Source organism: Diabrotica virgifera, chromosome 1 (assembly GCF_917563875.1).
Source record: "Diabrotica virgifera virgifera chromosome 1, PGI_DIABVI_V3a".
Lineage (NCBI taxonomy): Eukaryota > Metazoa > Arthropoda > Insecta > Coleoptera > Chrysomelidae > Diabrotica > Diabrotica virgifera.
Window position 1 is genome coordinate 252,250,599 of NC_065443.1, and position 67,855 is coordinate 252,318,453.

General features: G+C 32.6%; 3 protein-coding genes and 1 non-coding gene across 5 annotated transcripts; 2 read left to right on the plus strand and 2 right to left on the minus strand.

Moving 5' to 3' along the window:
* Positions 1-508: 508 nt before the first annotated feature.
* Positions 509-22,063, minus strand: LOC114335030 (N-acetyltransferase 9-like protein). 2 transcript variants are annotated; one of them, XM_028285188.2, is made up of 4 exons: positions 21,901-22,063; positions 20,330-20,439; positions 20,212-20,268; positions 509-894 (listed from the first exon to the last, which is right to left on the minus strand). In XM_028285188.2, exons 1-4 carry the CDS (start codon positions 21,975-21,977, stop codon positions 524-526), a joined length of 615 nt encoding a protein of 204 aa, XP_028140989.1. In that variant the 5' UTR covers positions 21,978-22,063; the 3' UTR covers positions 509-523. The 2 variants fall into 2 exon arrangements, with proteins under 2 accessions (XP_028140989.1, XP_050504747.1); XM_050648790.1 differs by lacking the exon at positions 20,212-20,268.
* A 66-nt stretch (positions 22,064-22,129) lies between these two features.
* On the plus strand, positions 22,130-45,316 carry LOC114335029 (WW domain-binding protein 11). Its single transcript, XM_028285187.2, has 7 exons — positions 22,130-22,293; positions 22,346-22,471; positions 22,545-22,642; positions 28,801-29,061; positions 36,040-36,352; positions 38,210-38,447; positions 44,994-45,316. The coding sequence occupies exons 1-7, from the start codon at positions 22,230-22,232 to the stop codon at positions 45,244-45,246; spliced, it is 1,353 nt and encodes a 450-aa protein (XP_028140988.1). The 5' UTR covers positions 22,130-22,229; the 3' UTR covers positions 45,247-45,316.
* A 4,559-nt stretch (positions 45,317-49,875) lies between these two features.
* LOC126883321 (52 kDa repressor of the inhibitor of the protein kinase-like) lies at positions 49,876-53,196 on the minus strand. The gene is made up of 2 exons (XM_050648701.1): positions 53,085-53,196; positions 49,876-52,525 (listed from the first exon to the last, which is right to left on the minus strand). The coding sequence occupies exon 2, from the start codon at positions 52,038-52,040 to the stop codon at positions 50,133-50,135; it is 1,908 nt and encodes a 635-aa protein (XP_050504658.1). The 5' UTR covers positions 52,041-52,525; positions 53,085-53,196; the 3' UTR covers positions 49,876-50,132.
* Positions 53,197-60,078: 6,882 nt separating this feature from the next.
* Positions 60,079-60,270, plus strand: LOC114335037 (U2 spliceosomal RNA). The gene has a single exon (XR_003653204.1). It is a non-coding gene; the product is annotated as a U2 spliceosomal RNA (small nuclear RNA).
* The last annotated feature ends 7,585 nt before the right edge of the window (positions 60,271-67,855 follow it).

Below are 67,855 nucleotides of genomic sequence, written 5' to 3' on the forward strand. Positions count from 1 at the left end.
AAATACAGCACTTTGGCCACATTTTTGGATATAACTTCAGCATATGATAATGTTCAAATAAATATACTAGAAGAGAAGCTCATCAATATTGGTCTACCAACCTCCTTTGCCAACTTCATAAAATCAGCTTACTCTAATCGATCAGTTTCCTTAAAGATAAATCAAGAAATTTCGGAATCAAGAATATGTAGATCTGGATTACCACAAGGTAGTATTCTGAGCCCAATCCTCTACAGCCTGTACACAATGGATATAGAAAATGTTATATCACAAAAGTCTAAAATTATTCAATACGCTGATGATGTTGTTATTTACACCAGTAGCAAATCAGAGGACAAATGTATAGAAAATATCAACACTGAATTGCAAAGTTTTCTCATTTGAACACCCTTACCCACCAAAATCTATAAAAATCGTTCTAGCGGTTTCCGAGAAATTACTGTGTTGCCATACTTTTTCGCTACCCTGTATGTATAAAGTTTATAATTAAAATGATTTTAAGAAGAGAAATTGTCTATCACTTTTATTCATCAAAATCATTTTTAGCATTTTTATCAACCACAATAAAATGTCCTAAATTATTTTTCATCCATGTTATCCACAGCTCGTCCACTAGTTTGCTATAAGTAACCTCTTTAAAAACTTCACTCCTACTGACCTCTACAAAGCCCATTTCCTGGAACATCTTTATACTAACATCATTGTCATACAAAATTTTTACAATATATTGCTTCACTCCTAAATATTGTATGCCATACATAAACATGAGTAGCATGGCTTCCCATCCACACTTTCTACCTCTGGCCCATTCTTCCGCTATCATTATCTCAGCCTCCGCACATATTCTGTCATCTGCATTGGCAAAAAATAAATTTGTGTCCCCAATCATTGAATCTACAATATAAAATATGAAGTACAGTAGAGCGTCGATTATCCGAACAAATTGGGGGACATGGGTGTTCGGAAAACCGATTTGTTCGGATAATCGAACTATATTGAGATTGTCATACATATTTATCCACAAGTGAATAAAAACCCTATTTATATAACTGTATATTTGTTTATACCTTGATAATGACAAACAGCAATTAAAAAAAAGTGCAGTCTTTGCAACAACATATTTTTGGATACACAATTGAAGAAAATTGAAGATATTTTAAGCGTTAATTACTAACGCTTGCTCAGTACTCGAGTGCGGGGCGCGGGAGTCGGGAGTTCGGATAACCGGTCGTTCGGTTGATCGACGTTCGAATAATCGACGCTCTACTGTATCTATGTACCTACTCGTGTCACAAAAGCTGGTAATAATTTCTAATGGTTTCGCCCAAAACAAATGTCATATCCAAAAATTTTTCGGTTAAAAAATTAAAATTTAAAATATAAAAAATTGTTACAAAAATTTCAACTACAAAAGTACAGTAGAGCGTCGATTATCCGAACTAATTGGGGGACATGGGTGTTCGGAAAACCGATTTGTTCGGATAATCGAACTATATTGAGATTGTCATGCATATTTATCCACAAGTGAATAAAAACCATATTTATATAACTGTATATTTGTTTATACCTTGATAATGACAAACAGCAATTAAAAAAAAGTGCAGTCTTTGCAACAACATATTTTTGGATACACAATTGAAGAAATTTTAAGCGTTAATTACTAACGCTTGCTCAGTACTCGAGTGCGGGGCGCGGGAGTCGGGAGTTCGGATAACCGGTCGTTCGGTTGATCGACGTTCGAATAATCGACGCTCTACTGTAGATAGAAAATTCATGTAAAAGACAATGCACACATCTTATTGAAAATTTACATGGATAGATTCGTCTCGAAATTATAATAATTTCATATCATTGTGCAAACTCTGAATTTTGATTAATAACAGACTAAATTGATATAAATAAATCTAAAATCAACTGGCTGTGTATGTGAGTTAGAGAGACAAAAGAGATTTCGTGAATGGGCACTTAATAATTCTTTCTTCAGCTATTAAGCCAGAAGCTTACTCTTATCTTATAGATATTAAAGTAGGTATAATTTGGTCAGTTGTACCAAAGTATATAAACTTACGTACATAGAAATCGGCCCACTTCAAAATTTAGTCATTTTTGATGTCTCATATTTCCTAAACCTGTTGGCAGATTTAAGTTATTTTTTGAACATGTTATAGCGTGATTCTTTAGCAACACCACTGTAATATTATTGTTGCTAAACAGGCAAATTTTCATTATATACCGGGTGTACCAATCAAACTGTGTTTTTTTCTCAAAGTTCGCGTCACCCTGTGGAATATTCTAGAATTTATTGAATACTGAAATTAAAACCCAACTATAGCCTCAGGTTTTCTTAACATTCTGTTTTATTCATTCGTTTATGTTGGATAATAAAAAAGTTAGGTACTTTAACAACTAGACATGTATTTCATCAATAGACGGTGTGTCTAAAGAAGTGTGACAAACTTTAAGGGGTAATTCTGCATGAAAAAATAATAACAGTTGCCTTTACAAACGTATGTCCGCAAATGTTTCGTTTCCGAGATACGGGATGTTGAATTTTTTCTTACAAACTGACGATTTATTTATTACTTTAAAATCAGTCGAGATATGCAAATGAAATTTGGTAGGTTTTAAGAGATAGTTATTACGGATTTTTTGACATAAAATTAATAATTTTATATTCACCATTAGCGTACATACGGGTACGGGTAATGTGATCGGTCATATTACACGTATGCGCGCTAATGGTGAATATTAAATTCTTAATTGTATCTCAAAAATGTGCAATAACTATGTCTTAAAACCCACCAAATTTCATTGGTATTCTTGTTCTCATGATCATTTTTCAGTGCGTCACAGTTTTTCGATTTCTCTCTAATGCATTAAGTTTGATGAGACGGAAAAAGCGGTAGCTCCGTGATTAAACACAAAAATAATGCAGCATTACAATGGTTATATACATAAGATGTCTATTCCTAACCTACGTTTGATTCGTTGATATTTAGAATGCGCGTTTTTTCTAGCCAATCAAATACACGTATTACGAACATTTGACGAAAACTTCGTCCATTTTGGCCATTTTTTAGAAGTGTCAAAGAGTCAAGTGACGGTTATTATTCAGGTCAGTATTTTGTGTACCTGTCATTTTGAAATTTCGAATTCGACTTCCCTTGTGTTTCATAACTTTTTTGTGCATTATATTGTGTTTTGGTTTAGAATTTAGTTCGTTAAAAGTTAGTTTTGTATTTTGGTTTAGAATTTAATTCGTTAGAAGTTAGTTTATACTCCAGGTCATTATGCAAGAAAAATATCCATAGTAAGGAGACGTAACTCATGGCTGAAGAACCTTAGGAACTGGTTTGGATGTAATAACAATGAATTATTTAAAGCCGCGGTTTCAGAAATAAAGATCGCTCTGATGATTACCAACTTTTTAAGCGGAGACAGCACCTAGAGAAGAAGATAAAAAACACAGTTTATGGATAGTTTTGTTTCATTTTTTAATGTTTCCATATTTATAAATTTAATTAACAATATTGTTTACTTTTTAATTTTATTCCCCTTTATAAAAAATACCTACGGTCAAGGATCCTATTATGAGACCCTTTCCTAATAAGAGACCCCTGTCTCTAGAGTCTTATAAGCGCTGCAGCCTGGTGAGTGGGTTAAAAACTAAGCTCTGGTAGTGTTTCCAGTAGTCTGTGAAGAAATCGAGTGTCTGTGATTTAGTGTTACTTGTCACTGAAGTTTTTAAGTTTTTTGCGTGTTAAGAGTTTTTTAATAGATGTAGTTCAAACTGAATTTTTACTTTTAAGGTAAGAGATAAAAAATCACCTTAGTAATTAGTTGATAGCTACTTAAATTGGTTATAGAAACACGTAACTATTGTGGCGTAAAGACCAATCCTAACCTCAAAATACGGACTAGAATATTCACACATGGTTGCTCCTAATATGAGACCTTCAAGTGTGCCTAACGCCCGGTTTCATAATCAGTTAAAGTGGACTTTAAGTTTTAAGTCGGTACCCTTGTCAATGCAATTCATATGGGTAAATGTCAACGTTAAAGTGAACTTTAGTTAATGTTCACTTTAAGTTGATTATGAAACCGGGCGTAATATGAGGTATCTCATATTAGGGTACTGTAATATTTTGTGTATAGCATCAAGTCTTTTTACTATTTTATTGGGAAATAAGCCTCAATTTAAGTAAAAAATGAAATTTATTGACGTTTAGACTTCCAATAAATTTCATTTTTAACTTAAATTGTGGCTTATTTCCCAACAAAATAGTAAACTGCATAAGATGCCACAAAGAAACAGCTTCGAAACACGATAATCATGTCTATAGCGTATCTTTTTTAATATTTCAGATGACAGCGCCTGCTAAAAAACGCAAAACCTGGGACTCAGGTATGATGATGCGAGCTGTCACAGCTGTGAGAAATGGTGAAATGGGCTACAAACGAGCTGCAAAATACTATAAGTTCCTAAGGGCACGTTGGAACGTTATGTGAAGAATACAGAAAAGACTGTTGGATCATTAGTCGCTGTGTGTTTAGGTAGACGGCCCGTTTTGTCTGCCGAAATTGAAGAATTATTGGTAAAATATTGCATAGAAATGGACTCTAAGTTTTACGGCTTAAGAAAAAAAGACATTACAAGAAATGCGATTCAACTCGCTATGAGACATTCTCTGAAGCATCCTTTTTCAAAAATAAAAGAGTCAGCTGGTAAAAAGTGGCTAAAAGGATTTTTAAAGCGCCATCCCCAGCTTTGCTTCAGAAAACCCCAAGGAACGTCTGTTGCCCGGGTTAAGAGATTCAGCCCGGAAAACGTAAAAGTATTTTTTGAGATTTACGAGCCTGAACTGTTAAAGATCAATAGTAATCCAATCAGGCTGTTCAATGTGGACGAAACTGGAATCACAATTGTACAGCATAAGTCTTACAAAGTTGTGTCGCTGAAAGGCAAAAAAAAATGTTGCCAATTTAACATCTGCCGAAAGGGGGCATCTTATACCTCTAGTGACCTGAATGAATGCTGCGGGATCTTATATGCCGCCTTTAATTGTATGACCAAGAAAAAATGCAAAAGTTGAGTTAATTAACGGAACACCCGCTGGGTCCATTCCTGCTTACCACCCATCAGGATGTCTTTTTTGTGGATGTTTGTATTCTTCTGATAAAGGGGGGGGGAGCAATGGAGACAATGCAGAAGATGGGCTCATGAGAACTGTGGGGCAGATGACAACTTCCTGTGCAAGCAGTGCGAAGAATTTCTGTCAAAAATAAAAAGAAAAGTAATATTGCAATAAAAATCGCTAGAATGTAATAGCAATTAAAGTTTTATTGTGTAATAAATTTTTTGCTAACGTGTTTTAATGTTTACAGTTTATTTGCTCATGTATTAATACAGTTTATTTCCAGAATAATGCGTTAAAATACTTTGTAATATCGCCTTTATAGCCTGTATACCGTGGTGTCTCATATTAGGGTACCACGTGGTCTCATATTAAGACACCTTTTTTTAAATGGGTAATTTTGACATTTTTTAAAAATTATTCTATTGGTAAAAACATGTTAGTTTAAAATTAATTTTGAAGCTGTTTACAGTATAATAGCATAGTTTTCAGACATGCATCTAATTTAAGACTTCTTGAATCCATAAACTTTACGATTACCAAGAGTTTAAAAAAAAAGGGTCTCATATTCGGATCCCTTACCCTACATGTTAACATATTGTGTAAAAATCAAATCTACTAAATTACTAATTAGTTTAATTCCACAAGCTTTATTCATCTAAAGTACGCGTTAAAAGTTAGTTTTGTATTTTGGTTTAGAATTTAATTCGTTAGAAGTTAGTTTATACTCCAGGTCATTATGCAAGAAAAATATCCATAGTAAGGAGACGTAACTCATGGCTGAAGAACCTTGGAACTGGTTTGGATGTAATAACAATGAATTATTTAGAGCCGCGGTTTCAGAAATAAAGATCGCTCTGATGATTACCAACTTTTTAAGCGGAGACAGCACCTAGAGAAGAAGATAAAAACACAGTTTATGGATAGTTTTGTGTCATTTTTTAATGTTTCCATATTTGTAAATTTAATTAACAATATTGTTTACTTTTTAATTTTATTCCCCTTTATAAAAAATACCTACATGTTAACATATTGTGTAAAAATCAAATCTACTAAATTACTAATTAGTTTAATTCCACAAGATTTATTCATCTAAAGTACGATTCTGGCATCTGTCAGACTCGTCAATAATTACATGAAATAACCCAAGTAGCAATTTTTCGACGCATTGGTTGTCAGTACAAACAAATGCACTGTATATAACGTTGCCCGAGAGCATTTTCAGTTGTTTCGGCCAACGACCCCTAACCCGACTGACATTACGATGTTACAACATTAAGTAATATCTTTAGTTATATGGGCAACTAAGTTATTACTATTGTGACAACTACATATCACAGTCAAGTTTTTCAACAATCGCAACTACTTAAAAACGTTATAATGCTAAACTAATTTACGCCCATGGGTTTTCTGGCCGACTAGGTAGTTGTCTCTCACGACCACAGGGCCTTTACGTATAGTTCTATAGATATGTGACACGTTTACGGCAACTTCAGGAGCAAAAAAAGAATTTACTTTATAACCTTACTTTTTTCTTATTATTTTATATTTTATTTTGCTGGAAATTTTCGATTTATTTAACAACCTGTTTATTTGTTTTTTATTAGCTGGTTTCTCCATTGTCCATTGTTTTATCAGTAGATTTGATAAGCTCTAATCTTTGTATCAGCTTTGCTAGACATGGTTGCCAGGCCAGTTCTTACTCTTTCAGTACTATATCCGTTGCAAGATAATTTGGCTGAAACTCCGACAAAATATGTACTTTTTGTACATATTTTGTCTGAATTCCATCCGAATTATCTTGCAGCGGATAGTAGTTTTGCTTTCAAAAAATCAATAGAAATCAGTAGATTCTTTTTAGGCCCTGTAAATACAGTAAAATCTGTGTTAACGGTTACTTGTCAAAATCGCCCGATTTCATAATCAACTTAAAGTAAAGTTCACTTTAAAGTTGACATTTACCCATATATGAATTGTGATAAAGGTAGAGGTACCAACTTACTTAAAATTTAAAAAACTGATTATGAAACCGAGCGTTACAATCATTTTGAAAATTCTCCAAACCAATTATATGAAGATTTCCTTATTTAGATCTGGTATTTACCAGTTTCATTTCTAGACAAGGCGAAAACGGCGGGCTCGAAGGGAAAAATATTCCCATGAAATTTTTTTGCATAATCACATTCATGAGACATCCCAGAATAAGGTTCAAGAAGTCGACCAAGTGAAAAGTGGGCCAATTTTTTTTAACAATTTTTTTTTAATCAAATTGCAAGAATCAATATTTTTGGTCCGAGCAATTTTTTCTTTAATCTTTTGGACCATTCTGGACAAAAAAGGTCTCTAATAATTTTTCTCTAAAGTTGATCGTTTTCGACTTATAAGCAATTTAAAATTGAAAAAAACGAAAAATGGCGATTTTCAAGGCTTAATAACTCGGTTAAAAGTTATTATTATGAAAGTCAATATATGACTAAATCAAAGTTTGAAGCCGCCCCTACAAGATCCTGAAGAAATTTTTGTCATTATTTTATTACTAAGCTGTTATTTTTATGTAATAATAATAAGCGCCATTCACGTGTGCGGGGCTGTAAATGCTGAGTGCGAGAGAGAAGCTATTTCAGCAGTCCCCGCACTCACATTTACAGCAGCGTCAATACGATACAACCACTCATTGTTATTAATTAAAAATAACAGCTTAGTAGTAAATTAATGAAACAGATTTCTTCGGGATCATGTAACGGCGACTTTAAACTTTGATTTAGTCACTTTCTGACTTTCAAAATAATAATTTTTGACCGACTTATTAAGCCTTAAAAATGGCCATTTTCGCGTTTTTCAAATTTTAACTTGCTTCTAACTCGAAAAAGATCAACTTTAGAGAAAAATTATAAGAGACCTTTTTTGTCCAGAATGGTCCAAAATATTTATTTTTGCAATTTGATTAAAAAAAAATTGTTAAAAAAAAATTGGCCCACTTTTCTCGTGGGCGACTTCTTGAACCTTATTCTGGGATGTCTCACGAATGTGATTCTGCAAAAATATCTCATGGGAATATTTTCCCAACGAACCCGCCGTTTCCGCCTTGTCTATTCTCTGTCCATCTATTATCATCATCTACGTCCTGAATCTTATTTTCGGTAATGACATTGGGAAATTGTAACAAAATGTCTAAAAATTAATTTAGAAATGGGGTGAATACTATTAAAAAGAAAATTTTATTTTAGTGATAACAAATATTGAAATATACCAAACATCTAATAAAAATCATTGCCTACTAGAATTTTTTAAATAATATCAAAAATATACCAAAACAGTAGATATCTACTAAATGTGGCAACGCTGTTAACGAGAATGATGCACTTCATTGCACTGATCACATGACCTCTGTCACCCAATAAGAGAGTGCGTTCTAAAGTGGTTGGGATAGTCGGTCCAGGCCGTGTTTGGTCGGCGATTGGACTTCTCGGTTGTCTCATCCGTCTATGGTTCGTAATAAGGTATATTTTAAGTAATATTGGTAATGTTGTTTAATGCACCATTTTGGTTTTTTTGGGATGTAAAGAAAATAAAAACACAAAATATAAAAAATGCAGGCATTTTCTAATACCTTTAAAAGCACCATCAATACATTAAATTTATACAAAACATCTTTAACATAAATTCTGGCTTTTATATTAAAATTAGATTTTTTAAATTTACATATTTTTTGTTAAAAAGGTGATAAAAAATGAGCGCGTGTGTTTTTTAAAGGTGGAATATCCATATTTGACGGTAATCTGAGATGCGTTTATAAATTTCACATCAGGTAATTTTGTTTAAGTCCTTATTTATGTAATTATATAAATTTAAATACCTGATATGATGTCAAAATAGTTTACTTTTTATATAGGTAAAAAAACATAACCAGTCCGACTCTTTGAGCAACCATTGCACGCAGGCACTTTTTATAGTCGCTTCAGTTGTCTTATGCAACGCTTAAGGTTGCCTAGGCAACGTCAAGACAACTCAAAAATCGTCCACCAAATTAGTGCAGAATTGGGTCGTCTTCTAGGCAATAACAACGTTGTAACAAAACGTTGCCACGCGGTAGACAACGTTGTCGCGTCGACAAATTGCTACTTGGGAAGTCTCGACACACCCAATACAGTATATGACGTCATAATTAATGACGCACTGAAAAATGATCATGAGAACAAGAATATATCTCAACTGGTTTTAAATCAACAAAATAAATCGTGTTTGTAAAAAAAATTTAACATCCCGTATCTAGGAAACGAAACATTTGCGGACATACGTTTATCAAGCCAACTGTCATAATTTTTTTATGAAAAATTACCTCTTAACACTAGAAGCACCAGCATTTCTGCATACCTAGAAGCACTGCAGCGGTCAAAATGACGGGTATTAGAATTTTCTATTGCCAGCCGTTTTTGAATTCTTTTTACTTGATAAAAACCTATATTGAGTTAATAATTAATAATAAAAGACATATTTAAGTACTTTAAATAAATTATTTAATTGTTTAAACAAAATTTATGCAGTAGCAAAATTTTTCAATTTTGCTTGTACAAGACCCACACAAATTGTATTTACATTATGTATATGACAAATTTCACATGTTTTTCACTTTCACCTGATACGTCTTCTCTATTGTTTTTTGTGGTGTTGAATCGTGGACCTTGAACAAAGATACAGTAAAACCTGCCATATCCGGATCAATGTGGCGACAGACCGATCCGGATATGAAAAAATCCGGATATCAAGCAAGACCACTTATTTTATAGTCTCTGAAACGTTTTCTCCTTCATACATTCCAGTAATCAACGCCGTCAATAACTTTCGTCGATAGACACCTTTTATAGATTCTATAATACATTATTTCACCATCTTTTAGTTCTTTTGGGTCGGGATGAGAGGGTGCATTGTCCAACTGCCTTTCTCGGTAGATTTCGGTAGATCAGGACGGCAGAACCGTCCGAATATGGGGAGGTCCGGATATGGCAGGTTGTACTGTATGTGCAGAAATTTTGAAGCATTCCAAATGTGGCTAATTTGGCTATATCGGAGAATACTTAAAATCACGTGGACTGACCGAGTCACAAATGAGGAGGTCCTCAGAAGAATGTAGAAGAACCAGAAGTACTGACCACCATCAAATCTCGAAAGTTACAATACTTCGGACCCATTATGCGAAATAAATCCAGATATACCCTTCTAGAAGCCATCCTGCAAGGAAAAATATTTGGAAAACGGGGCCCAGGAAGAAGAACATGCTGCGTATAAGGTAGAAATTGCCTGGTCGCCAACATTTGTCATGGATAGGCACATCAACAAGAAGAATATGCTCAAAAATATTATATACCTAAGTGAATACATTATATAGAAGCTAGTGAAGCTACTAATATAATATAGTTGCTAATCTGGTGTACTATAGCGCTATTGTAAAGTAACTCCCATCCTATGGTGTCGATGGAGGAATTCTCTAAACTGCTTCCGCGAATTCCTCTTACCCGGTTGGTAATAATTCCTGAAGAGGTATTGGAGTCTGCATTCGAAGTTAAAGCAGAATGACTGAGCATCTGGATGCAAGCAGAATGAGAATGACTGAGGATAAAAGATGGCGTCAGCTGTGAAACATGCGAGAGACGACGCTCCCGATAAAACGGCATTTAAATGCTGCAAAACGAAAAGTTCTACTGTGGTAATCTGTGTTAAGTGCGGTAGCCTTTTCCACAATTCCTGTGTGAACAGAGATTGGGCCGGAAAAGTAGTTTTCGTCGACAAAAGTCGTATTTACTGTTGTGATGCGGAAGCTCAGAAGACCGAGGTTAAAGAAGACAAAGATAGCCAAAATGTAACACCAGAGAACATAAAAGATTTGAGAAGGTTAGTGGATGAATTAACTGACAAAAACAAGATTCTACAGGAAAATGCCAATCTGTGGAAGGAAAAGTATGAGAATGCCACAAAAAACTGGAGACTTCACGCTCAAAGAAAGGTAAACATCCTTCGTCCTCTTCCCCGCACCTTTCGCCTGCCTTCATCATATCCTCTCACGCTGACGATGACGTCTCAGGCGCCGGCGCATTGAAACCGGATCAAACGGAGCAGATGGAAACGAAAATCGAACGCAACGAACAACAGTTGGTAGCAATGGATTCGCCAAAAGTCAAAGTCAATAATGTCAACGACATGACAACACAGATCACCTACCTCCTCTAGATGTTTCACGATAACGCTTTGGTTAAATATGAAAAACAGCGCTCCATGCCGCTTGTATCGGAACTAATTTCAAGCGGGAATTTCAAAATGTAATTTTGGTGGGAAGAAAATGTTAAGTTAAAATATTTGTATAGTTGAAAAAAAAAATAATTTGGTTTTAAAATATGCAAATTATTTTTAATTTCAAATATACAAAATACCATTTGGGAAAAAATAAGACATGACAACGTATTTTTATTTATTTATTTAATACCAGCAAAACCACTTTGTATATACTTTTTTACAAATCGTATCTTTACAAATGAAATTATTAATAGTTATCTTCCAAATACTTCTACAAAAGGGTATCTCAAATGATTGAAACATGTGTGCATCTCTACTTGTTGAGGACTTTCAACTAAAACAAAAAATTAATATAATTGATTTGATAATAACCATATTCATTTCACGTAAAATAATTTGTATTAATTATATATTTTCTGTAGGGGTTACTTACTTGGTGTTACATTCGTTTGCTTCCCTACACCACTAACTGTGTTACTTGTTCTCTAATAACAAATACTTGTTGAACTCACCATGCAAATGTAAGCTAGGAATTTGATCTTCCTATGGATCTTCAAATCACATTCGTTTTGTTTCAAAAACTGTATTTGAATCCATTTTATCTAAATCAGGATTTTTTATTATTGCTAACAATCAGATAAACACTTTTACTGACAACAAGATAAAAGATAAAGGCATACTGAGATACTGACTACTGACAATGATGACAATTGACAAATTATAATGACACTCAGACTCAGTGATATAGAAGAAATCTTCACTCCAGGTGCATGGCGACATCTCAAAAAACGTATCATTACTAAAAATGACATTTAGTTTAGTATGACCTTGAGATACCTGCGTGAAACATCTAAAGAGAGTTAAGTGATCTGTGCATGACAAATAAAACAAAAACAAAACAGATTTCGGATTCGGAAATCAATAATTCTGAGTCCAAAATATCTCAACTTCAAAAACATCAGTTAACAAATACCAATGAGAGTGAAACTACTGAAGGTTGGACCATTGTCCAAAACAGAAAGAGAGCAGCCCCTAGAAATCGTAGACCGGCACCAACCAGAGGCACAGCTGCAAGTGTCACAACACTCAAGGTAGCTGAATCACCATCCCCCAAAACTTGGTTCTTTGTAACCGGCTTCCACCCCTCAGTGGACTCGGCAGCCGTTAAGGCTCATTTAATGGAGAATGGAATGAAAGCAGGGTTTATTTGCCAGAAAATGTACACTAAAAAGGATGATCAAAGAAGTTCCTTCAAGCTAGGAGTTCCCACAGATCAGGCAAATGAAATTGTTGATACGTCCCTTTGGCCAATTGGGATCTCAGTCAACCATTTTATGAATATCCAGAGCCACCAGGGACAAAAGATGAAGAAGATATAAACTCAAGTGAATCTCCAATACCTCTTAGTGTTTTTCATCTCAATATGCAGTCACTGAGAAATAAGATTGGTCTCTTGGAGGCATGCATCAAGGACAAGAATGTTGACATTCTATGCCTTACAGAACACTGGCTGGCAGACGAGGAAATCCAAACAGTCCATATTGAGGGCTACAGATTGGCCAACTACACGGCAAGGTCACAAAATAGAGGAGGGGGTTCTGCGATCTTCGTCAAAAATACTATATGTTTTAATGTTGTTAATAATGACACTTTTATAATTAATTTTTGTATAGAATATTGTTGTATATGTCTAAAAGATTTTAACTTGTTAGTTTTAGCAGTATACCATAGCCCCTCTGGCCCGTTTGACATCTTTTTGGACTCTCTTGAAGGAGTTCTAGGCACATTAAGCCCAAATAAACAAGTCCTTGTTGCTGGGGACTTCAATGTGGGCTTTCTTGTTGACAATGCAAGTGCCCGTAAACTTCAAGGCGTTCTTGAAGGTTTTCACCTAGTCAAGAATATAAATGAATCGACAAGGGGTAATAAGTGTCTTGATAACATTTTCATGGATCCTGGATTGCCCCTGTACTCTGCTGAGGTTTTTGAGACTGGTTTTTCAGATCACAAAGGCCAGATTGTCAAATTTGAGATTCAAAAAAAGGTTACAGGTTTTACTGAGACAACTATGCTTATTAGGCCTATAACTGAAAAAGGTAAGAACATATTTTTCAGCAAAGTATCGGAAGTAAACTGGGATTTTATCTATGAAGATAACACTGATGTTGAATTAAAATTCTGTCACTTTATGAATATTCTTGAAAGTTGTTTTTTAGAATCTTTTCACAAAAAAATATAGAGTAAGATCAGACCAATCTGAAAAAATCACATGGTTTACAAATGACCTACAGGCAATGCGGGAACATCTAAAATTTTTAGAAGAATTTTATAGGCAACATAAAAACGATAATAACCATCATATACTTAAACAATTCAGAAATCAATATAAAAATGAAATTAAGAAAGCCAAAGTGAGGTCAAATGACCAAATAATATTAAATTCAAAAAATCCACAGAAAACCATGTGGAACATGATAAACAAATATCGAGGAAAATCAGGGTCTTCATTAGAAGATCACGCCAAACCAGTTCAATGATTATTTTTCCCAAATTGCCACTAATATAGTTAAAGACATTCCAAAATTAAATATTGACTTTATTAATAAAATTAATTATGTCAATCATACAAACACCTTTTCATTTCTTGAAATTACCTTTAATCAAACGAGGGATATAATAAACAACTTAAAGAATAAAAATAGCCATGATATATATGGATTTAATGTTAACCTTATTAAAATGATTGAAAATATTATTATAAGCCCACTCACTAAACTAATAAATCTATGCTTTAAAGAAAATAAATTTCCATCAGTCCTTAAAAAAGCAATTGTTACACCAATTTATAAAAAAGGGGACGTTAAGAATCCAGAAAACTATAGACCTGTTTCGCTGCTTCCAATAGTCTCTAAAATTGTTGAAAAAGCTATGGCAGTACAAATAACCACATTTTTTGAAAATAATAACTATTTCTCAGACTCTCAGTTCGGTTTTAGAAAGGACAAATCCACAGTACTTGGCATACTGGACTTGGTCTCACATATTGTAGACTCCTTTCATAGGTTGCAGTTTAATACTGTTCTGTTTTGTGACTTGAGCAAGGCATTTGACTGTGTAGATCATGGAATGCTCTTGCAAAAACTCAAAAAATACAACTTCTGTCCTTACAGTGTAAAACTAGTTCAATCTTACTTAGAAAACAGAACACAGGTTGTGAGGGTCTCTGGGGTGTTATCGGGAAAGAGTGTTGTTAATATTGGGGTTCCCCAGGGCTCTGTTCTGGGACCCATTCTCTTTTTAATTTATATTAATGACCTTACGAGCATTAACACAAATGCAAAGTACACACTCTTCGCCGATGACACCACAGTGTCTTTTACAACTGATAAACTTGGGGAGTCGCTTGAGGGTTCTATATCTGCACAGTCAGTGACCCATGAATGGTTTTGCGTAAACCGATTACTGCTCAATGCAGCAAAAACCAACAGAGTTGTTTTTTCTCTCAGAGACACAGAATGTAAATGCTGGTATGAGCAGTGTCAGATTTCTGGGTGTATTATTAGATCCCAAACTTCAATGGGGTGAACATATCAACAGCAAAAAATCTGTTTGTACTCAGGAATCTGGCATCTAATGTTTCACATAGAGTCTTAATAACAGCGTACCATGCAATTTTTCAGTCTCATCTAGCCTATGCCATTTTAGTCTGGGGTCATTCAGCAGAAATGTTGACAGTCTTTGGTTGGCAGCGTAAGGCAGTTAGAGTTCTTGCTGGTCTTTGGTATAGGGATGATTGTAGGCAAGCATATAGGTCCCTAAGAATTCTCACTGTTCCATCTCTATATATACTTGAGAACCTAATGTTTATCAAGAGGGGAGGGGCGCACTTTGAAACCCATGAGAACATACACCAACATGACACCCAATATAAACACCATCTCGTGCCAGCCTACTGGAGATTGAGGAGGTGTCAAACTGGGCCAGGATACTGGGCTATTAAATTTTTCAACAAACTTCCAGATAGTTTAAAGTGTCTTCCATTAAATCAATTTAAGAGTACAATTAAAGATATTTTGTTAGAAAATGTTTTTTATAGTAATGAGGAATTTCTTGCATTTAAATTTTAGGATTTTATGACTTTAAGCAACGTCCATTGTAAATGTAATCAAATTTAATGTGATTTTAATGTTAGTATTTAATGTTATTAATACTCTTAGTCGTATTGTGCATCTTTTTAATTTGTATTGCGTCCAAATCTTTGTGTAATTTTATTTGACATGTGTTAAACACTTGTGTTATTGACATAAATAAACGAATCTGAATCTCGCCAATCCCGATGAATGTCCTTGATCACCTTTATCAGGCACATACTCGTCATCTTCATTATTGAATACATGTTCATTACATAACTCTACTTCAGATTCATTATCTGACAAATTATTTAACCACTCCAATACTTATTGCACAGTCAAATATCGACGAGACATGATAACAGCAGAAAAGAGAAAGATCACAATGAAAAATTAAAATACATATTATTGAGCACGCACTTGCAAAGAGTATACTCAAATTACCTAATAACAAATGTTTTCGATGCATTTTATACATATAATAAAATAACTAAAAATTTACCAGAAAAGTAGAACAAAAAGTAGAAATACCTTGTCATTACTAGGTACCCCATTTTCCTAGGTAGGCATCAACTATATTCAAAATGTAATTATACTGTAAAAATCCCTGTAAAAGATGAATTATAATCCTCAAATAAATATTAAAGTCCCAAATTATAAATTTTGTAAAATAAATATGAATGAGTAATACAGAGGGTCAAAAAGAGAAAGCAGTCAAAATGACTGCTCTGGTGCTTCTAGATAGATATTAACATATCTTAAAAAGTAATTCCGCTAAGCAGCTGTAAAAGAGAAATTATAATCTTCAAATAGATCTAGGAAAAGTCATAAATTATGAAGTTTCTAAAATAACTATAAATGAGTAAAACACAATGTCAAAAATTACTCTGGGCTAATTAGCAAAATACAAGGAAAAGTTATTTACCAGCAATTTTATTGCTGGAATCGAATCTTATTATTGTATCTATTAATAATATAGATATGCAAAGTCCGCAGATAGTGTGCTACTTTTTTTATAAACAAAATGGCGCCCGAAAATCGTGTTTTTTTCAATTTTTGCTCTATAACTCCAAAGATTTTAACTTTAGACCAAAAACACTCAAATAAAAATTCACCGCAATTAAATTCTGCATAGAGACGTGTTTCTTCCGATTTACTTCGACGAAAACTTTCCCCGGAAAAAGCGGGTTTTTCCAACAAAATCTTTAATTTTCAACTAAACTTTTAGATAAGTAATTGTTAATCAATAATTAAATAATTTGGTAATGTAAAAGCCCTTTTTGTATAGATTATAATTCCAGAAGCCGATGGAAATTGAATGAACAGTTTAGCAACAATTAAAATGTTAATTAAAAATTTACGGTCGCTATAATAACGACAATAATTATGATGCATAAGAATAACTAAGATTTTTTCATAAAAAGACACTATACCTATCTAATATACTGTACAGAATTGAAATTGGACTATTTAAGCGGCCTCAGGAATATTTTAAAATTATAAACAATTTTTTGGTTTATAAACAAATAGAATATCTCGGGAAATATTAAACTAAATTAAATTGTGAAAACGGTATTCGAAAGACAGCGGCAGGACGCTTCTTTTAAAAGAAAAAACGTTTAATTATGACGAGTGGTTCCTGAGATACAACCGGTCAAAATTTACCGGAATTTAGGGCAAAGATATAAACAATAGGATCATAATTTTCAAACCATCACCTTTTTATTTTTGTCCTCTTTCTCCACACCAATTTTCATATCTTTAAAATCCTCATAACATATATTATTATAATAAAAACTATCGATAATACGTGTGAAAATTGCCAAAAATAGCAAAATTCCAATCAAAAATTAGGTTGGAGAAAATGTAACCCTCAAAGTTCAAAATCGGTATACGTTAACAAAATGCATTTTCTCGGCTTCCCATGGAGCAATTTCCTTCATTCTTTTTTTGTTCCCTAATAACTCGAGTAGAGCCATCGAACTAACGCATTATTAAATGTCAAACTTGCTTTTGTTTTGATATAATAGATTAATTTATTTATGTATAAGAACAGAAAATTACATATTTTTTCCAGTTGTAGGCTTTTTTTTAGATAAACTTACTACAAGTGTACCTTTTAAAGTTAAAAACATAAATATTCTCATTTGAAAGCTGTACAATTATTTAAACAATTTTTATTTAAACAAATTAAAATATTGTGTTATAATAAATAAATTAATTTATTATAACAAAACAAAAGCAAGTTTGACATTTAATAATGCGTTAGTTCGATGGCTCTACTCGAGTTACTTGGGAACAAAAAAAGAATGAAGGAAATTGCTCCATGGGAAGCCGAGAAAATGCATTTTTTTAACGTATACCGATTTTGAACTTTGAGGGTTACATTTTCTCCAACCTAATTTTTGATTGGAATTTTGCTATTTTTGGCAATTTTCACACGTATTATCGATAGTTTTTATTATAATAATATATGTTATGAGGATTTTAAAGATATGAAAATTGGGGTAGAGAAATAGGACCAAAAATAAAAAGGTGATGGTTTAAAAATTATGATCCTATTGTTTATATCTTTGCCGTAAATTTCGGTCAACTTTGACCGCTTGTATCTCAGGAACCACTCGTCATAATTAAACGTTTTTTCTTTTAAAAGAAGCGTCCTGCCGCTGTCCTTCGAATACCGTTTTCACAATTTAATTTAGTTTAATATTTCCCGAGATATTTTATTTGTTTATAAGCCAAAAAATTGTTTATAATTTTAAAATATTCCTGAGGCCGCTTAAATAGTCCAATTTCAATTCTGTAAAGTACATTAGATAGGTATAGTGTCTTTTTATGAAAAAATCATAGATATTCTTATGCATCACAATTATTGTCGTTATTATAGCGACCGTAAGTTTTTAATTAACATTTCAATTGTTGCTAAACTGTTCATTCAATTTCCATCGGTTTCTGGAATTATAATATATACGGAAAGGGATTTTACGTTACCAAGTTATTTAATTATTGATTAACAACTACTTGTCTAAAAGTTTAGTTGAAAATTAAAGATTTTGTTGGAAAAACCCGTTTTTTCCGGGGAAAGTTTTCGTCGAAGTAAATCGAAAAAAACACGTTTCTATGCAGAATTTAATTGCGGTGAATTTTTATTTGGGTGTTTTTGGTCTAAAGTTAAAATCTTTGGAGTCTTCTTCAAAAATTGAAAAAAACACGATTTTCGGGCGCCATTTTGTTTATAAAAAAAGTAGCACACTATCTGCGGACTTTGCATATTTATATTATTAATATATACAATCATAAGATTCGATTCTAGCAATAAAATTGCTGGTAAATAACTTTTCCCAAAAATGGCCTATTCTCCGATAATCAGCCCAGACTAAATAGAAATCAGTCAAAATGACCGAAATGTTAAAGTTTGTCACACTTATTTAGACACACCGTCTATTGATGAAATACATGTCTAGTTGTTAAAGTACCTAACTTTTTTATTATCCAACATAAACGAATGAATTCAAAAAACACAATGTTAAGAAAACCTGAGGCTATAGTTGGGTTTCAATTTCAGTATTTAATAAATGCTAGAATATTCCACAGGGTGATGCGAACTTTGAGAAAAAAGCACAGTTTGATTGGTACACCCGGTATACAATGAAAATTTACCTGTTTTGCAACAATATTATTACAGTGGTATTGTTAAAGAATCAGGCTATAAAATGTTCAAAAAATCACTTAAATCGGCCACCAGGTTTAGGAAATATGAAACATCAAAAATGACCAAATTTTTAAGTGGACCGATTTCTATGCAAGTATGTTTACTTCCTCTAATTCGCTAGCTTACGCTGAGTTAAACTGTTCAATAGTGACTAAACTAATAGCATTTATGAATGAGAGTCTTATGAATTTCAAAAATGTCTTCTTTTACTTCTTGGAGATCTTTTGATCTGTTCAATTCTGAAGTTGACTCTGGTTAATTTCCTGGGAGGTAGATAGCCAACTATCCCTCCATCTTTTAGATTGTCTTCAGGGGGGTCTTGAGCCAAGCAGGTTATTTTCTAGGGCAATTTTTGGGAGTCTATTCTCATCCATTCGTCTTACATGGTTGTACCACATCCTCTTGCGCTGCCTTCCCCTTCTTACAATATATTGAATTTTGCATTGCTCTCTAATGTTTGTATTTCTCGCCCTGTCTCTTCTTGCTTTCCGCACTATTGTTCATAGAGTTTTCATTTCGTCAACCCTTAGCATCTGTATCGTTTGGTGGTGACTTCACGCATTTCTATGCCATATGTCATGATTGGTTCTATGAAAGTCTTGTAGATTCTAATTTTACTATCTGTGCACATATACAGATTTGACTAGACTATCTCCTGTAGACATGCTGACAATGCAGATGCTTTGTTGATCTCACTCCTCAGGTCCTTTACTGGGTCGTGGGTGCTTGATATATATATGCCAAATCAAACATGTGATTTCCATAAACTTCAAGTACATTTTATGCCGTTTTATTCAAAATTTAGACTTGGTGGAATGATATGAAATAATTATTGTAATCTATTCATGTAAATTTTACTACATTTGGGTGACATTATACTTTCCATAAGATGTGTGAGGTGTCCTTTTTGCCAAACATTGTTCCATAAAATATAGATTATACATACTTATTTCGTTTTGTGTTTCTTCATATTTCTGTTTGTCAAGAACTATGAATGTTAATTCTGAAAAGATGGAATATGTTCAGATTTTTTTATACATAAAAATTAGTTGTTGCTACTCAACTGTTTTCATCCATAAGCCACGACTTTTGCATTTCATATTCCTCTTCTAAAGTTAAAGGCTCCGATCCAGTTAAATGTTGTAGGTTTTCTGATTTCATCCACAAATGATATCTGAAATATTGGTCAATGAAAGTGAGTCAATACATGTCGCACACCTAGTTCAATAGTGCCACAAGTGCAAAACACAATATTCTCAAGAAATGAGCAAAACGTTCTGTAGCAAACGCGTTATGCCCTGTAAATAATTTATTTTGAGAATGACTAGCTTCAAAATTACAATTTAGGTAGCAAATTATACAGTTATTCGCTGGATCTTATTACAATTTATTAAAATTGTGAAGAAAGTCATTTATAAAACGATACCTAGGAGATACGGTGGCAATATAATGAAAAAATCAATTGATTTTTGCAGTTGTGGCTGTATTGAACGTATTGAATAATTACATCGGTTGTATTGTGGCAGTGTATATTATCGCCACATCTCCCGCATTTTCAAAACCTCCAAAAACCCTACAGTGAAATACCAAAGTAACTTACTTTATACTTATCCAAAACAATATTTTAGTTCAGGCTGTATTGCATAAGATGGGGCATTATATAGGCAATATTTTACAGCCTTAACACAAAATTCGAATTTTTTGCAGTTGTGGCACAATTGAACTAGGTGTGCAAAGTCATGAAAACTTGTTTGTTTTCTTCTTTTCAAGGTAGGTATGTTCCCTTTTTTGTGGGAGCATTGAATGGGATAGATGCAAGATGGAGTAGCAAAACTGCCAGTGGAGCAGGGAGCTTGAAAGTGGAGTAGCTAAGTTGCATGGTGTAGAAGTAGCCATGTGTACAAAATACTACAAGCAAAACGTACCTCTGATGTTTATTACCAGCATACATGGGAACAGTAAAAGGAAGTTCAATTCTGGTTAAATGAAGAAGATTGGCTGGAGGGAAGGGAACTTTTTCTTCGATGCCTGAGAGAATCAATTCTCACCTATGGGCCATTCCACGAACATACGCCTCTTTTGGATTACTTCGACAACAAATATTTTACTGTGCAACATAAGAAGTACGAAAGTAAATGGCGCTAATAATTATTCCAATAAACAATGTAATTTGCAATTTACTTTCGTTCTTCTAATTTTGCACAGTAAAATATTCGTTGTCGAAGTAATCCAAAACAGGCGTATGTTCGTGGAATAGGGTATATATGTTGGGTAGATTAGTGAGTGGGTGTACTAATACTGATGAATACCACCAACATTTTCTCAAGCACTTTCTTAGAATTTTTATTTCGGTAGGCACGATGGTATTTTTGTCGCCAGTGTTTAATGACTCATACATGCTCTGTAAGTACTTGATAACTGGCCTGATGAAGGTTTTGTAAGTATATAGGAAGAGTTTTGTTTGATGTGTCTCAAAACTTTCCAGCTAAAGCTCACAGGAGGTAAGCTCTGTCTCTTGCCCTATTGAGGGTGTTTTTGACATCAATGTTCCACTTGAGAGCCCTGATAAAATGAACTCCCAAATAGGACACTGATGATCTGAAAAGTGACCGAACTTATTCTTTACAATACTTACTTTAAAACGTGTTCTTTTCTATAAGGTATTAATATTACTCTTTGGCATTGTATAGTGGTGTCTTTATTTATTAACATTTTTTCTTTTGAAGGAAAAGTAAGGTTATATTTATCAAGACAAAATAAAAATTTACTCTTCACTTCAGAGTAGGCACGAGGAAACGTATTAATTTAAAAGAAGAAGAAAGCGAAAGATTTACTTCTATCTTCACACATACGAGGAGATTTTCATTTGTCCAGCTGTCATAAGTCATAACATGCTTTTAATTTTTTAAGTTTATAAATGTAAACTTTTTAATCATCTAATAGAAAAATCATATTGAATTAAAAATGGGACGACGTGCTATTAATACCACCAAAAGTGGTAAATACATGAATCCTACAGATCAAGCCAGTAAGTATATTTTCTCTTATGTTTTGAAGTTATTAAACTTCTTGGATTTTAGGAAAAGAGGCTAGGAAGCAAGAATTAAAGAAAAATAAAAAGCAGCGACAGATGGTAAGAGCAGCTGTACTAAAGGGAAAAGACCCCCAACAAATTTTAGAAGAAATGGAAAAGATAGATCAAATGGGTTAGTTATTATACATATAAATAATACTTAAATATACCCTCCCAAGTTTTACATCAATTTCTCTATTTTGCAGAGTTCAATGTAAACCAACCATCGCCTCTAAATGAAAAAGTATTAAAGGATAAGAGAAAAAAGCTTCGAGATACATTAGATAGAGTTCTTAGTATGTATGTAAGTATTAAATTACTTAATACACTGCTCCTCCAAGAAAACAGGTGGCCCACAAAATTTGTCATTTTTGATGTCTTGAATAGGTTTAGACTATTGTCTGATTTAAGTGATTTTTTTAATATGTTATAGTCTTATTTTTTAACAATATCGCTGAAATACTATCGTTGCTAGACAGGTTAATTCTCATTGTATACCCGTGTACAAATCAAACTGTTTTTTTTTCTCAAAGTTCACCATACCCTGTGGAATATTCTAGCATTTATAGAATACTGCAATTAAAACCCAACTATAGCCTCAGGTTTTCTTAACATTCTGTTTTTTTATTCATTCGCTTATCTTGAATAATAAAAAAGTTAAGCACCTTAACAACTAGCCATGTTCTTCATCAATACAGGGTGTTTCTTAAATAAGTGCAGCAAACTTTAAGGGGTAATTCTGCATGACAAAATAATGACAGTTTGCTTTAACATGTCCACAAATGCTTCTTTTCCAAGATACGGGGTGTTGAAATTCTTCTTACAAACTGACAATTTATTTATTGCTCTAAAACCGGTTGAGATTTGCAAATAAAATTTGGTAGGTACTAAGAGGTACTTATCTTTTCATTTTATGTTCTCTTTCAGCTTTTCATTTTATGTTCTCTTGTCCTTTTTTTTTGTCCCTTTAATTTAAAATATTCATTTAAAGCTCATTAAGATAAGATATCTCAGCAATTTAATAATCATTAGTGGCGTAGTTGAAATTTGGGATTATTGCTGCCTAATTTGTTTTATTTGATTTATTTGATGTTTTTATAGAGATGTTTGGAAGTGACTACTAGTGCAACAAGCAGGCTTTTATGATTTGAAAATTTTTATAAATAATGAACCGATATTGTTAGAAGGTAGTTGATCGCAGTACACACTAAAAGTATCATTTCCTTTGTTATACCCTGCTCTAACCTTCCGTGGTCCTCTTGTGTGTCTTTTAAGTCGTCCTGAATGACCCCTGGACGTGAAGCGAGTACTCCTTTGTCTATCCCTTATGTTTTTGTGTTTGTATAGTGTATTATTTAATTCTATGGTAATTGTAAATTTTTTACAAATTATATTGAAGAGTCAAAAATGTCTACCAAATATAAATTTAAATGTTGCACCACAAAAGAATTTAATAATATTATATGTGTGGTTTGTCTGAATATATTTCATCCAAGCTGCCTGGAAAGAGATTTAAAGCACTTCATAAAAATTGACAGTAACACAATATACTGCTCTACTAAATGCCAGCAGGTTAAAGATGATGAAGAGTTTAGGCAAACGACTTTTGGGGAGGAAATTAAAAAGTTTCAAAAATTGTTGACTGAGAAAGACTCCTATATTATGCGCTTAAAGAAGAGTTCTGAAAGTTTTGAAGAAACAGTTCTGGATGCTGAATATAAATATATTGATAAACTTGACAATCAAAATAAACTTATTGATAGGTTAAAAAATGAAGTTAAAAATGTCAAAATGACAAATCAAGAATATTTGCAGAAAATCGTTGAAAGGGATTTGACCATAACAAAATTGAATAGTTCTATTGAAGAACTGAACGAGATGAGCAAGAAAATGATAACCACAATACAAGTGTTAGAATCTGAAAATGAAATGCTTCAATTAAGCAGAAAGGAAAGTCAACTTAATCTTAAACATGAATTCGAGGAGACAATTTCTAATCTAACCAACAAAATTGTAATTTTGGAAAATGAAATTAAGAAAATGGAAGAATTAAATAAATTGTCAGAGGAATTTGGAAGAAACCTGGGTGAAGAACTTCGTCAAGAGAATTTTTATGGCCCCACAAGAGCTGCACAACAAGAACCACAGAAAACCCAGACCTTGAGAGAAGTACGAAATCCAAAAAAGAAAATAGAAAATATAAAATCATCAACTTTTTAGAACAGCAACTCAAGCCAAGAAAAATAAAACGAAATATTCTACTTCTTACTGATGAGACCACACGAGGTTTGAGCGGTGAACTTAGGCGTCGTTTTCCAGAAGAAGAAGTGAATATCCAAACAATTATTAAGCCTGGTGCTTCACTTTCTGGGGTCATTGAAAATATTGACTGTTTAACAAAGAACTTTAGTTCTGATGACTATGTAATTATTTCAGCAGGTTATAATGATTTTGTTTCATATAGAAATCCTAGTATAAAACATGTTAATATGAAACTAAGACAATGTACTAACATGAACATAATGTTTCTCTCTGTTCCTACGGGAAATGATCCTAATGCCAAATATATTTCAAAATTTAATAACAAATTAAGTGACTTCTTAAGTGTTTTTAATTCATATTATGAGCACTCAATCTCATTCCTAAATGTAAATAATTCATATGGGCATAGACTGAGCAACTATAGAATTTCATACCTGTTGGAGAATCAAATAAAACATTTTAAAAATAATAAAAATTTGATATTTATTCAGCTAAAAAATACAACACCACCCAATGAACATAATTCAGAAAGCATAATTGTTTTAGATGATCTTGGTGAAAATTGTTGCACTTTTACAAGACCAGAAAAAGATTTGGATTTTCAGTTAACGCCAATAATACAACTTCAGACTTAGAAACTGACAAGTCAGAATCTTCTTTTAATTTAACTTTTCTCTTATTTAATACTCAGTCAGCTAGAAATAAAATTGATGATTTATTTTTAATGTTAGAATATAATGACTTTCCCAGTGTTCTGTTATTGACTGAACACTGGCTAGAAGAAAATGAATACTTGTATATTCCCGAGTATTCCATGATTTCACATTTTTGTAGAACAAACTTTATACATGGGGGTACTGCTATTTTAGTACACAACTCTCTATTGCAAGAACTGGCTTTTGTTCAGATAAATTATGAGGATCTTATTGAAGAAAAACAATTTGAATTTTCAGTTGCACAAATAACAAATTTTGATATCTATATTATTTGCATCTACAGATCTCCAACAACCAGTGTCCAGATTTTTTTGGAAAGGCTGGAGAACTTGTTGTTGAGGATTCCAAAGTTTAGTCAAATAATCCTGACGGGTGATTTTAATATTGACTTTCTGAACTATGATTGCAATGAAGTAAAGAAAATAAAAAACTTACTCACTTGTTTTAATTTAAAAATGCATGTTAATGAAGCAACACGTGTCACTAAATTGTCTCAAACTTTAATACATTATTTCTGTTCTAACTTTGAGAAGGATCATGTTCAATGTATTGTATTTGACCCCAATCTGTCAGACCATAAGGCAGTTGTTGCTTCTATCAAAATTAAGAAATTTAGTAAAGGTAAAGATAGTGTAAATAAATTTAAAATTGGTCGCCTGTATAGTAAATCTAACTTTGGTAAATTTAGATTAAAGTGCGAGAGTCTTGACTGGTATTCTCTCCTATCACAATCGTCTGAGCCATTTAAATCATTTCATAATACAATATGTGAATTTTTTGAAAGGTCTTTTCCTAAACAAAAGATTAAAATTAAAAATAGAAAACCTTGGATTACAAATGGCATTAAAAATTCCTGCAAAACCATGAGATCGCTCCATTATATCAAAAAATATTACCAAGATGAATGGTTTGTTACCTATTATAATCAATATAAAAAGATATACAGAAATGTTATTAAAACTGCAAAAGAAAACTGCTACAAGCATAGAATAGAAAACTCCTCAAATGTAACTAGGGAAACTTGGTCTATAATAAATGAATTAAGGGGTAAACACAGATCAGGTAATAGTCATCACACTCCACTTCCAAATGACTGTAATGAATTTTACTGTAGCATAGCCGAAACTTTAACAGCACAGTTGAGACATGGTACAGATCCTTTGTCATATCTGAAGAAAACAGAAGTTATGTGTCCCTTCATAATTTATGATACTAATGTTGAGGAATTGAAAGAGATATTTAAATCAATCAGAAACAAAAACTCTTCGGGTTATGATGACATCTCTATAAGAGTTTTCAATAATCTACCAAACTCTGCTTTGGATGTTTTATCTATTTTAATTAATGATAGTTTTAATGCTGGCACATTTCCCGATTTCCTGAAGATAAATGTTGTAATTCCATTGCACAAGGGTGGAGATCACATAAACCCTTCCAATTACAGGCCAATTTCTCTGATACCTACGTTGGCAAAAATAATAGAGAAAATTGTTAAAGCAAGATTAATACAATTTTTAGAGGTTAACCAACTACTAAGTCCGAAACAGTTTGGTTTCCGTGGTAACACTGGCACGACCGACGCGATTTTCAGTTTTTTAGAGATAGCTTACAATAGTATTAATTTAGGCGAGATGGTTGCGGCAGTGTTCTGTGATTTGACGAAGGCTTTTGACTGTGTCAATCATGGTTTGCTGCTGCAGAAGCTTAAACACTACGGAATTAAAGATTGACTGATCCACTGAGTTGGATGGAGTCATATTTGTCGGGTAGGAGTCAGTTTGTTAGAACAGACTGTGACTCTGACTTGATGAATGTAACTTAGGGAGTGCCCCAAGGCTCGGTATTGGGACCAGTTCTGTTTTTGGTATATATAAACGATTTAGCCTACCTTGATGTATCTGCTCATTTCACCCTTTATGCAGATGATACCACTCTTATATCGCATTCTAAAGATTTGAATGTCTTACGCCAATCTGTAGGTAGGGAACTCTTAATGATTGGAAATTGGTGCACGGCGAACTTTTTGACATTAAACACTTCTAAAACCAAGCTTCTGTGTTTTAAACATGTTATGCCTGAATTACATCTGGAACTTGAACCTCAGCTGTCCGTCAGGTTTCTTTGCCTGAATATTGATCCTGACCTTAAATTTAAATCGCATATCGAAGCCTTGAATTCAAAACTTGCATCTGGATGCTATGCAATACGGTCGACTAGAAGGGAGCTTGGTTTTGCCCAAGCAAGAACTGTGTACTTTGCACTAGTAGAGTCACATCTTAGATTCGCAATTCAGTTTTGGGGAGCGTGTAGTCAGGAGCTTTTCAGTAGTGTGTTTTTGCTTCAAAAAAAGGCAGTACGCCTGTTGTGCCAGGTAAATTCTAGAGAAACGTGTAAACCTTTATTTATTAAACACAGTATCCTTACACTTGTATCTCTTTTCATTTTGGAAACGGCAAGCATTATTTTTAAGAATAAACATCTATATGAAAATAATAATCGATCTGGACGATTTGCTAGCAATTTAGCTTTGATTACACCTAGAAGCACACTAGTCAAAGACTCATTTATTTTTAACGGCATCAAAATTTTTAATAAACTACCTAGTGAAATAAAAAATTTGGAAACTATTAGAAAGTTTAGAAATTCATTAGATAGACTGCTCGCTAAGAGGGCCTATTATGATCTGACAGAATTTTTTGAGGACCATTGGAGCTGATGTATTTGTGATCTTGTGTATATTTTTTTTTTTTTTGTCAATTTGTTTGTCATTATTGTTTGTGATTTAGTTTTACAGCTTGTAGTTTGTTTGTTTTTTATTTTTGACAATACTACATATTTTGTAGTTGTTATATAATGTAAATGTGTTATGTGTTATATTTTATATTTAGTCATATTTTAATTTAATTTATTTATTTAAAACTCTTAAACAGTGTTTGTCAACAAGATTTTTTCTTAGACAATAAACATATATTCTCTCTCTTATTTTGCATTTTTTGACATACAATTAAGAATTTGATATTCTCCATTGGTGTGCATACAGGTCTTATTATACAGTCGAACCTGCTTATTAGAATACCGGTTATAGAAATATCCTGGTTTAAGTAATAGAAATTTGAGGTCCTGAAACGTTTCTACAAGCCACCAATGATCGGTTATTAGAATATCCCGGTTATAGGAATACTTTTGATTGGCAAGAAGGCTACTCCAATAAGTGGGTTCAATTGTACGTATGACCCAAATGCAATGCAATTTTCGTTGTATACCATCCAGTATACAATGAAAATTTACCTGTTTAGCAACAATATTATTACAGCGAAATTGTTAAAGCATAAGGCTACTTATAACATATAAAAAAATTACTTTAATCAGGCAATAGATTTAGGAAATTCAAGACATCAAAACTGACCATTTTTGTGGGTCGCCTGTTTTCTGTGGGATGCGAAGTGTATATTTAAGACCTTATCATTACTTATAAACATTTTAGTATAAAGATGATCCTGAAAAGTGGGTTGATTTGAAAAGGCGACAGACAGAATATGAACAAAAGAAAAACCAACTAGTAGTCTTTTATGAGTCAGTGAAAAGTGCTCAGCAAGTTACAGTAGATGAAATCCCATTGCCTCAACTGCCACAAAAAATTACGACTATCACAAACACACCTGCACAGATTCCTTTACCTGCAGTAGAAAGAAAACAGGAGCATACCATATATTCTATTGCTACAGCACTAAAACTGCAGTCATTGGTAAGTTTTAATAATAATATTAGCCACTAGCATTAGGGCTTACAATACCGAGCCAAAATCTCAATACCGGTATTTGGTATTTAAAATTTCAAATACCGGGATACCGGTATTAAAACCGGTATTATGAATAAAAAATATACACGTTATATTTATACTACTCTCAGTTGTTATATCGACTTGTTATTAAATAATATATGTATAAAACCTATTAAATTTTATTTTGAAATGAGTAGATGGTGTTTATAACATTACATAGAGAGTAGGAATAGATAGATACAAAAAATGTGCAAACAGAAAAACTATATATTTGATTCTAAATAGGATAAATTTTGCATATAATAGGATACTACTTTTACTTATGAAATTTGCTATTTGTAAATTAATTTAACTTTAAAATATATTACTTGATACAAAGATTAACTTACTTGACAAATATTTTATATAGATTACTCTGTATTTAGACCGCTATACAGTGATGAGCGCACTAATAAACGGCAAAATAGCACAAAAGATGGAAAACGTATTAAGTTGTGAGATAAAAAGAAGTGAAACTAGTCGAGCTGGGAAATCTAGCGATATTAACCTAAAAATTTACATTATATTGATTGTTTCCCACCTTTAGACGTATTGGACGAGTTTAGCAACTGCCACTGTGACAGTGACAGTTTTAGTTGACATACTCCTCTGATACGTGTAAAGGTGGGAAACAATCAATATAATGTCAATGCATATGTTACTATCGCTAATTTTAACACCTCCACTAGTTTTATTTCTTTTTATCTCACAATTTAATATGTTTTCCATCTTTTGTGTTATTTTGCCGGTTATTAGTTCGCTCATCACTGTATATTTTCAATTATTATTAATAATTCATAAAATAAGTGAGCCTAATTTATACACCCCAATACACAAAAAAAAAATGAAAAATAGATCTGAAAATGTAAAAACAATTCTGATTAATAAATCTTAAGGCTTATGTATAAAATAAAGTAGGTAGTCTAATTTTAAATATTCAAGAATTTTTATATAACTCATTTTATGTATTTGTATAGACGAGATTTAATAATTTGGTTGTAGAAGCTGATATAACCCTTCGTCTTAAATTCACAACATTCACGCTTTTAGAAAGCGCTATACTTGACTTGTATGGGTAATAAACGTGTTAAATAAATATTTTTTACAATGATATTGGTTGTTTATCTTCAAAAATAATTTCTTGTAATAACAAAAAGTATCGTAGAAAAAAGTTTATTGTGCATCAATTCACTTTTTATAAATTAAGCTAATACCGAAATACCGGTATTTTTATTATAAATACCGGTATCGAATACCGGTATTGAATTCCGGTATTGTAAGCCCTAACTAGCATCAAGTCTACTAGACCCATGGCTTGATTGACCATTCTCCTCTATCCATCCTTGTCCATTGCATTTATCCTCGAATTTGTGAAGTTGGGTCTTTTTAGATCTACATCCATTTTCCACCTTGTTCTGGGTCTTGACATCCTCCAATTGTACTCCACAGTAAGATTTTCGATATTCTACCCTCTGACATCCTCTGTGTGTTGTAGTCATCTTAGTCATTGGTTTCTTATTACTCCAAGTATGCTGGGTTCCCCATATAACTCTCTCAGGTCTTCATTTGTTCTAATCCATTTCTCCATTGAAATCTCCATTCTCTGTTCTCCAAATATTTTTCCTCCAAATATTTTCCTTAGTATTTTTGGTTTCCATATCTGCACCATTTCGTGTTGATTTTTATTTAATGTCTATGTATCTGATGCTTAAGTTACTACAGTAGACTCACTCTATAACGAGAACTGAAATGACCGACTAATTACCTTGTTATAAGCCGATCTCGTTATACCAGACAAAAATAATATTGTGCATACATATAAATATGTAGTTTTCTAAGGGAGCGTTCAAGTATTACGTAACGCAGTTTGGGGGGAGGGGGGTCTTGTAAAACGTTACGGCACGTTACATGGGGGGAGGGGGGTTCGAACAGCGCGTTACGTAACATTATTTTTTTAAAAATTAGTAAATCCTTTATAAAAGGTATATATTTTAAGGTAAATATATACCTTTTATAAAGGATTTACTATTTTTTGTATTACATGGTATACAGCCAACTACAAGAAAACTTTTTCCTTGTGGATTCTTTTTTAACTTAAATGAAAAAAAACTACGGAATTTCATTTATGTTTTACATAGACCCCTGAATTGTTTTATGTTGCACTCTCACGCTCCGTTCATGTTCCGACAAGAGGACAATACATAATAGTACGTTTTCAAGTGAAAAAATCTTAAAATTTGTAACAGATGAAGCACAGTAACATTTGTTTCCAATAATTAGATGGACCTGTCTCCACAACAAAAGATTAAAAGATACAGATGTTATTTAAGAGGTTACAGAAGGGAACTACATGTTCATAAATCTTGTATGTTTTCTGAAATCGTTTTCTGCAGTAGGTATTCATTAATGTTTTAAATACGCAAATTTTCAAATTATTTAAAATGTGAATGTCAAAATTTCACCTTGCATTATTCATAATAGACCCTACATAATACACATTTTTGAGATGAGGTTGTTAAGCAGCTTCTAAAAACAAAAATATACAGGGTGTTTAATTAAAATTAAAGATAATAGACTATGCTAGACTTGAGTGAATCAACCTGTATATTCAAATTTATGTTTAAATAGTCCATAGTTGAATTTAAAGTTGACGTATCCTAGCGTTTTTATAATTTTCTAAAATAATGACACATGACAAAAACAATTTTATTCCATAAGTGGTTTCCATACATTATAATTTCAAATGATCACCCTGTATTATTCATAAAGACCATAAATTCAGATTGTTAAGCAGCTTTTAAACATATAGAAATATACAGGGTGTTAAAAAATAAAGCTTATGGATTACGGTAGTCTTGCATAAATCACCCTGTACATTTAAATTTATGTTTAAAAAAGCACACATTTTTATATATTAAAATCTACGGGTCTCAGCGTTTTTTAAAATTGATTAAAACATGGACAGAAATAATTTTATTCCATAAGTGCCTTCTTACATATACAGAGTGTTTCAGAAAAAGGTAACACGATCTCTAAGATAGGTGAAAAACTGAAAAATAATTGGGGTTTGCTTAGTATAAAATTTTTGTAACGGCATGCGTTTTCACGATATAGGGCGTTGAAGAACAAAAAGTTTTACACATTTTTTTCACTATTTTTTTCCGAAACTACTGGCAACATCGTATATTATTTGTTATACAAAAATTTTTACTAAGCAAAATAAAATATTGAAATAATAAATATGTTATTTTATTTTAAGTTTTTATTAAAGAAGATCAAATAGAAGAATGCATGAGAAGAACAATAAAGGATGAAGCCAAAAATGTATGTAAGGATGGGGCCAAGCAGGGAAAATGTAAATGTAAAATTAGTAATAAAAGATTATTATTCTAAGTTTTGGACATATTTCATGTCATGGGACATGAAATTACGATTGGCAGGGATAACCAGACACATGAACTAAAAAGAAGAATCGTTCTTGGGTGGGCAGCATTTGGAAAACTGAGAGAAACTTTTAAGAGTGAGTTGCTCATATGCCTAAAGAGAAAGGTATTTGATCAGTGCGTCCTCCCAGTCTTGACGTACGGATCAGAAACACTTACCTTACCTAAAGCCTCGGCTACCAAACTAAGAGTAACGCAGAGAAGAATGGAGCGGTCAATGTTAGGAATAACTCTGCGAGACAAAATCAGAAACGAAGAAATCAGGAGAAGAACAAAGGTGACTGACGTCATCAAAAGGATAGCTAACTTGAAGTGGAGATGGGCAGGACACATAGCGAGAATGACACATGGGCGATGGACAAAAAGGTTATTGGAATGGAGGCCAAGAGAAGACAAGAGAAGCGCCGGTTGACCGCCTACAAGATGGACAGACGACGTAAGAAAGCTAAATAAAAACTGGATGAGAGCGGCGCAGGATAGACGTGGTTGGAAATGAGGGGAGGAGGCCTATGTTCAGCAGTGGACTTTTGAGGCTGGATGATGATTGTAAGTTTTTATTATTACCTCAAATGCGTTTAAAGTAATAATTCCGGTACTTTTCGCAACCTAGTTTTCCATTTAGGTTCAAATGGTGACTTGGGTGTTACGTAATGTTTAGGTAGGGGGAGGGGGGGTACATAAAAACGTTACGGTGCGTTACCTGGGGGGAGGGGGGGTCAAAAATCTTCAAAAATTGCGTTACGTAATACTTGAACACTCCCTAATGGCCGGTTTCACCAACAACAAATAGTAGTTTATTCTATGAATAAAGTTATTCGACCAATAAACTTACATTTCTCCATTTTTCTAACGTCAAATAAGACTTATCTTATTTATTTATTAAATAACTATTTACTCTTCAAATAAATTGGCAAGTTACTCTCGCTGTAAATATCTATAAGAAAGTAAATTCGTCAGTTTAACTTTAAATTATCAAAATTATATTGAAACAAAATAAAAGTATAAACGTCTAATAAATTTTATTCGATGAATAGCTATTCATTGATTTATTTGTTGTTGGTGAAGCCGGACCTAAGACATTAACTTCCTATAGTGAAGCCATTCCGAGCAAGACCGGGTGTCCACTTATATTTTCCCCCATTTTAACTGCCTATAACTTCTAAACGACTTAAGATAGAAATATGCGGTTTTCGCAGAAATGTTTTATTTTAGTAAAAGTTTTGTTTGAATGGATTGAATTTTTTATATCGCTGTTAAATAAAAAATGGCGGATTTTTGAAAAAAAAATCACTTTTTTATTGAAACACCCAGTATATTTTTTTGTAAATTGAAAGAATGGTCATTTACCTATCCAGCAATATCAAGACTTTTAAAAACGGTTGTCAAATGACTGAGCAAATAATTTTTAAAATAAAAGATGCAATGTAGAGATCACATAACATAATATCAATTTGCTTAGTTATGTTATTTAGTTATGATATATCCACATTGCACCTCTTATTTTAAAAATTAATTACTCAGTCATTTGACAACCGATTTTAAAAAACTTTATATCGCTGTATAGGTGAATGACTGTTCTTTCGATTTACAAAAAAATATACTGGGTGTTCGATTAAAAAGTCAACAAAGCTTTTTTCAAAAATCCGCCATTAAATCCTCAAGCGATATAAAAAAACTCAATCTGACAAAACTTTTACTAAAATAAAACATTTCAGCGAAAACCACATATTTCTATCTTCAGCTGTTTAGAAGTTATAGGCAGTTAAAATGGGGAAAAATATAAGTGGACACCCGGTATAAGATGCAAAATATTGTTTGATTGGCGCTTTTGAAAAAGAGTCAGTGGATAAACGGGAAGAAGTTGACAGGCGGTGGAGTTTATTACATCACTGGCCTAGATAAGCACTCAGATTTTAGGCATTTCTGTATACAGGCAGTCGGGTTATTTATTTATAGTCATCACAGTGAAAAACAGGTAAAGAAACATGTTCTTCGATCCCATTTCCCTCGCTATAACCAAATATGCCTCGTTATAGAGGGTTACAGTTCAATAGGAATTTCATGGGACACCTAATGTACCTTGTTATAAGCAATACCTTGTTTATTATTTTTATAAAAAAAATTATCTAATACATATAGTCAAAAATCCTAATGCCAAATTTTTGAAGTTTTGTAGGTTATAAACATTTAGAATAACTTTAAAAAGATTGTCCGTAGAAAAAATCATTTTACATATTCGAAAAGCTGGTATTTTACACGAATTTTTAAAAATGTAGTTAAAATGGTGACTATTCATGGAAGTGAAGGGGGAGCTGGGAGCCGACAAATGCATGAGTTCAAAAACTAAAAGAGCAACTTAAAGCTACAATCCTTTTCTATATCTCGGGATCTACTCAATGGATTTTGACCTTTCTTTTTTTAATTCTTATATAATTTTTGTGTACATTACAAATATGCAATTTGTCTAGACATTTATTAATTAATAAACAGTCAAATTTGTTTAAACAATTTTTGAAAAATTAATTTTTACCCAAAAATCCATGTTTTTAATCATACTGTCATTACTAATCATAGAAAAAGTTAAGGTATACTTTAATAAATAAATTATCTTCAATAAATAATTATCTAATAAATAATTTATTTATTAAAGTGTCCTATTAATGATACTATGATTTAAAAAATAGATTTTTGCTAAATTTTTTTATTTGAAAATTCATGTTAAAATACTAGCTTTTCGAATGTATAAAAAGATTTTATCTACGGACAATATTGAGATAAACAAATAGAATAACTTTTAAACTAATTAATGGATCTGTCTCAAATTTTGAGGGTTTGTTAAGTACCAAAATACCCAATTTAGGGTGAAACCCTAAAATTCTAAGTTAAAACCAAAAGTTATACAAATATCGATTTTCATTTATTTTGCAATTTGCGAAGCAACAAATTGACATTTAACATTGAAAAATCGGTATTTTGAAGCTTTTTCAATATTCTAAAAGATCAAATTTTTAAATTTTATGAAATTTTTTGGAATAAATTGTTAATAATTAAAAAACTGACGCGAACTCTAGGCAGGAAACAGGTAGGTTTTCTTCCTATAGGTCTACAATAACTAAAAAAGTAGCTCAGCTACCTGGATATTTGAATGTCCTGAGAAAATCCTTATTTATCTGGACTATTATACAGTTCCTTCCTTGTTACTTTATCAAATGCTTGTTTAAAGTCTATAAATAATATCATGGTCGGTTTCTGGTATTGATAGCTTTCCTCTAATATCTCTTTTAGCAAGAAAATCTGTTATGTTGTGCTTTTTCCTTGTCTGAAGCCCGCTTGATATTCACCAATTATATCTTCCATTCTTTTTTAGTACATTTATATTCTTTATGTGTATTATTTTAGTGTTTGCATATTTTTAATATATTACAAAATCTATTTTACTAGCATTATGATATTATTGTAGGGTCAACCAGTAAGAGAACCACCCGGTTGTCCACCTGGTCCACCTCCTGAAATAAATGATGAAGGAGAAATAGAAGAATTTGGTACTAAGATTCAAGATGAAGTCAAAGATGCAGAGAAAAAAGATATAGACTCAGAAGAAACTTCACCTGCTAAACCTACATCTTTACAACAAAAAATGGTGGCTCTGTCTGGTCAAAATGTTGATGAGTTTATGAAAGAAATGGAAACTGTACAGAAAAAGGTTGATATACATCGTATTGATGAGCAACGGGCAAAATTGACTGTTAATATAGAACCATTGGTACCACCAGGTAATTTCGTTTATTTATTTGTTTATCTTCACTCTAATATCCTTGATACATAGATCATCAACAAGACTTATTTTTGTTGTAGTCAGAAAGTCTAGAAATTTTGGACATATGTAATTTATCTGCACTGTATTTAGGCGTTGCATTTTTATAAATAATTATATTTATATTACCTTACTTAAAATGATAGAAAAATTCTTTAGTTCATAAAGTTTAATATACACTGGGGTGCAAAATTAACCGGACACCTTAAAAATGGGTCATTTTTGATGTCTCGAATATCCTAACTCTGTTGTCCGATTTAAGTGATTTTTTTAATATATTATAGCCTTATTCTTTAGCAATATCGCTGTAGTAGTTTTGTTGCTAAACAGTTAAATTTTCATTGTATACCGGGTGTATCAATCAAACTGTGTTTTTTTCTCCAAGTTCGCATCACCCTGTGGAATATTCTAGCATTTATAAAATACTGAAATTAAAATCCAACTATAGCCTCATGTTTTCTCAACATTTTGTTTTTTGATTCATTCGCTTATGTTGGATAATAAAAAAGTTAAGTACTTTAACAACTAGCCATGTTTTTCATCAATACAGCGTGTTTTTAAATAATAATTGGCAAACTTTAAGGGGTAATTCTGCATGAAAAAATAATGACAGTTTGCTTTATCAACGATATGTCTGCAAATGCTTCGTTTCCGAGATAGGGGGTGTTGAAAGTTTTCTTACAAACTGACGATTTATTTATTGCTTTAAAACCGGTTGAGGTATGCAAATGAAATTTGGTGGATTTTAAGAAGTAGTTATTGCACATTTTTTGACATACAATTAAGAATTTAATATTCACCATTGGCGCGCATACGGGTAATATGAGGGCTTATATTACCCGTATGCGCGCCAATGGTGAATATTGAATCCTTACTTGTATGTCAAAAAATGTACAATAACTACGTCTTAACACCCACCAAATTTCATTTGCATGTCAACTGGTTTTTAAGCAATAAATAAATCGTCAGTTTGTAAGAAAAATTTCAACACCCTCTATCTCAGAAATGAAGCATTTGCGGACATAGGTTTATAAAGCAAACAGTCATTATTTTTTCATGTAGAATTACCCCTTAAAGTTGGTCGCACTTGTTTAGAAACACCCTGTATTGATAAAGAATATGGCTAGTTAATAATTTTCCTAACTTTTTTATGGTCCTACTTAAGCGAATGAATAAAAAAACAGAATGTTGAGAAAACATAAGGCTATAGTCGGGTTTTAATTTCAGTATTTTATAAACGCTAGAATATTCCACAGGGTGGAATATTCTAGCGTTTATGGAGAAACGCAGTTTCATTGGTACACCCGGTATGCAATGAAAATTTACCTGTTTAGCCACAGTATTATTACAGCGATATTGATAAAGAATAAGGCTATAACATATTAAAAAATCACTTAAATCGGACAACAGGTTTAGGAAATTCAAGACATCAAAAATGACCCATTTTTAAGGTGTCCGGTTAATTTTGCACCCCAGTGTATTTAATACATATATCTTTTTCTTCCTATACTATACTTATATTATGAAGCAAAGTTTGTGTACTGCCATTGTATTACTCTTTCTCTGTAGTAAAAGGCAGAGGCGAGCGTCACGGAAGTAGCGCCATGACATGGAGTCACATAAGTAGTGCCAAAAAATAGTACTGATAAGTACTATTAGGTACTTAGTACTATTATGGTATTAAGGTTAATGCAATAATGAATAAACAAATAAATAGATAATAGAAGTATTTTATTTAATTTTAAAAATATTATTTACAGAACCGAGTACTGTACTGCTTTCACTTTTTTTTTATTAATTTTAATATTTTTTACAGGCACAGAAATGCCCAATATACCATCTCAAGCACCTGCTGTACCTCCACATATATTCCCTGGTAACATAAGACTGCCTCCAGGCCCACCTCCAGGAAGACTTATGCCCCCTGGTCCTCCACCAGGTCTACCTCCCAGATTACCAATTAGATTGCCCCAAGTAGCAACAAGGATGATAAGATTGACACCACCACAACTTATCCAGCCTGTATTATCTGCAGCACCACAGTTAATCAATAGGTATAGTACATTTTGGACTCATTTATTTTGTTTGATAGAATTGGTGGGTTTTGAATCTCTGGCAGATCAGTCTCTTTGTAATAACTTTTCAGGAGTGAACCAAACATTCAAAATATTATATTATTTGAATTTAATTTAAAATAAACTTAGAGAGAAATAAAAGACTTGGAATGTATAATGGTGTAATTTATTTAAAAAATTTAAAATTCATCCAAATGAATTACAATTCTTAAGAATGTTTTCAGTTCAGTAACACCATCATCAGTGAAACATTCTATTAGTAGTTGAAACTAGCCCACATTTGGTTAAGAGCGTAGGCGCAAAATTCGTTTCAATGCGTTTTAAATGCATTCATTTTTTTCGAATCCAAAGAAAACTAATAAGTATTTTTAAAAAAATTAAACGCAGAATGAAAGATTACATCATTACCGAGGGTAGAAGTCCCAGAAACGTCTATAATGTCTATTTTAATAAGTTATAGGTGTGAAAAAGTAGAGAAAATTGAGTGTGACTTTTAATTTCTAATATCTCATTCAAAAGAAACTTTTTGTTTATTCTAAGGGACTTTCTACCCTCGGTAATGGTGTAATCTTTCATTCTGCTTAAAATATTTATTAGTTTTTCCAGGATTCGAAAAAAATACCATACCATGTCAGTGGTATATTTTCCAAATCGAACATTCGCTATCTTTGTCATACAACGCACTCAGTCGAACAGAATGTGTACATATTGGCCAGACAACTAAATATTTGACAAGGTTTCAGGAATATTTTGAGTTTTTTTATTAAGGCCATGGGTACATAATTCGCAAATATTTTACGGCTCTCCCTACTTTTTCTGTCTTTACACGGCAAATTACGTGTAGTAAAATTCACACTGGTATGGATATGTAAACATTACTAGAATGTCATTCTACTTGAAAATGTCATCATTAACTTAAAGAGATGGCCTTTGAATGTTCTTGGATAACTGTTATTTGTATAATTGCAAATTATTAATTCAGTTAATAAATGTGATAATTTTTGAAGTTATACTTCTTTACCGGCGATAGAGGGTGAATTTTTATGTTAAAACCTATCAGCCCGGCGCATGCGCATTATAACTTTGTTCTGATTGGATGTTCAAATGACATGTAAAAAATTATCCGATATGGCAGCTGTAGGACAGCTGTGGTTTGGAGGTAAAGGTAAACAAATGTATAATATATTAGTTTTATTGTTGTGAGGACAGAAACAAAAAAGTTTATAATATTGTAGTGACTTTTAAATAGTTTTTAAAAGCAACAGGTACGTAATAATTGTTAATGTATCATGGGTATAAACCTACCTATTTGATCTGCCAAAATACATAGTATGTAATACTTTTATTTATATAATTTGATTACTATCAAAATTTCTATCAATATTCACCTAATAATATATTGTTTTCTTACTCTATGTTTTGTGGTATTTTTTCAATTCTAAATCATTTCAATTCAAAATTAAAATAATTTGATCAATTTTCAAAATATCAAAATATCACAAGTTTAATCCGTTTAGTTAGTCGATCTTCGTAAATAATGACACATAGTGTCCGTGGCTAAGCGTTGAAAGCGAATGAATTCCAATACCAACCGCGCTTATCAGCGCTGGTTCGAGTCCCAATAGAAACTTTCTTTTTTTCTTTTTTGTTTTTTTTTAATACATTTTATGATTGTAAGTATATTTATTATATAATTGTATTTTCAGAAAATACGTATTTAGTTAAAAAAATTTTCGACAATTAATGTTCAGACATCATTTGTGGCTTGTTTAATGTGTTTGTGTGTGTTTTATTCTTTTATTATTTTAATTTTTGGCACTGTTCTAATAAAAATGTTTGAGAAGTAGTAAGTATAAATTAGTTTAATATTTAAACAAAATATAAATAAAAAGTATATTAATTTCGTTTAAATCATATAATAGAAGTATAACTTCTTACGTGCGTACAAAGTACACACACATTCTTTTTTCACTAACTATGTATTCAGTGAGTGTAATAATTTATTTGTACAACAAAAACTAATACTCAATCGAGAAAAGAGGAAAAGTGTTAAAGTGATTTTTAAATAATATATTGTTACTATGGAATGCTTACAATTTTGAACATCTTTAACAACAAAATACTTGGATCACAGAATATATTCTGATGTATTCTCTGCTTGGATCTTCCACAAATAATACACAATAAATAACTTTTTATTAAGATCACCTCTTAAATCAATTATTTATCAAATACACTATATGTATATTAATAGTATTTAATCAACAACTCAAAATATTCCCGATGCCATGTCAAATATTTAAAATTGTCACTGATTGTCAATGTCTGACTGACAATATGCTGACAATATTCTATTCGGCTGAGTGCGTTGTAAGACCAAGATGGATTTGGAAAATATTACCACGGACATGTGTTCATTGTTTTCGAATCCTGAAAAAACCATTAAATATTTTTGAAAAATTTAAACGCAGAATGAAAGACTAAATTATTACCGAGGGCCGAAAGTCCCTTAGAATAAATAAAAAGTTTATTTTGAATCAGATATTTGAAATTAAAAATCACACTAAATTTTCATAGTTTTTCACCCCTGTAACTTATTAAAATAAACATTATAGAAGTTCTCAGGGACTTTCAGCCCTTGCTAATAACGTAATCTTTCATTCTGCGTTTAAATTTTTCAAAAATATTATTAGTTTTCTCAGGATTCGAAAAAAATTAATCCCCATTTGAATAGCATTGCAGCCGAAAATACGTACCCATCCTCTTAAAAATAATATTAATATTCCCACAGAATACCCCAGGGTAGATTCTGTGATCCAAGTATTTTGTTGTTAAAGATGTTTAAAATTTATCTAAGCGTTCCATAGTAACAATATATTATTAAAATCACTTTATCACTCTTTTTCTTTTCTCGATTATTAATTTTTATTGTATATAAATTATTGTAATTACTGAATATGTAGCTAGTGAAAAATAATCCTATTAATTAAATTAATTAATAATTTAAGCGATTATACAAGTAACAGTTATCCAAGAACGTTCAAAAACTGAGCGAAATAGAAATCTCTATGTTGCTGATGACAATGTCATTGTCAACTAATGTTTACACCTCCTGCAGCTTCCATATCAGTGAAAATTTTACTACACGTAATTTACCGTGTAAAGAAAGAAAAAGTAGGGATAGCCTTTAAATATTTGCGCCTACGCTCTTAATAAAACCTTTAAGTTACATGCTGATATTAATCTTCTTCTTCTTCCTTCTTGTATGTAGGCTTTAAAGGCTGTTTCTTCTTCAATATTAGCCTCTTAAATTGTTTAAATTATCGCATTATCTTTTTCTTGGTCTGCCAATACTTCTTCGTCCATTTGGTGACTTATCTCTTGCTATTCGTTCTATCCTATCCTCTGCCATTGTACTAATGTGTTCGTTCCACTCCTGTTTCCGTTTTGTCACCTATCCATTTATGTCTTCTACATTGCATGATCTTCTTATGTTTTCGCTTCTCTCCCTATCCAACAGACTTTTCCCTGATATTTATCGAAGTATTTTCATCGCTGTTGTTTCTAGTAGTCGTCTCGTTTTAGATGTGCCATGTGCCAGGTCTTGTCTCCGCCGTGTATGTCAATATAGGTCTAATTGCTGCTTTACAGATTCTTGCTTTTGTGTCTTGTCTTTTGTCTTAGATGTTTGTTCTTCCAGATTGTGTCATTAAGAGATCCCGCCGCTTTACTTACTTTTAAGCTTTGTTGTCGTACTTCCTCTTCAACATCTCCGTAACTGGTTATATCTATTCCCAGATATCTAAACCTTGCTTTACCATTTTCCCGTCAATTTCGATTTTACATCGTAGTGGGTATTTAGATGTTGTCATACATTTGGTTTTTTCTGCTGATATTATCATATTTTATTTCTTGGCTGTTGTATTGAAAATGTATGTTAATCTTTGGAGATCGTCTTCTCTCTCGGCGATTGTCGTCTGCATATTTGAATTTCTTTGTTCCTCATTCTGTAACCATGACCTTTACGTACTGCTTCTATTATTTCGTCCATTATTATATTAAAGAACAGTGGGCTTAACGAGTCACCTTGTCTGACTTCGCTTTGTACTGGTATAAACTGTGTTAGTTTTCCATTTATCTTTGCCTGTATTCGATTATGGAAATAGATGTTTTCAATGGTTTGTATAATATTGATTGGTATGCAGTGGCGGCTCGTGGTAATTTAAAATGGTTGTTTAATTAAGGAATGTAAATTATAGAAACGGTGAATAAAAGCCGCGGGCAATTGCGGCACAGGCGAAAAATTTTTGGGGACTCACCCTTTTTTGTCTAAAGGACACCGCACCCATCTTATGGAATATATAATGTCACTAAAATTCAAAAAAACTTACATGAATAGATTCGTCTCAATTTAACGGTCATTTCGTTTCATTGTGCCAACTCTTAAAATTATGATTAATTACAAAATTTTACACAATCGATAAGACGGGATAAAATGTAACGATTTTTTTTAACTTGGTCGTTAAAGTCTATTTTATATTGATTTCCTATACCCATAATCTAATAATTGGCGAACATCAATATTGCCAATAACTGAGAGTTGCAATTCATTTTTAAATGAATTTGGGCAGATCCGTGTGTTTTAATTTTTGTCGATAAATGAGATAAATCCCGAACGCCCGTTTTTGTCCACTCTGAAGTAATAGTTTCATTTTTCGAAAGTACTAAACATGGAAAACAAAACAAAGAATGTAGTTTATCACACCCGCACAACCACGAAGTTTTTTTATATTGTTCAACTTTAAAGCAACGTTTAAACTTTTTGTTTTTTATAGCACATTCTTGTACCAAGTTTATTTCCGGCCGAGGTGGACCATTCTTTTTTATAAGTCGATTGTCAAAACTATTTGCATTTTCTTTTATAAAATCCACTGAATAAGGCTCCATCATAAAACTATTAATATTGTAATTAGGATTTAACCGTATTTAACTAGAACCCACAACATAAAATTCCAAACTGTGAACCGAAACGCTCCACTGGTCTCTGGGTGCACTGCACAAATCCTCACTGTTTTAGATAGGCGAAATGCTTTTTCACCGATTTTAAGATTTCTCTTTCTAATACAGGGGTAGGTTAGTACTGGCTGGTTCAATTTGAATTCTGCACCAGAGCACAAGTATCTGCACTTGTCACGTGCATCCAGCGGCGTAGAGCAAATAAATATGATTAATAAATATGATTAATAAATAAAGTTATATTTTATTGATTCTATCAGATTAAAAAAATATTTTAATATTTATGAGATTTAAAATAACTGTATTTTAATTAACTTTTATTGGGTGTTCACTGCACAAGTGAACCAATGGAGAAACCGCCCCTGTTGGTATGTTTCTTCTATACAGTAAGTGTTAGACATCTTCGATTTGGATGCGATAGAAAGCCTTTGTCAGGTCTATAAAACAGATATGCTGGTTTATTGTACCCGATGGCCTTTTCTGTGATTTGTCTCAATACAAATACAGCGTACTGGATCTTCCGGATCTGAATCCTTGTTGTTCATCTGATAAAGTTGTTAGTTTATTGATTTTGTTGGTTAGGACTTTTATGGTTAGCTTAAGTGCGGTGTTCAGTAGATTTATACGTCTATAATTGTTGGGGTCTTTGTCTCCTTTCTTGAACAGTGATATCATTATGCTGTTTCTCCATGCGTCTGGTATCTTGCAGTGCAATACAGTAGACTATTTTTATAACGAACACGGGTATTACGAGGTTTCGCTTATAACGATGTACACTAGATGTCCCATAAAATTCCTATTGAATCATAACACCTCTATAACGAGGCATATTTGGTTATAACGAGGAAAAATGAAACCGAAGAACATGTTCTTTACATATTTTTGGCGTGGTGATGGCCATAAATAAATACCATAACTGCTTGTATACAGAAATGCCCAACATCTGTGTGCTTATTGAGACCAGTGCTGTAATAAATTCCACCGGCGGTAATAAACTTCTTCCTTCCTGTTTATCTATCGACCGATATTGAATATTGTAGAAAATTTACAATTTACGATGGCCAATTTCATTGTTGAGGTCGACCATCGACACCTAATAAACTACGAAAGAGGCATTAAAACATTTCAGTGGTGATGGTATGCACAATATTATTGTTGTCTGATATAACGAGATCCGCTTATAACGAGGTAATTAGTCCGCTATTTCAGTTCTCGTTGTAGAGGGAGTCTACTGTATTAGTTTTTGTATAAGTTTTGTCATCTCTAGGGTTATACTTTCTCCTCCGTATTTTAGAAGCTCGTTGGTTATTCGGTCCAGTCCTGGTGACTTTCTATTTTTGAGTGAATTTATGGCTTGATAATAATAAATTGTAAAATTAATATGATACTAGGTCATCGTTAAAGGATTCACTTTAAGAGAACTCTTTTCCTGCTCGAAAAAGGGGAAGTTCGCCCACCGAGTGATACAATCCAACTGATTTTAAGATAATTATGTGCATCTTGTTTTAGGTCTGATTCTGTGAAGCAAGGAGCAACAATTTCTGCCAAACCTCAAATAAGAAATCTCAGTGCAGATGTCACCAGGTTTGTCCCATCTGCTCTAAGGGTTAAGCGAGAAGACAAGAAACATGTCAAGAACCCGAGCGCTTTTGCTAGAGAAATGAAACAGAAGGAATTTACTATGCACCAGAATGCCCTTGCAGGTCATACCAAAGATGATGCTTATAAGCAGTTCATGCAAGAGATGGAAAACTTATTGTAGGTTTTATTTGGGAATGTATAATGTATATTATAGAATTGATTTTAAATATTAAATATAAAATAGTTGTTAAGATTGTTTGAATTTTGATACACATTTTTAACAATATCTATATAAGATAAAAGAGTGATCCAAATATGTAAGGGACTTTATATCCGTGTCCTCTTAGAAAGGTCAGTTATTAGTCTAGTAAAATAAAATTACACTACATTTAAATCAAAATGTAAATTCGTACAGGTTGAAACAAATTTTATATCAAAATTTAGGTGGCTACAAAAAATATTTTCAAGAAAGTATCCACATACAAGGGGATCATTGTTTAAATAATTAAAAAGGGGTCACTTTTGCAAAAAATTACTTTTTTAACTGCTGAGGTCATTCAATTACTAATGAAGGTCTATGGGATTTTTTTCTGCAAAGTTGAAGGGTAAGTCTTTCACATAAGACTTACTAAATTAAATTTGACCCCCTATTTATTTAAATAATTGTATATAAAACTTTAAAAACAAATTTGCAAAAAAATATTTTTAGCGTTTTAAATAAGCACTATAAAATATCTTATTTTACAGACTAAGTTGCACTATCTTATCAGTATTAAGCAAAAAAAATTGGACCAAAAATATTTAATATTTTTTGAGATATTGAATTTGTTTATTAAATGTTACCCTATTTTCTATTACAAAAACGCGGTTATTGCCAAAGAAATATTCACCCGTATTAAATCTTATTATTTTTATTTTTATGTATATTTTCGATGAATGTATTGATAAATTCAAATTTTAATTAAACTTCCCCCTAAAATGACATTTGAAAATTATTCAAATTTGTTTATAATTTGTTTTTTTAATAACGTCGCGGGGATTAAATATTTTGAAATGCCGTTTCGATAATTGGGTTCCTGGGAATTTTTCACTAATTAACAAATGTTTTTGTCTTTTTTTGCTCTTCTTTTTTTTTCTCGGAGTTATATTATTACGGGCCCTTTTAGGGTTAAGTTTCATTAAGAATGTCGAATCTCTAAGTTGTAGATTCTAGACATAAAAATATTAAGATTGGTCTAAAATCACTTAAATAAAATGTGGCTACTTACTGAGTTACAGGGTGTTTTATTTAAAAATTTAAAAATTATTTTTACCAATTCCTTTCAAACTATTTGACGTATCCTTATCATACTTGGCAGAAAGTGTGTGTACTATACAGTCTACTAAATTGTGAGAAATAAAAGTTTCTAGCTACTACCAGAGGCGTACGACATGGGATAGTTAATGGTTGACCCTTCCCAAATTCTACGCCACTGAGGGAATTACTATTTTAGTGAAATTTTTCGATTCTCCAATACTTTCGATGTAAATCATATACTCTTTACTGGTAACGATTAAGTCATTCGTTTTCGAGATATTGGACGTTAAAAATGAAACGGCATAGTTATTTTGATTCATTCATTCATTCATTTTAAACTTCCAATATCTCTCAAACTGATGACTTTATCGATACCAATAAAGTTATTTACATACAAAGTATTGGAGAATCGAAAAATTTCGCTAAAATAGTAATTCACTCAGTGGCGTAGAATTTGGGAAGGGTCAATCATTCACTATCCCCTGTCGTACGCCTCTGGCACTAGCTAGAAACGTTTATTAATCACAATTTTGGTAGGGTTTATAATAGCCACACTTTCTGCCAAGTATGATAAGGATACGTCAAATAGTTTGAAAGTAATTGGTAACAATAATTTTTAAATTTTTAAATAAAACACCCTGTAACTCAGTAAGTAGCCACGTTTTATTTAAGAGATTTTAGTTAAATCTTAATATTTTTAGGTCTAGAATCTACAACTCAGAGATTCGACATTCTTAATAAAATTTAACACTAATGTAGCCCGTAGTAATGTAAAAATTTTGTTAATTACTAAAAAATTCCCAGGAACCCAATTATCGAAACGACATTTCAAAATACTTAATCCCCGCGACGTTATTAAAAAACAAATTATAAACAAATTTGAATAAAAAAAATTGAATAATTTTCAAATGCCATTTTAGGGGGGAGTTTAATTGAAATTTGAATTTATCAATACATTTATCGAAAATATACATAAAAATAAAAATAATGACATCTTAAGCAGGTGAATATTTCTTTGGCAACAACCACGTTTTTGCAATTTAAAATATAGTAACATTTAACAAACAAATTCAATATCTCAAAAAATGTTAAATATTTTTCGACCAATTTTTTTTTGCTTAATACTGATAACATAGCGCGACTTAGTCTGTAAAATAAGATATTTTATAGTGCTTATTTGAAACGCTAAAAATAATTTTTTGCAAATTTGTTTTTAAAGTTTTATATACAATTATTTAAATAAATAGGGGGTCAAATTTAATTTAGTAAGTCTTATGTGAAAGATTTGCCCTTCAACTTTGCAGAAAAAAATCCCATAGACTATAGACCTTCATTAATAAGTGAATTACCTGAGCTGTTGAAAAAGTATTTTTTTTTTGCAAAAATGACCCCTTTTTAATTTTTTAAACAATGATCCCCTTGTATGATTTGGATACTTTCTTGAAAATATCTTTTGTACCCACCTAACCTTTGATATAAAATTTGTTTTAACCTGTACGAATTTACATTTTGACTTTTTTTTAGTTTATTAGGCTATATGTACTTGAATTACATTCTAAACGTACGAGCAAAAAAATCGACTCAAAAGTAAAATAAGTTATATTTTTTGACTACGCTGTTTGTCAAGTGTCTATCCACATATATGTATGTAAAATTATAAGTAAAAATATTGTGAACGGAAGTAATTTTTATTGCAATGGTAACGGGTAGCTCTTTCAGGACGACAGACTCAGTAAAACACAGGTTAAAAACAAAGTTAATATATTTAAGATGATTATATACAGTTTAAAATAAATAAATAAAAATAAAATATTGTGAACGGAAGTAATTTTTATTGCAATTGTAACGGGTAGCTCTTTCAGGACGACAGACTCGGTAAAACACAGGTTAAAAACAAAGTAAATATATTTAAGATTAATTATTTATATGGGAAATAAGCCACAATTTAAATGAAAAAATAATTTTATTAACGTTTCGACGTCCAAATCGGGTGCCGTTGTCAAAATACAAAATATTACTAAAATAAACAAAAATGTTGTTGCTAAGTAAAAAATTCTTCTAATAATTTTATTTAATCTGACTCATTTATATTGGCAATTCAGGCATATATTATACATTTTAAAGTAGAAGACTTTAAAATGATATTGCCAATATTTATGAGTTGCGTTCCTGGGACGACTTACTGAAAGACAGTTCATTCGATTACATGAAATCATCCCCAACTCAAGAATATCCGTCACAAAAAAATTATAGCATGTGATCTGTCTTTAAAAAGACAACCAAATGCAACGACAGTAAAATTCTCGCGTTAGAGACTTCATAGTAAATCACAAGGGAAAACCAGGAAAAACCCTGTGATACTATCACGACGTCGTAAGTATTTGGTCTTACATTAATTTACTCTCAAAAAATAATACCAAATTCTGACTTGTAACATGTTTAAATTATAAATAATATTAATAATACTAGATATATAAGTAATACTAAAATATAAAATATGTACTAGCTCGATATTATTGACTTACTCATCTTGGTATTTTCTTTCTATTGACTTCCTCTTTCTTGCGTCGAAACGTTAATAAAATTATTTTTTCATTTAAATTGTGGCTTATTTCCCATATAAATAATTAATCATAAAAAATGCCACAAGGAAATAGCTTCAGAACAACATTAAAATATATTTAAGATAATTATATACAGTTTAAAATAAATAAAATAAAATATAATTCTATCTTCTGCAAAGGAAAAATAACATTATGCTTATTACTGTCATTCGAACATAATAGAAATATTAAAACGATACAATACACCACACAATATATATACAATAACTATCTCGCTACACGGAATCAACATATCTACATATTCAGACCCAGACATCGCATTTCAATTCAATGCGATAACATTGAACAGTGACACACAGTCACCCGTCCATCGTTACCAGTGGCGTGCTGGAACTTTTCAAGCGGCCCGGTGATTTTATAGAAAAGCGGCCTCCCATCCTCATTTTATCTTCTATTATCAGGATTTTTTATTCGTTATTAATAAAACAAAAATATAAATTATTTTTTAATTAAACATAAAACTTTGAATTTAATGACTTTTTTTTAATTTGCTGTTTTTTTTTTTTATTTAAGAATAAGCAATCTTACAAATAATAAATGTATGACAATATTGTTTGCAGCAAGGCAGAAAACGTTTATCCCCCATATAATCTCATGACCTTGCTAGCTTTGAACAAACCGTCAATCTTTAGGATTGTTCTAGATTATGTTAAGTCGTGTAAATTGAAACTTTAGATTATAAAATTAGTCGTGTAAATTAATAATACCCCGTATTATCCCTACTTAGTCTGTGGTTAGTCACCCTGAACGACCTGGGTACGAAAAGTTTTTTTTTTTCGTTCCCTACCCTTGATCGATTTGATTCGTAATGGTCTTGGTGTATGGTCAGGCGTTGATTTTAAGAAGTGTTGCTGGCTAAATGGGCAGTTCCCAACAGTGGCGGATCCGGGGCATGATTTCGGGGGGGGGCAAGGAGGATTATGTGGGGAACCTTCCGGGGGGTCTGGGTCTGGAAAAATGTAACTGAAAACTCGTGTTTTTAGACAATCTAGAGACTAAAACATGATCATATTTTGTAATTTAAATCTATAGTTTTTAATTGGATTTATTCATTAAAGCCTACTTGGTTAGGGAAATAAAAACACAAAACACTTTTTTGAAGATTCAAAGCATTACTTTATTATTTACATACTTTCTCCATAAAACTTAAACAATAAAGTCCAGCCTTCTTTTTCCTCCTTTAGCATAACGCTCAATTACGTTCTCAACATTCACCTCAATATCACGATGTATGTATAAAAGGCACAATCCATTCAACCTCTCTTCAACCATTCTTGTCCGTAGCCAGGATTTAACGAGCTTAAGGCTGCTGAATGACCTTTCAGCACTTGCAACACTTACTGGTAGTGTGATAAGTATTTGTAGAAGTGTTCGTACAGTTGAAAACATATCTCCATCGCAGCATTTGAGTACTTCTATGGCACAGTTTGGAATTTTCATTCCTTCTTCTTTCTCCCTTGACCACTTCGCTCTCCAAATGCTTAACTCTCCTTCAAGTACCACTTCAGAATCACTGGGCAAAAGAGTTTTAAAGTTCTGGCAAACTTTCTGCAGCCTCACGTTCAACTCCAAGCATTTTTCGCTGACATTGGTGTTCAACATATTTGCAGGCATTAAAAGGTTGAGGTCAAAGCACAATAGGTTTTCTTCGGAGAACCTGGTTTGTAGATCAGTGATGACATTGTCGAGAAGTGGTATATACATGGACATCCTATAATATTCCATCACTGTCTCTGCTTCGTAGTTTTCTCTATGCCTTTGGCTTTTCACTACTCTGGGCATTTTGAGCTGCACGCCCAGCTTTTCAGAGGTAGTTAGAGCTTCCAAGTATAACTCTGTGAAATGATCATCACAATTTCGTCTCCTATCCTTCAGACATGTCAGTGTGTCTGTCACTGCATTGGAAGCCTTGTTCAAGTCTAAGTTTGGTTTTTGCAATAACTTGCTTAGGGGAAGGGTCCTTTTCAGAATATCTACCAGACAAACGCAAGAAAAAATGAATTCAGTGCTTGTTATTGAGTTGATATACAATACGGCCTTTTTGGCTGACTCGGACTCTTTCCATTCGCTTATCTCTGTAAATGAATCGACAATTTCTGGCAATGCACAAAAAAATAAAATTACTGCATCATGTCTATCTACCCACCTAGTTTCACAGAGGCTCACTAGTTGCCTTCCTACGTGTTCAGTTAGAACAGCATTCCTTTTTGCTGACTGATTATAAAAGTGAATGACTTCTTTCATAATGCCAACAGCATTATTTATGGATCGAATCTTATTAGATTTAGAAATAGAATTATTCAAGGCGTGGTTGTAGCATGGAAGCCGTTTTGCACTAACTGCCTCTGATTGGATCTTTGTTACACTACCTGATTCTTCAGATGTCATTACCGAAGCCCCATCTGTACCTATGCCTACACAGTAACTAAGGTCTAAGCCAAGTTCTTTTACATTCCTTAAGACTATTTCACCTAGAGTTTTCCCTGATAGTTTGTTCTCTTTACACTCTTTACCATTTACATCTGCTGCTGCATTGTATGCATCAATAAAAGTTATGAAGTCCTCCCTTACGGCATCTTTCCAAAGATAACGGACAACTAATGTAATCTGTTCCTTATGAGACAAATCACTGGTTTCGTCAAACATCATAGACCAATATTTGGACTCGAGTATTCTTTTCAGAATTTCATCCCTAATTTCATCCCCACAACACTCTATTAAAGCATTTTGCGTTGTTTTGCTAATATATGTTGCTCGAGAAGATGATGTATTAAGATGTTTTTCGAGAGCTTTGTCACCCGCGTCTACTCTGAACTGCAAGAGAGCTTTGAAATTCCCCTGATTTGCTGCTGAAGTCTCAATGTCTAGGTTGATAGGACCATCGTCCCTGTGACCTCGAAAAGGTATGTTTTGACGCCCGAGCAAAATAATGGTTTTGATAATGGGCTTTAGCCTTTCACGATTTTCTGTAACCTGACGAAGCCGCTCAGAGCATACCTGATTGATAACTTCTTTATTAGGTGATTTGTAAGTTTTCAAAAAGTCTTTCCCCATTTCTACACAGGTTTTATGGTATAAACTTCTTTCATGGGTTTGCAAGTCGCCATCTTTTCCTGTTAAGTCTTTAAACCGTGTCAAAGGTTCAATTACAAGTCTCCCCAGCTTCACGCCCTTATTGTGACCTGCCTTTTCTTGGGCGAAAAGTGCACAGTATTTACAGAACAAACCTTTCTTCGACTCTGAAAGTACAAGCCATGTATGATTTTCTAGGTGGGTTTTAGACAAATACCTTTTAACGCCCTTTGAGTTTTCTGAATATGGATACACGTAGTTTGAGGGTGGCTTCCAATGTTCTTCCAAAAGAAGATATTTTGTGTAATCATCAGGCTTGTTATTTACATATAGCCCTATATCTTTGATGATATGATTTGAAGAGAGCTCTTTCACTTTACCTTCAGAGTTAATTGTAGGTCTGGATTCGCTTGAGGAGTTGGTAGGTCCACTGCTTTTTGAGTGTGAATCCAAGGCCAGAGGATCTCCTAAAAAAACACAACCTTGAAATAATTGATCGACTAGACCTATTAAGGCCGCGTCTCACCATCAAATAATTTAATCAAACAGTTTGAGCAAACTCCGCAAGTACGTCAAAGTGACGTCACAATTGCAGTTTTTTTTTAAATTCTAAAAATCTGTGCTCTCACTAACAGTCTAGTTTAATCAAATGTTTTGTATTGTGTTGTCTAACTTGTTTGTACTTTATTTAAAATTAAAGTTTTTCATTATTATCCACAATGAACACTCAGGATGTGACGTCACTAACTGTCACTTTGTGTCACTAACTGTCAAGTTTGATCAAATTATTTGATGGTGGGACGCGGTCTTAAGACTTGAAATAGTTTGTTTAATTTAAAATGTAACTTGTATTAAAAGTTATCATCCACATTATTAAAACAATTTACTTGATTTTCGTACTCAACAAATCAACCCCTAAATAATTATTTTTCTAGGCAAATTGGGTATCATTTTAAAGCTCTTATCCTCTATATGTGCCTTTTGCAGGATTATATGTTGTTGCTCGCTATTACAAAAAAGGCTTACCGAAAACTTCCACTTCGAAGTTTGGGTTTTGTGACACAGCAAGCGAGCTTTGCTCATGTTGTCCCACTTCCACTTCATCTCAAATTATTGTAAGTGATTCGGGTTTATCTTCATCGTCTCGTTTTGCACCCTCAGTCTCACCATTACTGCTATCTGAAATTGTTTTAAAGTGAAAATCCAACAAAATTAACATTTAATCAATTAAATTTGATTTTATCTGATTTCTTACATTAAAAAATGTATTTTACTTTAAAAGGGTAGACTAATTAAACACAAAAAAACGTTAAATATAAATAAAAAATAAAAGTAAAGTTAAACTAATTTTTAGTGAGTCCTAAATAATAGCCTAAACAGTAAACAAAAACGTAGTAAGCGTAAAAAATAACCATTAAACCTACTAACCTACTAGCTTTTATTACTATGGCTTATGAAATAGAGTAACCTTACCTGACGTTGTCTTCAAGTTTTTGAAGAACGTTGTAACTTTGGCAGCTCGTTTCATAACATCAGCTCACAATTCACAACAACAACAAAGCACAAATAAGCACCGACATCAAAATGGCATCTTATTTGTTGTTGTACATGCGCGCGTTCTAGCGTCAGAATAAGGAACTATGTCGAAGTTCTAATTATTAGAACTAGAATAATCTAATCTAATCGAAGTTCCGTTTCTAATTTCTAACGCTAGGGCGTGCGCACGGTTATAAGCTTTACAGCAAGCAAATTAAAATCTTTACGGAACTGTTTCAATGAATATTATTCGACGAGAGAGCACGGGAAATTTGCACGCGGAAACAAACTTTGAATAGGACAATCGCTAAATATATAAAGCTCTTTTCTGTGTGGCCAGTGGCACTCGTTATCCTCAATTTAGAAATAAATACACATTTTTTTTGTCCTCAGATTCTCGGGGGGGGGGGCAATTGCCCCCTCTGCCCCCCCCTGGATCCGCGCCTGGTTCCCAAAGGCCATAAAAGAAGAAAAAAAAGGCAGAAACCATAATTTTTTGAATAAATGTTATATATGAATTTAATGTAATTAAGATAAAAGTTAAATAAAATATTTGAAAATTTTTTAATTATGTATTAAGTTGAATTTTAGTGTTATTCTGAAGCTATTTTCTTGTGGCATTTTTGTAATTAACTAGTTTTGATGGGAAGTAAGCCACAATTGAATTTTAGTAAATCAATTATACAAGAGAGTACAAATACAAGTATAGTACAAATACTTTAATTTAACAATATTTAAATGTTAATACAGCGCAATAATTTACAGATTATTTTGCAATTATTTTATAAAATAATTAACTCTGGCTCAATAATTTTCGCATTAAAGTAGATTTTTGAGCAAATTCGTCGATAATTTCATCATTTTTAAGCTCATACAAAGCTTCTTTTTCTATAGCCATTGACATAAATGTTTCCAAGTGATGTGTTAAAGTAATTCTTAACCGATTTATGTATTTCATCGTTGAAAAGGTTCTTTCGCAAGGTATACTATATTTAAATTTGGATGAGCGCACTTATGTAAGTTGTACTTATGTAAAACAGCTTAACAGCAAGCTATACAATCTTTACACTTTAGTACAACACGTTGGTAAAGTGTTCACTGTATCAACAATATTGTCATTTGTTACTTCATATTCATTATCACTTAGATTAATAACGTCATCCTTCATATTTTCTCTGAACTGAACATATTCACCATTAACGCTCTCTTCTATAATTTCAGTACATATTTTGAAAAATCCTATTTTTTAATACAATCCATTTATCAGCAAAGTTGACGAATTCTTCTCTAAATTGCAGTCCAGTCACAGATATGGTAGAATAAAAGTTTCTGAATTTTTCAGCAAATGGGTGCGTTCGGACGACCATAGCGGCTGGCTGGCAGCAGAAATCGGCTGAGTGGTTGCATCCAGCCGTGATAGGGAAAGCTTAGTAAATCTCTCAGCGGCTGGCTTCCAGCGGTGACGTCTGACAGCTACTGCTGGCTCAGCTATCCAGCCGCTGTGGTCGTCCGAACGCACCCAATGATTCGCTAAGGGCATACCATTTTTTATTGTATAAAAATTTCTAGAATGTAGAGGGATTTGTCTTGATCAAATCGTTTTTCGATACTTAAAATAATTCGGTCAAAAATTTTGAAATAGACTTCAACTTCAAATTTTTTTCTGAATTTAATATAGGTTGGTCATCACTAAAGTCACCACCTAGTCTTTTCTTCTTTCTTGGTCGATTTTCTTTTAACATATTATTTATTAGTGTGGTAGAGTTATTCTTTTCTAATTCTGAATTCGCCCATATAATAAATGAAATGGAAGCTTTTTTTAGTTTGAAAATCATTCCTAAGACATTTTAATTTTTCAAGACTTTTTTTAACCATTCCGTACGCAGCCAAAATATTCAAACCATCTGTTTACAGATCTTCAGAAAGAGGAGTTGTGATAGTAAATATCCTCAAAAATGTTGTAGCAATCAGGATTGTTTCGAACGTTGCGATATTTTTCAAGTGAGCTTCAGATAAATAACGAGTTGTCATTACCACTGTTATTGTTAATCTCTTCTAAACTTAAAATTAATCCAACAAACATCTAAAATTACATCTAAAAATTTTTGTGAATGAAACTTATTTAACCGGCCTCGAGAGGCCGCAGCCTCTCGGTGATTGCACCGTTTCATTTATATGGCCAGCACGCCACTGATCGTTACTACCGCTCACTGCGGTAACGGTTATAGTGGAACGCCACGTCAGTACTGTGGCGTCTATCTAAGCATAGTACCACCTCAAATCGGGTGCATCTCTGTCATCGAGCTATTGCTAATTCAATTCGTTAGCAATAACTGATTTTGTTATGATTCTCCTGGCTCGTCTTAAATATGCTCTCGATGCCACTTCTCCTTCAGTTTCGCCCAGTGATGATATGAAGAGGGGATGCGTCAACTCGGATACTCCTACGGTCGTCTCTGGTCGACCGGCCCATCGCCCGCTGTGACGTCATATCATTACACAATGACACCAATATTTTATAAAGTTAGTCATGAAAGAACATAACAAAGATAACTTAATGATGTAAGTGAGAAAACATGTTATAAATGAAAGTCAGTATGTAATGAACATAAAAGTAAATTAACATAAAAAATCAATATTAATAGGTTTGTTCCAACACGACTGAGAACCGTACATGTAACGATCACCGTCCTGCGCAGTACCATGGAACGTATTATTTCGGTCCCATGGAACCCATAGAACGTTAATTATCTAGTAACGAAACGGTAATCTGACGGTTCTTGGTCGTGTTGGAACAAACCTAATACTACATATTTCATCCTCTGCGTTGTATTACACTTTCCATGCGAGATCTTAAGGACCTTATTAAGTTCCTGTTTAATTCCTGAAGAATCGCTTAACACTCTTCATCTAATATGAAGTTTTTAGTTCCGCCACTATCGCTGGTGCGGGATTACGGACCCGAACCCTGCGTTTGAGCTCATCGGATAGGTGCTTGATGGGATTCATATCCGGACTCAATGGAGGCCAGTCCATTGTTGTTATATAGATCTTATCCAGGTATATCGGCTGTGTGATATCGAGCGTTATCATGCATTAGCATGAAGACATCGCCTATCTAGTCGGCGTAAGGAACAACATTGTCTTGTAGAATATCCGTAATGTAGCTATCCGCTGTCAACCCCCCTTCCCGCGACCCCCCGGGCTCGAACATAAGCTCTGTTTTTGCTTCTAAAGATATACCATGCCAAAAAATACACGAACCACCTCCTTAGCTCACTGTTTTGACACTACAGCACTGGGCAAATGGTTATCCGGGCATCTGATGCACGAGTCGTCTTCTGTCATTGCTTTGCAAGCACATTCGACTCTCATCCGAGAATAAAACCATTGTTTAAAAAAGTCTTTCTTTTTCAAATAATGATAAAACTTTTGGCTCCATTGCCCAAGGTCCGTACCATAAGATGTGGTTATTTCTTGATCTGACCATCAGTGTTTTTCTTGTTATTTTTAGGATTCTCATTAAACTTGTTTCCAGGTATCTTCTTAGTGTGCTTATTTCTGGTCGAGTTTCAGCGGTATGTCAGGATGAGCAACGGATAGCAACATATGGCGTAGAAACATGGATCATGGCAGAAAAGGCAATAAATCTTACTCTTACTTTTGAAAGAAAGAAATTAATTAGAATATTGGAACCCATTTGCGAAAATGGTATTGTCCTTTTCATGATCATTTTTCAGTGCGTAACAAATGATAGGAAAAAGGGTAAGTCCGTGATAATACACATTTATGACACTTATTCTAACATGACATTTTAGTTAAATCTGACAGTTGTCACATTTTATTTTCAATTTGGAATAAAAACAAATCAAACGTGTTTCTTGCATTTATAAAATGGTATTTTCTTTGATTTGTATAGTCTTATAAATTATACAGATTATATTTGTAATATTATTATCTAATTAAAAAAAAATTATTTTTTTATTATGGCGCCATCTATCGACAACTAGAATAACTAGAATAAATGATATAAAAATGTCACCGACGAAATGTAATCACCGACGTGCCTTTTTTTTCTGTCACATACAATTTAATGCGTTAGAAAGAAATCGAAAAACTGTGACGCACTGAAAGATGATCATGAGAAATACTGTATATGGATTACAAAGAATTTTCTATAGCAAATTATGCAAAAATACAAATATTGCGCTGGTAAAGTTACCTTATAAGAATGGATAATGACACAGAACACGTAATAGAACGTTTCGAGGAATTATGGTGGAACGTCGGCCAGTAGGAAGACGAAGTGAGAACCGATGCTAAAGAGATGTTAAGGGTGGATAATTGGGGGGAGGTCAGGGCCCGATTTGGGCTGTAGCACCATATAGGAAAGAGAGACAGATGGAGGTATATTTTTGTTGAAATTTATTTTATAATGTTCTGAACCTATTTACTTGTGGCATTTTTGTAATCAACTATTCTAAATGCCACAATTTGTAATAAGCCACAATTTAACTAAAATAATGATTTTATTAACGTTTCGACGCCCAAATCGGATGTTGTTGTCAAAATACAAAATATTACTAAATTAAACAAAAATGTTGCTTAGTAAAATTCTTCTAATAATTTATTTAATCTGACTCATTTATATCGGCAATTCAGACATATATTATACATTTTAAAGTATGACTTTAAAATGATATTGCCAATATTTATGAGTTGCTTTTCTGGGACGACTTTACTAAAATATAGTTCATTCGATAATATGAAATCAACCCCAACTCAAGAATATCCGTCAAAAAAAATCATAGCATGTATGTAGCATGTGATCTGTCTTTAAAAAGACAACTAAATGCAACGGTGACACATTTAGCATTGGAAAATAATTTTGGAGTTTGAATTTTAGGATTAATATTAATAATTTACGAAAATGACTGTTTAATTTTTAAAAATTTGAACAAACTAACTAGACTAACACATTAGACAAATAATGGGAATCAAACCAACAATCACAGTTGACTTATCAACAAAACAACATCTGGTTCGGACATAGGTGAACTTCTTTTTCTCTAAGTGCCATCTCCGCGACGAAGGTTGGCAATCATCATGGCTATTTTGACCTTCGAGGCAGCTGCTCTGAACAATTGCCTTGAGCTGCAACCAAACCATTCTCTCAGTTTCTTCAACCAGGAAACGCGTCTCCTTCCTACGCTTCTCTTACCCTCTATATCTCTCTATCTCTTTTTCCTTGAATTATGAGTCTCAAGATAGTACCTATACCTTTCGCCTCTCATCATATGTCCGAGATATTGGAATTTTCTTTATTGTTTTCGATTTCCCTGTTCTCCTATTCTCCTTAACATTTCTATATTAGTGACTCTATCTACCCACTCTATATAGCTGAAGAACGAATAGCAAAGGAAGTAGGTACTACATAGAATGGCAAAGAGAAATAAAAAAATAATCCTTTTATTTACTCGATTATGGCAACCAGAAGCAGAAGTCAAGAGCAAAAATGAGATAGATCAAGAACAAGTTGTTAAAAGAAATATTGTTTATAAACAAATACTATACATATTATTAGCCTTTTCATTTAAACTATTATTTATATTTTTTATCATAAAAATAATTTGGTTATATTTATGACTAAATGTGGTTAGTTGTTATTCTGTGACTAAACTAATTATTCAGAATTTCTTAAAAATCAAGTTTACATAACACTCACTATGAAGTTTACATAACACTCACTAGATGCCGAAGTAGTTATAACTGGTTGCCTAATTAGTAGTATTCATTGAAAAAAATAATTTTTTTGCAGCAACCATTGACAGATCTTAAGATATCATTTGGAATAATAATAATAAAATAGTTTAATACCCATTAAAAGGTACAGTTTATTCCATGAATATACGACTGTTTTGTATTATCGCGATTTTACTGTGCAACAAGAAGTACGAAAGTGCTCTAATAATCTGTCACTTTGACATTTGGTCACAGAACAAGTAACAAATTTTTTCTGTTCTGTGATTAAATACTGATTCTAATTTCAAAGAGTGTGTTTATTTTATGTATTGAAGCCAAAAATTAAGGGATTTTTATTTTTATTAATAAGAATTCGTAATTTTGTTTTGTTTTTGTAATACTAATTGAAACTACTAAATAAATGTACACAAACAATTTCGTTACAACCGTATTTTAAAAATTGGAAGAATTTATTAAATATCTATAACTAAAATAAAAACTTACTTTATTGATTAAATTATATTTTGGTTTCTTATTTTTTTATTTTAATATATTGATATTACTAAAGTTTTAGTACCTATTTTGAATAATTTGAATCGTATTTGAATTATATTACTTTTGCTCATATTACAGTATACATTTTTTAAACTTTACATCATCAGGGATAGATGACGCTGCTGTGTGCGTATCTATACCTAATTTAAATTTGGCCACGGGTGGTTCGATTTTGAATTTTTTAGTTATCGCTTCTCGGCCTCTGGCTAAGATCAAAGTGTAGTATCTGTTCTTATCAGCTTAATATCTGATACGCCCCGCATGCGGGGCCAGTATATTAAACTGATTTTTGGAAATAGATGGAAGGTTAAGGGGCTTGCTCCACTTCTATCACGGGTTGGCCCGGTATTGCAGTACCGCCGGGATCGGCCCACAAATGTTAATCAAAACATAATAACCCAGTACAGAATATTATTAAATTATCCACAGAGAACGGCAGTTCTCACCAGTGGTGCACAACACCCCTACATGCGACACTATATATACACGAAATTTTCGATTTTCTAAACCTGACTGAATTTAAACTTGGGCCAAACCCCATCTTAAAGTTTAGGAAAAGACTCGTCCATTCATATGTCAACCACCAATTTTGGTCCAAGGGTGTGGATTTTACGGCCCTTCCCATTTAATGCCTGTTTTTCGTTCTCGTCCCCAAAACTCCCAAAAATTTCAAAAATTTAAGCCCGACCTTTGCGGCTTCTGATAGCACAGATAATTATTACCTTTCCAACGCATGTTAAATTTTGAAAATCGGTTATACCATTCAAAAGTTATCGAGATTAGAAATATGACTCAATTTTTATTTAAAAAATGGAAAATGTTTGTGGATATGTACAGTTATATTCAAAAAAAAGGGTACAAGTATTAGAAAGAGAAGTTAACGTCATCCTATTTGTGTAAAACCGGCTGGGATTTTTGGAGGTTATCAAATGTCACAGGTTATTAAAAATATAAATCATTGGCGTTGAGCATTAATTAGACGAAACCATTTATTCAACAATTATATAAAGAATAATTTTCATGACTGTTAAAAATAGAATTTAGTATTTGGTGATAGAACCGTCTGCTTCTATAACTTTATTTAGTCTATTTGGCATACTTTGAATTATATTAGATATCATATTTGGATCAAGATCTTCCCAGCACTCTAAGATTGTATCCCACAATTGATCTGAATTTTGTGGCATAAAATTTCTTTTATATATTTTTTTAACAATTATGCCCCAAATGTTTTCAATTGGATTTATATCTGGACTGTGCGCAGGCCATGGCAATACTTCCAGGTTTTGCGTTTGAAACCAATTCCTTACGGCATGGGCAGTGTGGACTGAACAATTATCTTGTTGATATATAAAAGTATTATTAGGATACAATTGCTCAATAGAAGGGAGCATTACGTGTTCCAAAAGGTTAATGTAATTGTCGGCAGTAAATCTTCCCTCTAATCGCCAACAAACACCAGGTCCATGTATACTAATCCAACCCCATACATTTACAGAAAAACGTCCAGATTTATTATGAGAGTGAATATATCGTTCTTCAAACCTAGTATTGGCTGGACGATAAACACGGATTTGACCGTTATAGGTCGACTGAAAAGTCTTTTCATCAGTAAAAATGACGTTGTTCCAAAATTGTGGGTTGCGGTAAATATAGTTTAGTGCAAATATTACTCTTGCTTGACGATGTTCAACAGTTACTAATGGTTTTTTAGCAGCTGGTCGGTTTTTTAATTCAGATTCATTGATCCTTCTGCTTACAGTAGGTTGGACACCAGGAAATCCCGTATGAATCCTTGAATCCTTCGACGTCGCAAATGGATTATCTCTTAAGAATTGAACTAAAACAGCATCTTGTTGAGGAGTGGATACTTTGGAACGCCCTGAACCAACTTTTCTTTTTAATGATTGTTGTTGGACCCATCGTTGCTTAATTCTGAAGATTGTTTTCAAATTTCTATTATAGAAATTTGCTAGCGCACGAATTGACCATCCTTCTTCCATTTTCGTAGTTATTTGAGCCTTTTCAATCTCACTTAAATGACGAGGCATATTAATTTTTTATTGTACGTAACGTTAAACCTTCTATCAAATTAAACGTCTTTGACGTCTATGAGTTGCATTTTTGATCACTTATGACATTTGATAACCTCCAAAAATCCCAGCCGGTTGTACACAAATAGGATGACGTTAACTTCCCTTTCTAATACTTGTACCCTTTTTTTTTGAATATAACTGTATGTATGTGTGTGGAAAAGTTACACCGATCTGAATAATTTTTTCTGTGTTTCAAGAATGTGTGAGGGCCGATTCAGAACCGGTCTAATTTTTGACTTCTGACTACCCTTAAGCCAGCTAGAGGGCTAGGTAGATACAAAATAGCATATTTTTTGGGCGTATATATCTTAGGTTTAACAAAAGACAGGAAAACCGCAAATACACCAAATCAATAGGGTTGAGTTAAGCTTTTAAATGGCGCATAAGCGATCAAGCTGAGACATACACACTGCTCACCATAGCCAAAAAACTGAAAAATTAAACTTTGAAAATTTTGGTTTTTCGACAATTACTCAAAATTTCAACCTACGAATTGCGCCAATAACTGAGCGTTTGTAGAAGGACTCAGGACGCGTCTAACGGTGTATACCTCATATCTGGGAAAATTCGAATTTTTAAGTTATAGGCTTCATATTATACACGAAATTTTCGATTTTCTAAATCTGACTGAATTGAAAATTGGGCCAACTCCCATCTTAAAGTTCAGAAAAAGACTCACCGATTTATATGTCAATCATCGATTTTGGTCCAAGGGTGTAGATTTTACGGCCCTTCCTATTTAGGGTCTGTTTTTCGTTCTCGTCCCCAAAATTCCTAAGAATTTTAAAAATTAAGTCCAACCTTTGCGGCTTCTAATAGAACTGATCATTACCTTTCCAACGCATGTCTAATTTTGAAAATCGGTTATACCATTCAAAAGTTATAGAGCTTAGAAATGTGACTCAATTTTTATTTAAAAAAGAGAAAATGTTTGTGGATATGTATGTATGTGTGTTTAAAAGTTAAACCCATTTGATATTTTTTCTCTGTGTTTGAAGAGGGGGTCAGGGCCGATTTAGAACCGGTGTAGTTTGTGACTTTTGACCACCCATAAGCCAGCTATAGGACTTGGTAGGTACAAAACAGCATATTTTTTTGGGGTATATATCTTCGGTTCAAGAAGAGACAGGAAAACCGCAAATACACCAAATCCATAGAGTTGAGTTAAGCTTTTAAATGGTGTCTAAGCTGTCAGGATCAGACATACGCACGGCTCAGTATCGCCGAAAAACTGAAAAACTAAACTTTGAAAATTTTGGTTTTTCGACAATTACTCAACATTTCAACCTACGAATTGCGCCAATAACTTAGCGTTTGTAGAAGGACTCAAGACGAATCTAACGGTGTATACCTTCCCAGGCAACCAAACGACGTTTTTATAACGTAGATAACACGTCATAAAAATGACCAATTGACGTGTTTCTATGACGTAGTACCGACATTGAAAATCACGTGTATTTGTCTCATCGATTTGACGTCATAATTGTGACGATTTTAAAACGTCTAAAAGGTGACGACTTTTATACGTCGGTAAAATCACGTCTTCAATACTTTCAAAAAGTGACCTCTTTCAGATGTTTCAAAATAGGTAGTATAAAAAATAGGTAACATGAAACTTACAGGTCTACGTCCCATGTGTCGATGAAGATATACTACCATTAGTTTAAGATCGCTTGTGCATTAGAAGCAATCTAACATTGATTCTGCATGATTGTACCAGCCCTCGCATTATAGAATTTTCACTATTTATATAAGTATACCTACTTACTGTGTCAAAACTGAAAAAACATACAAACTAATAAATAATTTATTAACAAATTACTCGATAAAACTCGATAACACATAATTAGTTCATCAACAGAAAATAAACATAACCTCAAACAGTTGTCAAGAAGAATACTGCATTAAACTAACACACTGAGCAAAAACGAATACAAATCTCCTAATTAACACGTTTCTTCAACTAAATATCTAAATGAAAAGTCTTATTTTATCATTTAAGACACAAACCACGTAAACAATAAATGAGAAATTTCTTATGAAAATTATTTTACGAAATTGTTTGGAGTAATACAAACAACCTCCTCCCAATTTTGTGACGTCAGACTTAAACTGTCTGAAATGAAAACGTTTTTTAAACGTTACTTTAACGTCATTAATTTTACGTATTTAAAATCACCTACAAAAGACGTCTATATGGCGTAATTTTCAAACACTTGTATATATTCAACCAAAACTGACGTTTCCTCGACGTTATATGACGTCAGTTGGTTGCCTGGGTTATATCCGGGAAAGTTCGAATTTTTAGGTTATAGGCTTCATAAGTATGATAAAATCTATTTCCTGTGGGAAAAACGGTTTCTTAAGATCAATAATTCCTGTAATAGCTTCAGTTATCATACTTGACCTTAGATCCATCAGATACTACTGGTCAATACGTTTCAAACTCATGTTTACTGATCAAAATCGGTTAAGCCGTTTAGAAGTTATTAAGCTATAAAAGTATAATCCAATTAACGATTATTCCCGAAATGGTTTATGTAGTTGTAGTGGTTACGACGCTAAATTTGATCTGGCAACGGGCAATCCGATTTCATTTACCGGCCATCTCAATATTTTTGTTTCAATCTATTTCGAATAGAAAAAAATCTAGTGTACATTCGATAGATACTAGATTATTTGGGATATAATGCAACAAAGGTGACCATTTATAAAGCTTGACGTGTAATAGGTAGTGTGACCAACTCCAATTCAGTCGGAACTCGGGACAAAGCTGAAAAAAATACTTAAAATCCGGGACTTTTCAATGAAAATCGGGCCATGTTTTTCAAATATAGAAGTTTAATATCATCATTTTATTGATAATTTAACATTTTTATGTTGACAATGATATTTTTGTTGGGATTAAGCAACAATTGATAGTAATTATAACTACATTTTTCTTAGTTTTTGACGTTTCGACTCCCAATCAGGAAATCGTTCTTAAAAAAGGAAATTTTTTATGTTGTACTAGTATTACAAAGAGCACTGAACGCTAGAATGCTGGAAAAAAGACCGGTTGGAAAGCCAAGAAAGGGCTGGGAAGACACAGTAAACAGCGACGCACAAGCACTTTTAGGAGTCCGTGTATGGAGAAGAGCAGCCACATACAAACAACAAGGGTGGAGGCAAAAAATAAAGGAGGCCAAGGCTCAATATGGGCTGTAGCGTCGTAGAAGAAAAAAAATTAGTACATATTACATTCCAGACATTGTCGACTTTTTTGCGTCCCACCAATTCAATTTAATGTGAATTCTTAAAAGAATAACGTATTCAAAATTTCAAAATAAAATTTTACCAAAACGTTGAAAATTCGGATGGCCCAGAAGCCTTGTCCGGGACAGCGGGACACGACTTCGTAATTCAACACTAGTAATAGGGGAACATTGCATTCAACTTCATACATTTAATTTATAAATAACTTTGAAAAACTCCTGATACAAGAATAAAAAACCGCTAAACGCCGTAAAAATGAGTGGCGCATAAAATATTCCAGCTACAAAAGATCTGATATGAATATTACGTGGCGCGAAAATGGATTTTCATTTGATGCAAAACAAAATTCTAGTTTTATTTTAAAAGATTTTTCCATAATATTTGCTAAATTTGAAGTAAACGCGCCACAAAAGAGTTTTAAAATGCAAACTGTATCAAAGTTACTCTTTTGTGGCGCGTTTCTTCAAATTTAGCAAATATTATGGAAAAATCTTTTAAAATAAAACTAGAATTTTGTTTTGCATCAAATGAAAATCCATTTTCGCGCCACGTAATATTCATATCAGATCTTTTGTAGCTGGAATATTTTATGCGCCACTCATTTTTACGGCGTTTAGCGGTTTTTTATTCTTGTTACAATATACAATAATGATAATCCTGCAATCAGGGTTACCAGCATAGAGAAAGAGAATTGTTTTTATTTCTCTATGGTTACCAGTCAAGTAGACCCTAATATTTGAACGAAAACTGTATAAAACCTACTGATTTGAACTCCAAAATCTAGCGATCTACTGAAAACTGTATTCTACCGAAAAATCTAAAAAATGAAGTGCTCAAATAAATAAATTCTCATTCATAATATAATTTATTAAGCGAAACTCATGCCGAAAACGGTAACATAATTTTCATGCTCATGTGTCAACGTAACTGGTGCTCACTTTTGCGACTGATGTGACAGTTGTTTATAGTTAAATTTTATATGTTTTATTTTATAGTTACATTTTATATTTCACATTTGATTAATAACTACTAGTCAAAAATATTACCTAATTTGGAATGGTCTATATTCCTTAGAACATCAAGTTCTATTCTGTAACTGGTGCACAAGGTAAAATATTTCGGTCCCAACAAAATCAATGGAAACGACAGTCAGATTCGCTTCTGTGTGGTTATTTATTCTGTGATTATATTATAAATTATATGGTTCTTTTCATGAGCATTTTTCAGTGCGTCACAAATGATAGAAAAAAAGTTAAGTCCGTGATAATATACATTTTAGTGATATGACATTTTAGTTAAATTTCTTCTGACAGTTGTCAAATTTTATTTGCAATTTGGCATAAAAACAAATCAGTTGTGTTTATTGCATTTATAAAATGGTATTTTCTTTGATTTGTATAGTCTTTTAAATTGTTCAGATTATATTCGTAGATATATTATATAATTCGCGTATTATTTATTTTCGATTATAGCGCCATGTATTGACAACTAGAATAATACTTTATATTTTGGTAAATAAAATGGGTAATTTTTGTCTTTTCTTTAGTTTAGTACTTATTCTGTTTCCAATTTCCTATAAGCGCAGAGCGTGTTTTGTTAAGTTGTGATAGACTTTGCGGTGTTGATTTTAATAATTAAATATGAGATAAGCAATACTTTGTTTTTAATTTATTAATTAGAAATGATTAATAATTAATTTCTATAATTTATATTTTTGTTGGGAATAAGCACTGAAGCACATAATCAGTGTATTTTGAAGTAACATAAATAAATAAAAATAAACTTATTTTACAGTAAAGTTGTAGCTTTCTTTGTATTTTAGTATTTTATAACTAAAGTATTATGAAGCTTTTAAAAACGAGATTATTTGGCCGCGCCCGTAATATAAAGGTGACCGTAGAAACCAATTCATAAATAAGGGAATCTAATAATTGGTTTGGAGAATTTTAAACTGGCCATTAACACAGGTTTACTGTATTATACATGGCTTAAAAATCTACTGATTGCTACTGATTATTTGAAAGCAAAACTACTGAAAAAATCAAAACTGACCTGGCAACCCTTCCTGCAATCTTGTTACTTTGGTCACTTTACTGCGGTTAGTGTTAGGTTAACGTTTTGCTTGTATGTAGTTGGAATGGAAATTGCGGCAGTTGCTTTTGGTTTGGTTGGGATTTTTGTATCCTAACTAACGGTGTGTATCCTCAAAATTTTTTAGTTATTTTTGAGTCATTTTGTCTTTGTCGATGGTTGCGGATGGTTTATATTTGCCACTTTTCCATATCCAATCTCTTCCTCATCAATTTTTAATCTGTTACTTATGTAAAGTATGCTTTTTTCCAATTTGATTTTGCATTGTCATCGTGGCGTATTCTCTTGGTTAATTCATCCTCCTTATAAAATCTCCATTTTTCATCTAAATATATACAGGGTGTAACAAAATGGTAGGTAATAAATTAAATCACATATTCTGAGACCAAAAATAGTTTGATTGAACCTAACTTACCTTAGCACAAATGTGCACATAAAAAAGTTACAGACCTTTGGAAGTTATAAAATGAAAATCGATGTTTCATTCTTTAAATAATATTACTGTTACCGTTGATTCAAATT

Bases quoted from the DNA above. Each gene is read 5' to 3' on its own strand.
- LOC114335030 (XM_028285188.2), bottom strand. From the start codon at position 21,977: ATGTTAATAAATAAAGACACCACTATACAATGCCAAAGAGTAATATTA. The intron at 20,440-21,900 runs GTAAGTATTGTA...CCAATATTTCAG, and splicing joins AGAAAAGAACACGTTTTAAA to ATATCATTTGTGGATGAAAT. The intron at 895-20,211 runs GTATGTATAATC...TTTATATTGTAG, and splicing joins AGAAACACAAAACGAAATAA to ATTCAATGATTGGGGACACA.
- LOC114335029 (XM_028285187.2), top strand. From the start codon at position 22,230: ATGGGACGACGTGCTATTAATACCACCAAAAGTGGTAAATACATGAAT. The intron at 22,643-28,800 runs GTAAGTATTAAA...TAAACATTTTAG, and splicing joins ATAGAGTTCTTAGTATGTAT to TATAAAGATGATCCTGAAAA. The intron at 38,448-44,993 runs GTATAGTACATT...ATCTTGTTTTAG, and splicing joins GCACCACAGTTAATCAATAG to GTCTGATTCTGTGAAGCAAG.
- LOC126883321 (XM_050648701.1), bottom strand. From the start codon at position 52,040: ATGGGGAAAGACTTTTTGAAAACTTACAAATCACCTAATAAAGAAGTT.